The sequence below is a fragment of the Trachinotus anak genome, unplaced genomic scaffold (assembly GCF_046630095.1).
Source record: "Trachinotus anak isolate AG129_WGS33_773 ecotype Australia unplaced genomic scaffold, CSIRO_AGI_Tana_v1 ptg000011l, whole genome shotgun sequence".
NCBI classification, from domain to species: Eukaryota; Metazoa; Chordata; class Actinopteri; order Carangiformes; family Carangidae; genus Trachinotus; species Trachinotus anak.
The window spans coordinates 7,773,405-7,842,500 of record NW_027273862.1 but is presented as its reverse complement, the minus strand read 5'-3'; the positions used below and the strand labels follow the sequence as shown (position 1 = coordinate 7,842,500).

Sequence of the window (69,096 nt, the reverse complement as noted above, 5' to 3'; positions counted from 1 at the left end):
TTCCTAAACCAACAGACAGCTAATGTTGGATGCAAATAAAAAGGAGGCATTGCAGCACAAACCGGCACCTTAAAAAAATGCTGAGTAGCCCAATCTGCTGAAGTGTTTCTGAGGCTTTGTTTTCATGTTTTTGATTAAACAGGTACAGCTTCGCCAACTTGCCTTTGTTTACACTGGTAACATGTATGTATTGTGCATAGTCAGCATGGCCGTTTGTCACCATCATCTGCAGAGTCATTAAGGCCCGCTTTGCCTATTAGCTGGTGTTTTAAGCATAATGGGCTAATAAAAACATGATGTGTTTCAAGTGCCAAGATAACACCAGCATGTGGGTGTACACACACACACACACACACACACAGTCAAGATACAGACACATAAATGTGCTCACAGGTATTCACTGTGTCACTCACTGCTTGGCACCATCTTCATTAATAAGTGCAGGGTTTAGGTGGGTAAATCCTTATCAAAGCTGCCCTGCTGAGGTTTAAGTGTTTGCTTGTAGTCTCCTCTGACCTCAGTCCGTTGGCATGCTGAACCACTCAATAGGGCTGATTATAAAAGCTAGGTCCACACCCTCCGACCTCCATAACATACCATCTGAGGATCTGCTCTCATAGCTGGCCGATGCCACTCTTAAAAACGGAGTGCTAGATAGTGAAATACAAGGTGACAGAGACGCCAGTGAGAAGGCACGAGGTATTTTCTCATGATGCCATTGTTCATGCTGCTCCATCGTCACAACATAGTGATTCTGAGAATTTTTTTTAAATTTTTTTTTAGCATTTTTCCCTCTGTCCCGACAGCTCTCTCTTTTTGCAATAATTGCTTAACTTCACCAGAGAGACTTTACTGGTTAGGAAGCTAAATCTGTCACAACATTGCAATTCTTCCACAGTGACTGAATCTTATTTGAATCCTAAAAAGAACAAATTCTGCTACACTTGATAAATAATTAATAAGGAAATGCTAATTATAAAACCAAGACAAATGAGTTGAAAGTTTTCACTGGGGTAAAACCATGATACAGATAGATTTATAGACAGTTAACTCATGTATGACCATTTATTTCTCCTCTAAACAATCTTGTTATTTCCTGAATAACAGAATGACTGATTGGGAATGGTATTAATATGGTTGCGTGTTACTCTGACAAGTCATTCAACAACACCGCTAATTGTACATTTTTTTTAATTATATATTAGTAAGTGGAACCAAATGGGAAGCAGCTTTAGATAACTTATATGCTACAAATGAATGGTCAAAACACTTCCTGCAACTACAGTAATGTAATACTTGCTGAACCCTGAATACTTTAATCTCTTATCATGGCTTACGTATGGGACCGGTGGCATCAGTCCAATGGCAGCATGTTTAAAAATGATTACAGTCAACTGTTCCAGACTTGTAATGCAACCAAATAGTCACTTCAGCATCTTCTACAATGATCAGTCTTCAATTATGCATGGACACTGTGGCATAGCGGCTGATGTCCACATTTTAAATCCCTGCTTGGATGCATCACTGTGCCACCTACTGTTTACCCTCCACCCGCTGCAAAGTCCAGGCCACCACACAGATGAGGAGGCTCTGCTCACCCATGTTGGTGCAGCTGCCTCTTCTCCCAGCCTCAAACCAGCAGCAGCAACAGCTGGAAAGACTGAGGCTTTGTCTGGCTCAGTAGGCCAAAAGTGCTGGGAAACTGATATTTGTCTGGCCACAGTGTCGAGCTGTGGGGCCATGAAAGGGCATGACTAGCTGCCACTGGATCAAGACACTCTATAACACACAAAAACCATGTTATGATTTCAAGAGAGAAACAGATCTTGGGTTATGATAGGCCTTTTGTTGGATAGTGGTGGTAAATAGTTGGTGTTCCCTTGAGGATGTGGTACTTTGTGAGTGGATGGATGACGGTTTGGCTCCATGAACTGTAAGTGCAAATCTGGGAAAGTAGAAAAGTAGAACAGTGTGGATGCTCTGGGAAACTGTTTAGCTGTACAACTCATTGAGTAGGCAGAACCCACAGTAGAAGTATAAACAGGGAAAGAATCAAGGGAATTGCTGGATTGACCTGCTGTAAGGGCTTTTTTTAGGAACTCAGATTATACTGCTAATCAATGGACACTGATAAATAAACAAACAAAAAAAAGAAATATCATCATTTCAGTTCCTTTTTCCAGAGGTAAAATAGATCATTAATCCATGTCATACCATCCATGGCTTACTATGATGCCAAGGGGACGATGATTTCCTCTCAATGCCAAGTGGTGAGTAAGTGAGTTATTCCTTTGAAATAAACAGGCCAGCCACATCACAGATCAGGTCAATTTACATTAGATTAAGCTTTAAATGTAAAACAAGACTAGTATTCAATGACACATTATGTAAACTCCATTCTCAGTTATATTATTTAAGATACATTTTAAAAGGTTCAAGATTTTAAAGTAGAAAATTTTGTATTAGAAGTGATCTGGTTACATGAGTGTAGATCCACAGAGCATGACTGTGCAGGAGTGGCTTTATACATACAGCATATATTTGGGGAAGTGTGCTATAATAATGCAGGATGAACCAAATAATAATGAAAGGTATTATTATTGTTTTTGTCAGTAAAGTATTAGCTACTCTGAGAACACCACAGTCATTATGACCATTATTAACATCCTAAAATGATCATCATCACTGTATACAGGGAGCTGTCTTTGGCCACCAGCTTGTAATCTACCTCTCTTCCTCTCCCTCTCTGCCTTCGCCTCTCCCTCCCTCTTCTTCCTTCTCTCCTGTCGTCACCTCTCACAGAGCCTGGCAGCATCAAGCCAGCTTGCATTTTAATTTGGCCCTGAAGTTACTTATTTCATTATCGATCATCCGTAATGCTGAATCAATGTTCATCTTGTTACGTGGGCCATACCCGTGTAATACAGTGATAGTGGGGCCCAGAGTTACTCATTCCCTTTACAAAGTGACTTTACCGTAAAATCAATGCCTTGTGTTACTGATACAGGGGAAACTGCAGCAGATGGAGTTAGAGTGAGTGGGCAGCGAGGAAACAAAAAAAAAAACTCACCTTCAATGCAGCACTCACAAAGCATAGCAAATATCTACAGTGTGAGCACTGTGTTATTATAGAGTCATTTGATCCATGATTCCTCACAGCAATAGTAACAATATAAATGATACATAAGTTATAACAAATTCAGCTGCTATCGCTTGGATTTAATGTTGTGGTTTATGGATGATGTGTGCTGTTTAGACTGTCACAGGGAAAATGTAGCACATACATTAATGACATTTTACATGTTTTACACAGGTTTGCATTATGTTATACATATATATGTTATATTATCATACATAATATGCAAATATAAGTACAGTTTAAATTGACATTGGACTACAAATATAACATGAGAGTGCATGATTTTATGTTCATATGAAAGCACTTCATCTTTGCTATTTTGACCTATCATTTTAAACTTATGTGTGTGTATGTGTGTGTGTGTGTGTGTGTGTGTGTGTGTGTGTGTGTGTGTGTGTGATTTTGACGTTCTAATTTCACCGCTTCTCCACCAGTCTCCCAATGCAAAATGAACTACCCCAGTTGTAATTTTTGGAGGGTTATGTGAGTATCATAGGTAAATAAATAAAGTATATACAGTAGGCCTATATAACATTGTTCATGAACATTAAAGTGAAAGTGAAAGATAAGATACTGCAGCAACCTTACTATTGAGTAAAATTCGCACAATCTATTAAACAATATTATATTTTACTGGGGTGATGGTGCAGACATTCCCTAGATAACATTATATAGACAGACAGTATAAGCACCTAGAGCCACTATGGATACACTTTTTAGGAGCATATGTCAGTGTGTAATCTGAATTGTTCATATAATAGTCAACATTCCATATTGATAATATAGGCCTATAGATACAGTATTTAGGTTAATAATGCCGATGCAAACTGCACATTGTACAAAATTTATAAGCTGATGGTTGTTTATTCAAAGCTCTGCTCAAGGCCTGAATCTAAAATGGATCTCTCACTCAGTCCATCTGCTTAGCCTGAAAGACTGACTATTTAAATTTAGTAGTCACTGAAGTTAACAAGTTCATGTAAAACATTTGCAAGGTAATGCATTAATTCACACATTGATCCGCTGTCATAACCCAGTTTAATAAGTTGCAGTCCATTGACTATTAATTTGTTTCCAAATGGTGTGAGCAGGAGGAACGGTTCCAAAATGCTTTACTTTGCCACTAATGCAAATCAAAGTTAGGCTATCTGTTTAATATGCATGATTGGTTGGTGTAATGTAATTAAAATCATACTATTCAAATTACGCCGACAGTAAAAAAAAATTAAACTTTAAATGTATTTTCAAAGTACACTTGCTTCTGCTGCAAAGAACAATTAATTTTAGGAACTAATTCATTTATTGGATTAAGCTTCACTGTTCTTTAAACACTATAAGATTTATTGGCCCTTTATTTCACCCTAATGGGACATGAGTTTGAAAGAGCATATTTGGAGATTGAATGTGTTGCACAGTTAGTTTTTTAGGTTACCCACAGATTGAAGTAGAAACCCACTGAGGAACATTTCTGATTAACAACAACAGCTATGTATATTCCCAACAGCTGAGAATAATTGCTTTGTAACAAGATAGGATAGTAGCAATAGTCACTTTTGTGAATTAGCCTACATTGAGACTTTTTCCTAAATGTTTTGTCATTTAGTTTCATCAATCCAACAGATGTCAAATATACTGTAGCTCATATATCTGGCTTCAGCTGACCACTAGCTTTTCTTGATCATATTGAGAAAGATGTAAATCTCTCCACTGCACTATATCATACGTCATATATCATAATTACAGCAGCAGTTTCTGCTCCTGAAGCTAAAGATGGGCGATCCTGGTGAGTCTAAACAAACTCCAAAAACCACTGGCTCAAATCCCTTTTTAAGAACTGCTTATCAAAATGAGAGCTGTTTTGTCAAACAGGTCATCTCAGATCTCTACTCTCTCTCTTTCTCTCATTCAAAACTACCACGAGTGTCCAGGGGTTATTATCAATTGCATTTTCTCTTCAAATCCTCATTTGTCACTGTAGTTAACCAGTGTTGATCAGCAATGGCTCCCTTAAAATTGATTCCATGTGTGATAAGCAAAGTGTTGGGGGTTTTTTTCCTGTTACTGGGGCGTTATGGAAAAGATCCAAATGTGTAATTTGAAGTGCCTCCGTTTGAAGCCTTTGATCTCGCCTGTTTTGCAGAGCCTCGGTTCATCATTTGCGACGTGTCGCTGGAGCCCTGTGTATTGCATAAGAAACTACTGTTGAGCGATAGGCCGTGTATGTTTGCTTATGAGAATGTGAAATTGTGTCATCTGCATAATTACCGTCAAAGAGCTCTCTACAAAACAGCCCTCAAGTCACTCGTGTATGATTGCCCTCTTTTTACAGCACCTACAAATTAAATTGGCTCCAGCGCGCTCCCAGCATTCCTGAACAAGAATTAAGAAAAACTCATTTAAACTAGATGTAAATAATAATAATAATAATAATAATAATAATAATAATAATAATAATAATAATATAATAATAATAATAGGATTCATTGCAACAACAAAAAAGAATGACCAAAATAATTTGTCTGTGGCTTCACTTCTCTTGGTGTTGAATTCTGGCCTATTGTGTGTGTGTGTGTGTGTGTGTGTGTGTGTGTGTGTGTGTTTGTGTGTCTACGGAAGTCAAGCAGGGGTTAGTTTACTGTTTACTGAGACTCTCTTTAGGAGAGAGGGGAGCGGCTTCTTAATGCTTTTATGACTACGCCAGTTTCCCGGGTCGGTGTGAAAGTGTAAAGTTAGTGCGGGGTGCGTTTTGGTTGGGAGCAATAGCTTAAATCAGACACGGTCCTTGGCGTGGGTGGAGTGGGTGAGGGCGGGGAGGGGGGCGTCCGAGCCACTTGGTCCCGGGGATGAGACACGTGTCCCTCAGGACCCGGAGCGCTGCTCAGCGGACACCAGCGGACAGGCACCTCGCTGGACTCTCAGATTTATACTCCCACTTCTATCGTTTACCTACGGCCCAGCCAAGTTCTCCTTCTCTCTCTCTCTCTCTCTCTCTCTCTCTCTGTCTCTCTCTCGGTCTCTCTCTTTCTCTCTCTCGGTCTCTCTCTCGGTCTCTCTCTTTCTCTCTCTCGGTCTCTCTCTCTCTCTCTGTCTCTCTCTCGGTCTCTCTCTCTCTCTCTCTCTCGGTCTCTCTCTCTCTCTCTGTCTCTCTCTCGGTCTCTCTCTCTCTCTCTCTCTCTCTTCTCTTCTCTTCTCCTCTCTTTCTGCAGTGTGACGTCTGGACGTGATTTTTTTTTTGTCTCTTAAACTTCACTGTTTTCTTTACGTTTATTATGCTGCTGCGTATCTAAATGTCAGATACCATCCACTTATCTTTAACCACCCTTCACTTCACTGTCTGCACCCCCCCACCCCCACCCCACCCCTCACCCCACCCCCACCCCACCACCACCACCCCACACACACACACACACACACACACACACCCTCGTGTTATCTGTGTGTTTGTGTGTGTGCGTGGAGAAGTGTGAGCTTACTATTGACTGCTATGTAGTGATTACCATTCCGGTCGGATGGCACCAGCAAGCCGCTGTAATTAATAACCCCATAATCCGGGTTGGGTGGATGTCGGCGAGGAACACACACAGATTCAGGACAGAGTTTTACAGAAACAAGGCGTATCCGTATGGGTAGCTCTATATAAGAAATTACAGCTGCTATTATCCCTCCCAGACAATGATAACTATCTGCTTCAAAAGAAGATTAAAGGTTTATACAAGTTGAGAGTTCTTGGAAACCGAGATCGCATTATCAAAACTAAACTGATGGTGAGATTTCATCTCGCTGTCAATAATACAGTAAGACTTACACCATATTCAGATCAAGTGCGTTAACTAATAATTCAGCCTCTGTGGTTGTTTTGCAAACGATTAACAAAACAGATGCTGGTACAAAGTCGGGTTGAAATGCGATTATGGGTTGTCCCCTACACACTTTTATATATTGATTCATGGAATTTCAATTCGGACTCCCTTGTTTTCTTTTAATCCGCATTATTTACAAGAAACATCAGGTTGCATCAAAATTATCAAATGGATTTTTGAAGGTGCAGTCTGTCCGGATGATCGTTTTGTTTTCAGTGGATTAAGAGTCTTTATTTAACATCACCAAATTATTTGTAGACCTAAGCTTTTTCCTCGAGCAATCTGTTCACGCATTATTATTATTATTATTATTATTATTATTATTGTTATTATTATTATTATTATTATTACAGACAATGTGTTGATTTACTGTTTTGTTTGTTTGTTTGTTTGTTTTATTTTATTCTTCCTCTTCATGGAATCAGAGTGTTGGTTCATAGAATAAACATCTTTTCAGCTCAATCCACTAAAATGTTTATTACTCATCATAGTCGGTGCTTTACACTCAGTCTTCATTAACAGTGTAATGCGCCAATCACCAGCTTTCCTTTTGATGTCAAGTGGCTACATGCGACCCCGTTTGATGTCTCAAATTAAAGAATGAATTGACTCCGATTCGCCGGCCACCAGGAGCCCATAACACCTCAGAGCCGGTGTAAGAAAGCACAGCTTGCATCCAGTGATGTGGCGATGAATAAAAAAAGGTGTGCAGCCTATAACCTGTGATCCGGGGTCATTATACGAGACATGACCACCGTCAGTAGTTAGAAACACATGCACTATTTTTTTTTTTCTTAATTTATTTTTTTGCTTGTGATTTGGTTGTTTGATGCTGACTATTAAGATTTTTATGGTGTATGTCAGTTGAAAAAGGTGTGTGTGAACTCTCTCTTATAGAAAAAATAGAGGAAAACTGACTTAAAGTGGTCTTAAACCTAACTTTTACTTCCCGAATTTACTTTTTTTTTTTTTTTTAAAGAAATGTCCTCTTGTAGAAGAATCTCCAGATTTAGTTCGACAAAGAAAACTTTCTCTGCGTTTGTGTATTAAAAGGAGGCTGCAGACAAAAAAAAAAAAAAGAAAGTTAATCAGTCACTGACACCAAAAATGCTTACTGTTGTGCGAATGGACAAAATTTGTGAATTAACAAAAAAAGGTGGAGGGACAGACACGAGCAAACAACAAATGAAATAGATTGGCGAGCCATAAAATGAGATTTGAAACCCCATTCAAATGAGAGCTGGCGACGTCAGCGCACTTATCCGAGAGAGAGAGAGAGAGAGAGAGAGAGAGAGAGGGAGGGAGGAAGGGAGGGAGGGAGAGAGAGAGAGAGAGAGAGAGAGAGCGGCTGGTGTGTGGTGTGTACGAGAGGGGTGAGATTTGAGAAATAGGAGGGGCTTCTAAACGACTAGAAATGTCAATCTGAGCAAGGGAGTCCCAATAATCTAAAGCAATCTGTAAGGACCTGACCTTAGTCCATCCAGATCAATAGGGAAGTGAGGGTGGAAAGAAGAAGAAGAGGAAGAAATAAGGGGCGCAACCGGATCGTTTACACTGGCTGTTCCCGAGGAAATATAGACTTCCCTTGCTTGCACCTTTTGTTGCTCACATGCTCACACTGTAAAAGTGGATATCGAGGCAATTCCCTTGCTTTGTGAGATTGCAGCAGACTTTTTCCCCCCTTTTTCCTACCACCATGTCTTTCCCTCAGCTGGGATATCAGTACATCCGACCGATATACCCGCCGGAGCGCCAGGGGATCGCCAGCAATGCCCGGGCCGGGACAGAGCTCAGTCCGTCCGGCGCACTCTCCAACGTCCTCTCCACTATGTATGGATCTCCTTTCGCCGCGGCAGCGCAGGGCTATGGAGCGTTTCTCCCCTACTCAAATGATATATCCATTTTCAATCAGTTGGTGAGTCACTTTGCTTTCTCCTAAGTCATCCCTAACTTTATGTTACACTTGAAAAGAAAATAAATAAGAGAGAAGTTCATTGGCACTTTTTTTTTTATGTATAAACTTTTAGAGCGCCGTGCTGAACTTTGTAGGTGAATCTTTTGAGAAACTGAGTTAAAAGTGGTTAAAAAGTAACACATTAACACACTGTTAGCACATAATTTCCTGAAACTGATGACAAAAGAGTTAATGAAATGATGCAACGTGCTGTGGGAGGTTTACAGGTAGGCTATAGGTGGGGTATACGTGTATAAAAGTAAAGTCTTGTTCTCGCAAGTGTTCCGTTTTAATAGGTTAAAAATGGTTTTTTTTTTCAATCTGTTTTGAAGTTTGTGGAATATAAATAAAGATTTAAGTTGTGACGAAAAAAAATACATTAATGTTGTGTTTGTTTACACTTTGATAATAACCCAATTGTTATTTTATTCCCATAAATCCACGTCATACTTTGGAGAATGATTATATGTATCATGAAGAAGAATTCCAGATGAAGTGGGTTATCCCATAACATTAATATTTTAAATCTTATAAATCTCTGATTCTTTGTCTTTGCAGGGCGCTCAGTATGAACTGAAAGACAGTCCCGGTGTCCAGCACCCAGGGTTTGCCCACCATCACCCTGCTTTTTACCCATATGGCCAGTATCAGTTCGGTGACCCGTCCAGACCCAAAAACGCCACCAGGGAGAGCACCAGCACCCTGAAGGCCTGGCTGAGTGAGCACCGCAAGAACCCCTACCCCACCAAGGGCGAGAAGATCATGCTGGCCATCATCACCAAAATGACCCTCACCCAGGTGTCCACCTGGTTCGCCAACGCCAGGAGGAGGCTAAAGAAGGAGAACAAGATGACCTGGACCCCCCGGAACCGCACCGACGAAGAGGGAAATGTTTACGGCAGCGATCACGAGGGGGAGGAGGGGGACAAGAGGGAGGACGAGGAGGAGATCGACTTGGAGAACATCGACACGGAAAATATTGAGAACAAGGACGATTTGGACGACCAGGACGACCTGCATTCAGATATTAAACTAGACGGCAGGAGTGACTCAGAGATTTCTGACGGCTATGAGGATTTACAAGGGCCCGACCAGAGGTTTCTAAAGGCTGTGGGGAAAGATGGCAAAGACGTGGAGAGAGGAGAGCACTTCCACAGCCACCACCACCACCATCACCACTCTTCTTTGGACATCAAAGCGTCCCAACCAAACGGAGAGCAGCTCAAACTGAACCCGGTGTCCGTTAGCTCGCCGCCCTCAGAAAACAACCCTGCCCCAGCCCAGAAGCCAAAGATCTGGTCTTTGGCAGAGACAGCCACGGCCCCTGACAATCCGCGCAAATCGCCACAAATGAACGGCAGCAACTCCGCAGGGCCGGCCGCCCAGACCATAATCGCCCCTCACAGACTCATCTCTTCTTGTCCCGTTGGGAAAATCCAGAACTGGACGAACCGAACCTTCTCGGCGCATCAGCTGGCTTTACTGAACTCAAATCATTATCTGGGACTGGCAAACCAGGCCACTGCCACCGGCCTGGCCCTCTACAGCAGCAGGCAAACGGAGGACAAGAGTCATAGTTCAGAGACTCCAGTCACAGGTACATGTCCCCGACACTGAGACGCGCATGTATAAATAGGCCTAACTACAAAACAAAGACACTAGTCCATTGCCCGTCATTCATTTCTATTATTTTAGACCTCCTTTTGCCTTCATGGATTTTTTTCTCTCTAGGCCACACAGATGAACAGTGTTACAATGTTATAGCTTACAGAGTACAGTGTGTGTGATATGTGTGTGTGTGTGTGTGTGCGTGTGTATGTGTAACTGCTTTGAAAAATGTCGGAGAGGATGATGGAAACCTCATCAGAAAGCATTTAAGAAGATGTGGAATTGGGTGAAAACTGTTGTGCCCCTTCCCTTCTTTTATTTGGTTATTGTTACATCCATATGATATTGAGGCCCATGTGCTTGTATTTAATGGTTTACATAAAGCCCCCAACCCATTAAACTCAACTAGTTTTCAGCACTAAATTTACGGAAACCCAGGATGGGCTCTGATCGCAGGCAGTTCACTTAACATTTTAATTTTCATTGCCACAGTTTCAGAGAGATCTTAGTGCCTTGGATGCAGAAGAGAAGTTGTTAAAAACAGCTTTCCACCCAGTTCAAAGATAGTCAGGCTGTCAACTAATTTGGGAATTTTCTTTTAGATGCCATATCACATTTTCTTTTTTAAACGACATATTTACACATATTAGCTTTTATTCTAAGTTTTAGTTCCCCTTTTTTTATCCCTGTGTGTGCGCTTGTGTTATTTCGTCAGGGCCTGTGTTACACTTTCCTATTTGGTCATGCAAATGAGCTCAATGCAAATTCACTACAGGCTGGTTTTTGAAAGGCAATTGTCACTTTTATATCTCTTTGTGTTTTAGCTCTTCATGAGGCTATTGTTAATGTTTTTATAGATCTTTTTTTTTTTTTTTTTTTTTTTTTTTTTTTTTACCCCTGTATATTCCAGGCCTCAGAACCAACTAGAAGCAGCGATGGTTCTGTCGGGCTCTCTCCTCTCCATAAACCCTCACCCATCCTCTGTTTTTTTTTTCATTTTAATTTGAATATGGAATGTAAAATAAGAATAATACATCTCTGTATACTTACGTTGTAAGCATGTCCTGTGTAAAACTGCTAATGTAATAATGTATGAACCTGTAGTCTGTGAGTTTTTTTTTCTTTTTGTAAGTTCTGTGAGGATTTGATGTTCAAATGTTTTGTATATAAAGTTAAGAATATGTACATACTTGTGAACCAAATTGTACAAGAAAGTCTATATTTTGGCTAATAAATGAACTGCTGCAACTTTAAGACATTGTTGCTTTTTGGCCGGGCTATTTTGACAGCTGCTTTTGATGGTGGCTGTTACTGTGCATTGCAGCTTGAATTGCACTGCTTTGGTTTTTGCGTGTGTGATAGTGGACTGCCTGAGGCACAGACTTCATCCTCCATGGCAGTGATAAGTAAATATTCGAGGGGGATTTATCACACTTTTATAGCGGAGGGACTTAAGGCTAATTAGCCAGTACTGCGGCATATACATTTGGATATTCATGTTGTGGGGATTATCCTTATAGAAGCGTAGCGGTCGCATTAAAATGAATAATTCTTTCATTAATTTTGGTCTGAAACTGTTTGGTCTCCAACTAAAGTTTAGGATAATGAATAACTGTTAGAGCATCGTTGGTTGCCTGTTTGGTCAGAGTGTTTCAGCTGATCCTAAAGATGGATTCTGGCTTTGCAAAGCAACTCCCACATCTCATCATGCTCAATTTGTAAAGCTTGTGCTCCCCACATATATCATACATTCCCCCCGACTGCCGCTGCTCTTTGGTATAATTGTAATATATCGTCGCTGTATAACTAATAATAACATCATTTATTTTGTTTGCCCGTGATGTGACCATTTGCATGTGTGAGCTCTTATCACAGGAAGTTTATGTAAACTTGGTGTTGGAGCTCCCTCTACAGTCTCATGCAGTCGGCCATGTTCTGCTGCACAGACACACACATTCCTCTCATGCAGTCTGTTTTTTTTTTTTTTTTTTTTTTAGTCCCATTTCTAATTTATCCATCAGTTGTGATAAGAAATTCGATAGTAACATTTTGCTCGTATATATCTGCCACAATATCATACCTTTTTAACGTGTTTTCAAGCCTCAGTGTTGTGATTTTATGATTTACACACGCAGTGCATCTGTAATAATGAATCAGTAGAATTATTTCTACTGCTTCAAAAAAAAAAAAAAAAAAACAAGCTCAGTTTTTGTTTTAAAGTTTAAAGTAAAAAACAAAACAAACAAAAAAACAAAAAAAACAAAGAAGCGCAGGCCAGGTCACAAGCAACAAACCATTTGGCATAAACATTATGCAAGTATTCACCAAAAAGCGCAATAAAACAAAACTGGTAATGCAGAGTAGATATATAAAATTTTGTCTTTTTTTAAACTCGCAATAACTGAAGGATTTAGAAAAATCGTTTATAGCTTCCATGCTTAACTTGAAGAATACAGGACTTCTCAACTGTCCTTGAAAGCGCGCTGAGTCGTTTCACTTTTTTTTAAATCAGTCATAATGAATATAAAAAAAAAATAATAATGATAAAAAAAGAGAGAGAAAAAATCAGCAGAGGAAAAACGCTGTCAGTATTGTTATTATTCAAATTTCGCCGAGGTGATAAAACATCTCCAGCCTTAAAAGACATGAAAGCCTTACTCATGCAAATTCTTCTTCTTCTTCTTTTTTTTTTTTTGTTTTTGTTTTTATCCCGTCCTATTTAAAAGCAGTCAAAATATATTTTAACGTTTAAAACATTCTCAAATGTATTTTGACAGACAAACTTTGATTTCTAACTTACTCTACTGTAAACGAAAAGCATTCTTTTTTCTTTCTTTTTTTTTGATATTTTAATGTTTTCATCATTATTTATTAAAATCATATTTCATTTCTTTTCATACTTTAAATTTTAAAGGACTTGGATTCATGCTTGTGTTTATATTTAAAGCCGCGCACACAGAGACTCAGTCTGTCACACATTCCTCGACTAGACTCAGATGGTCAACGAGGACAATAGCTTTTCATGTCTGCGATCCAGGGCAGCGGAGCCAGATGAAAAGCGCTGATTCGTTCGAGCCGTATCCTCTCTAGGTTTAGGATATGCTTTAAACAAACCCCAACTCAGCCGAGGCAGAGACTGCGGAGCCTTCTGCAGCTCCTCTCACCATGTTGCCTTCCTGTCTAATCAATTATCTTCCATGAGAGCCCCATCTAACCGCGCAATGCATATTCATAAGTGGCATCAGCCAGCTGATTGATGTAATAGCTCTTTTCCCCCCCTTTTTGTAGATTCTTGCCCCCTTCCTTGAAGGAAGTAGCTTTGAATGGCCAGCATTACACTAGCACTTATGAGTTATAATTACACAATAGGCTACCCAGGAAAATGAGGTGCACAGGAGGAATGTTACAAGCTGTTACAACATATAAAAATGCTTACGTTTAAAAATGCCTATTAATAAATGTAATGGTGAATTAAATAACCACCAATAAAAACAAATTTCAGTCATTAAAATACGCCACTTTGATACTACTAATCATGACTTTTATTATGAAATTCATGTCACAAAGATTTATGTCAGCCTATAATGAATAAAGAATATAAATAAAAGGTGGGGTGCAAAAGCAGCTAGCTGCACCTTAGTATACTGAACTATATCATAAATAAGGATGCTTATTTCCTCACTGTTCACAGGGTGTTTGCTCCTGAGGGGCCCACAACAAGCCCCCTCTTGATCATGAGGATTCAATTGAAATGCTACTGAAGGGCCAGTGATCGTGTCTAGAGCTCAGGGCCTCTCTTCTGATCGGTCCATGAAATTAGGGATTAAAATGCCTCGGCAGAAACAAAGTAATCATGCCTGCTTATGTCGCCATACGTGTCCAACCTGCTCCCTGTTACAAAGAGCAAATGGAATGCATTAGCTAACATTTCGCTCTGAGCTACACAGGGACCATTTCCAGTGGGGCATGGTGTGTCACTCCTTTCCTCACACGTTAAGTGGATGTTCTCCTGGCTAATGAGCAATAATCAACACTGACTCCTCTTCTTATTTCTGCGGTCCATGCTGTGTTAAATGCTCAGAGTCTGTGGGGCACACTGCAGCACTGTGGTACTCAACTGCCTGAAAAGCACAGGGCAATCTACTGCACACAGGGTTGGAAGAAAAGTTAAGATAGAATTAAAAACATTAGGCGCATACTTGCTTCAGGCTTAAAAACAACTGCAAAATAATCAGAGTGTGACATCCTGGATTTTTCAGATTCAGACGTACCACATTATAAAGCAATAGATTCTCAATTATGCTCACTGTCTTGTAATTATTTACTAATTAATGGGTAGTTCTGCAGTATTAAGAGTGTGGGAAACACAGATGCATTTGACACTGTGCAAATAAATTGTATTTCATTTCCCATCTAATCACGTTATCCCGTTTTGCCCTCAATACTCTGAGACCAGACTATATACAGCTACGTGGGTGAAAAAGTAATGCGCTGTTAAAGGGCTATTTAGAAGGGGAAAAATCGGAGAATGATGGAATCATTAAAAGGAAATTTAATCTGCCTTTCGGAGTGTTCATTGATCTGGGAGAGGGTGGACGGCAGTGCCAGGCAGCTGAAAGGGTCTGGCCAATGGAGCCATCAGAGGACCATGTGTGAATGGGGAGAAACCATGGAGTAAATAAACACTAGAGCAGTCCAATGGAGGGGGCCAGAGGTGCCCTGTGAAAGAGGAGGCTGCTGCAAATAAAGAGGGTCAGTCTTGTTTTTTCACCTCATCCACCTCTTCTGTCATTGTTGCCCCACCACCAGTGCCACCTCCTCCTCCTATCCCCAGCCTGGACCATTCTGCCACACCCCCTCCTGCCACCGAGACAGACAAATGTCATCTCCTTTGTGGACCTAGTCAGGCTTAGAAGCAACCCACTGTCTTTGTGCGGTGGACTAATCCTTTTATGAGCCACTGTTGACCGCACCCCCCACCCACCCACCCAATGCTTGCCCAGGCCAAGAGAGGGGTTGCCCTTTTTGCAAGCACCAGGCCCGTGTGTTAGCTGACCACAGGAGGAGCTGGGATCTGCTCTCAGGAACACATGTCCCACACACCACATACCTTCATACACAGGCTCACAGGCCGCTGCACTCCACGGCAACTTGTTACAGTGGTCGCACTCTAGAGCTGAAAGGAGAGGAGCTGATTTTTACCCCTGCCAAAGATATGCGACTTCTGTGTCTCCTACATGTTTTATGGCACATTCATTATTGAGAATGTAAGTGAAAGTGCAGCAGCAACACGTTAAAGAATAGCCAGGGAGCAGGGAGAGAGGGGTTGTTGTGTTTCCCTGGGCTGAGCAAAGGACAAAAGGCCCTGAAGGAGTGACATTCTCTGGGGCTGAAGCGGGAGAGAGGGAGGGCACTGATTTCATGCCTTTTGTTGATGGAGGTTAGAGAGGGGGAATTCTGTCAGTGAATCCGAAAGGCAACAAGTGGGGAAGGGGGGCGACAGGCCGACAGGCCAGAGGGAGAAGCGTTGGGGCTTTTGCCGTTCACCCAGCTGAAAGATTGTGCTTTTCTCAGCCCCCTTCAGATCCTGCAGACAGGCCCGAGTTACAGGGCAATTATGGAAATGCAGCTTTGAAGCCAAGCATAGCCTCCTTCCACTTCTTCCCCAGGACAAAGCAACGGCATTAAGGGCTTTTCATGCACACTCTTCTATAAAACATGTTTCAGCTCCAGTGTGTGTATGTTCCTAACTTTTCCTATCTAACTCATACAATATTGTAGTAGTTAGTGTTGACATTTGTGAATATTCTTTTAAAATGAGTGTAAAAGAAAATTATAGGAACATTGTTTTTTTAATAGAAATATTATAGGAATGTTTTAACAAGTTTCTGGGGAAAAGCTGCATTCCCTCATCTCTTTACCATGTCAATCTGCCTATAAAGCGTTTACCAAGGAGATGAACAGAGGGGTGGGTTTATAAAGCGCGCCTGGCCTGGCCTCAGAGCTGCTTCCAACAGCTGCACAATTTTACCAGCCTGGTGTCCCCTCTCCTCACCCTCTCCACTCACACGTCACTAACAGAGGCCCAGTAAACCATCAGCCCTGCGCTTTCTCAGCTTTGTACATTAGTCAGCGGTGTAGCACAGAATTTCGCCACCTCGTGTGAACTAATAAGACACATTTTCTCCAGCTTTTGAGAGGATCGCAAGAGAGTGATGTCTCGACATCACCCGACACAGCAGAGGCCTTGTACAACAGTGCCTTTACACTCCGAGCATATCTGACAAATGCCAATACTCCGGCTTTCACTCATCACTGTTAATGAGAGGACATATTTTGGAGGTTTCCAATATTTGTACAGACTTCATACATTATGAAGGCCCTTTTATTCACAGTACCAGGCGGAGAGGACAAGGGTGGGGTAGGGCTGGGTTTGTATTCATGACTCCTCAGGATTGGCTGACTGGTGAAGGGAACTTAATAAATTCTTCCTCCTTGGAACACTGTCAAACAAGTCCTTTCTTACATCTCCCATGAATACATTACCAGCCAGCTTGATTGATTAGAGACCCTCCCGAGAGGGTGAACCAATGAACCGACTCCCCCGGTGTGATTAATAGACTTTATTAAGAGAGTCCTCTCCTTTTTAATAATGGTAATGTAAAGGAAGGCGTGATGGGGGTGGCGGGGTACGCAGGAAGTCTAACGATGATCACTGGTGCTGTCCCTCTCTTTGATCCACATCCTCTTTAGTCTGAGTTCATTTTCACAACCTCCAACTGGCTAAATCCATCACCTCCCTATCAGTGCCACATACCGCAGATATGAGGTTTCTTTTATATACTGTTTTCACTTTCGTGCCTGCATACTGCCAATATGAAACTCTGGAAAACTCTCTCCTGGGTAATATGAGAAGCAGGATTGATTTGGAATCTTAGTCACAGTTTACAGCTAAATGAAATTGACTCAGTATCCATGAAACATCCTTAATAGGCCTCATATCAGAAACTAAGTGATGACTGCATAACTGCACTTCATGATTGCATTGTAATAGAGCAGCACGTGTGAGAATATGCTATCTGTTCTTCTATAAGCATGTGTATCTCTACTTGTGAGTATCTTTTATGTTCAAGGGGAATGAAAAAAGATAGCTTTCCTCTACCAGATCCTCTTATTTTTCTTAGTAACACTTCACACTCCATCTTACATAATCATTCTAAAGTCTAGAGGTACTGTGACCTTTCACCTCCTTACCATTTGTTGCTTCTTTGCTTTGTTTCTTGTTAAGTTTTAGGATGCAGAAGTTTAATTTGCAGAGAAGATATTTCAAAATAAATGCATGTATTTGACATGCACACACACACAAAAAAAATATCCTGTGCATACGTGTTCCTGCATGTATGTGTGTTTGGGTCCGTAAGTCATGTGGTAGGTACGTGTGTCCAAACAGCTCAGTAGCTAATCATTGTTCTTGAGAACAAGTGCGGTCTTAGGTAGGCTGGTAAACCATGTACAGGAAATTGTTTAGCCACCAGGAGCTGAGCCTGCTTATCAGCACAACACAGGAACAACCGAGACTCCACTAGCACTGGACACGACTGCGCCAACTTATCATCATGCTGAATGTAGCAACTCACAACCACAAGTGATTTATTCAAACACGGATACCATAGATAGGGCTATTCATGTCCCAGCACATTACTGCATGACCCAGACAGGTTCTGTTTGCTTTGCTGCTACAAACCAGACACACACATACACAACCATATATGACATCACCAGACAAGCCAAGTGTTGCTCGCTGCTGCTGTAAACCTGAGAGGGTGGTCGATAGCAGCAGGTGAGAGGGCTTCGCTGTGTAATGATGATGCCTACCAGTGTCTAAGTTGTAAACCCTGCTATTGATTCTCTTCAGTTCAGCCAATAGTCTCCACAGTGCTCCATGCCTGAAAGTCTGCAGTAATGTGTCTGCATAGAATCCAATATCCGCCACTATTAATGAATACTGACAAGCAGCTCAACCTTTGTATTTTTTATTTTGATTTAACCAAGTTAGTCCCACTGAGAGCGCAGATCCTGTTTCCAAGGAAGACCTGGCCAAGACCGCAATAGCACAGTTGGTTATAGTAATTTACAGTAAATTTAATAAAAATAAACACATTTTATATTAAGAAAAAAAAAGAAAATAGAAAGTGGGGGAGCATGGTAGAGAAACAGAAAAACAGAACACAGACTAAGAAAGGCACAGTGCTAAAACAGTAAATGTATGTTTATAGAGAGTGTTTACCATGGATTTTACCAGGGGTATAAATAATGGATTTGCCACTCTATCATGCAGGATGAGACTGGGTGATATGCTTCCTCGTACTCCACGGGGAGTTGAAAAGTATGTATGGTAGAACCAGTGGAAAGAGGGGTGAGAGAAAGTACTCTATTCTTCTCAACTTTTCTTTGTGCTTAGATAAACTTGTTGTCAGGCACATTGTCAGCCACTCCAGCGTGACACCTCACAGCCAGATAATGGCATTGCCATGCAAATGAGAGATGGTGAGAGGTATACCACCAGTGTGTGTGTGTGTGTGTGTGTGTGTGTGTGTCTGTGTGTGTGTGTGTGTGCATGAGTGCATTCATGCATACATCTGTTTTGTTAGTGTTTATGAGAGAATGAAAGGGTGGGCGATGGAGTAATTCAGCACTGGCATGAGGATAGATTGGTGCCTTGTCTATTATAAGGAAACTAAATGAATGAAGGAGGATTGTTTAGCCAAATTCTGTTCTCAGTCGACTCTCTCTCATCCCTTCCCGGGAAGTCGCCCTCATCTAGTCATGACATGTTGCCTTAAGACACCATAGAAAAATTAAAGATGACAGTTTGTCACAACCAGAGTTGCCTAAGTTGCCAAGTAGAATAAATGTGCAATAATACGTGTTAGTGTGACTGCAAGATTCAAACAAGACAAGTCACACTTTTACAAAACAACAGGCTTACTCATACATTGTAAACTGATATATGCTCTGGACACCAAAAAACATGCTGATGATTTAAAATGCACCACTAATTACAGCAAGTCCATTTTTTACTGGTGTAGAAAGAAAAAGTCACTGACGTGTTCAGAGAGAAATAGGGAGTTAATAATGCTCAATTAGAAGATCTCCTCTAGCAGTCATCCAGAAGACTTAATCTGGACAATATAATGTAAAACTGTCAACCCGTCTCCCGTCAGTGTCGGAACAGGAAGTGGGAAGCGATTTCTTGTGAATCACAGGACAGAAAAGTGTCTGAACAAGCTGAGCATTTAGTATGAATGCTCCCTGCCGTCTCCAGCTGTGTAGGCTCTCTCCAGGTTTTGTCCCCTAGACTGGGCACAATAAAGTGGTGATAACACAAACAGAGAAGGGTGGGCACCATGTCACTGTCTCCCCTCACAGAAGGGCCACAACAACCCACCCCCTTCTGTTGTCATGCTAAGACAGCAGCGCTCACTGGAACTGTACCCCTATTCACACTTCAACCTCAAACCTGCGCTCACCCAGGGACAGACATGGCAGCCGCATTCATTTTCCTCCCACTTAAGTCCATGCTTCCTCTCAGAGACAAAACCCATGCAATTCTTGAAGAAATTAGCTTTGTGCCTTCAGATCTGTGAATACGCTCAGTTAGCTGATGACTTAAGGGCCAGGAGTATGGACCTGGAGCTCCCATGGGCCTCATCACCGAGAAGCACAGCATTCATCTGTAAAAGACCATGAGAACAGGCATATCTAATGTCATTTTACAGGTAGATAGAGCGGGAGATTGGGGAGTAATTGGAAGTAATAACAGATAGCTCTTTTTCAATCCCACAGGACTTCTCTCCTCTTACGCCCCCAAATTCCCAGAAGACTCCTCGGCATATTTGCTGTCGCGTGAAAGAAATATACAGCGAATGAACTGTGACCTTTGCTCTCCTTCCCTGAAGGTCAGCAGTCCATTTTACATACACAGATGAGGTCCTCTATTCCGGAAATGATAAGACAAACAGCAGAGAAGAGGTAAGGTCAGCAAGTTAAACCAACAGCTAGAATGACAGTTAATTGGCCGGAGGGTAGTGTAACTGTCATCTATTTCCCTTGGGCTGACTTGGGAAGACTCCCCCCGGCTGCCTCCGCTCGCTCTCCAGAGACTTCGACTCCACAGAAGAAAGCTCACTTATCAGCTGTCTCCCACAGGTTCAACCAGTGGACATTGGCGCAGGGGAAAACAAAATGATTATATTGCCTCCGATTTGATTATTACTTCATCATTATTGTTTATATTGTGGTAATACACAATAAAGACTGTGACAAGTGAGGAGATGAAATGTCAGAGTGAATTACAGGCATATGCAGAAGCTGGCTGCAAATCAGCTGGCAGAGCTAAAAGGTCTTTTTTGCTAATTGCTCATATCCTACCAGCAGTGAGAGGCGTCCAGCCGCTGTGCAAGAGGCTGGCTGACTGAGAGCAGACAGATAAGACTTTGTGTATGGATGATTCGACCCATGCTCTAATGACTTGTTTAGTCCTGTGTGTCAGAGGCAGTGACACATAGAGGATGGCATGGAAGCTCTTGGGCCTTGTGTACGAAGACATGGGCAGAGAAGGGAAGAGAACTCCCTGCACGGCACTTGGAATGAGTGTGTGTGTGGATCTGAGTGGAAGCGTGCAGGAGCAGACCACATGCATGTATAAGGAGGAGTGATGGTTTTAGCAGAATCTGTCTGCCTGATTTCACAGGGCCAGGGTTTGGGGTGTGAAAGGCGAGGGAGAGTGCGTGCGTGTGGGAGATAATAGGCCTTTCTCCACGCCACTCAGCATTCTGCTGGCACACAGCTGGCACACAGCTGGCCATTCAACCAAAGTGTCCCGGCCCCTTTTCCCCTTCTGCACCCTTCTTCTCTAGCACCACCCAACCCCCCTACAGAATGCCAGACATGCAGGGTAAGGGAATACCAGGGAAGAACAAAAAAAAAAAACATTAGTGTTAATGGGGAGGAGGAAGGAGGAAGTTATGATGGGGCCCACTGCTCCCTAGATCCATCTGGGGCTTGGCAGGAGGGGATCCGTCAGTGACAGACAGGTGTTCCTCAGCAGCCACACTAATCCCCATCCTGCCCCTCTGCTCTGTGGCCCACAGGGGCCATTTCCATGCTCCCCCTGATATTGCAGCTACTCTTTCTGTGCCCTTTCAGTCTCTCACTTTAACTGTCAGCTATAACATATGAAATAAACTGCACCAATAGATCAATTCATTGGTATATCTTCATATCTAACAATGAGGATATATTCCTGGGTTTTAATTAATACAGTTTTCTGAGCTGGAAACTATCTTGTGTTTTGTGTATTAAAAATACAATAATACATCAATAACTGCCTGTTTTTCAACTCTCTGTTGCCAACTGATTCAGTAGTTAAGTCATCAAGGCTTTTACATCAGCTTTTGTCAACACCTGGTGATGGGTGCAGCTTACTTGACACACATCCCCTTGTTCAAGGAAGCGGTGCCTTGTAACATTGTAATTGTAACATTTGTAACATTCTTTCATGTAAAAAAAAAACTATATCACAGTACTACATACAGCTTGATTGCAGAGAGAGGAAGAAAAAAAATTAAGAGCAAGAATAAAGAGTCTCTCAAGCACATTTTCCTTTTCTACACGTATATGTTGCAAAATGCTCATCATGAATAAAAAGCAGGACATTTCTGAAAAACAGCATCATTCTCTTCCCTTTATGATGATTAAAACTGAAGTGATAGGAGCCAGGTTGTCTGAAGCTCACTGTTTCCATTCTGCAGATATGTGAACACATTACACAATCTGCAGCAATCTAAGCGTCCAGGTTTGGAAATCACCACCAGAGCCAAATGCTGCAGAATTTGGCTGAGGCTGGCCTTACAGCCACTGGCAGGTGTCCAACCATCACATGGAGGTGCTGCTTAGCACTAACTATCTTGTTGGCTGGTAAAATAACAAAAATGGCTGGCAAAATTTGGCATGTAGCATATCCTGCGATATGACAGAAGCATTTAACACAGCAGCTTGTCTATCCAGTGTCTTTCAAAAACACATATCAGGCTGAATCTGTCACAGCCGAGTTAAGTGTAATCACATTAGTCAAATTTGCACCTTTGTAACAAAGTTCATGTCTATAGAGGCCAGTAGAAATTTACAATGAAAACAAGTAAGCCATGATTTTGAGCTTAAATGCCAGTGTGCGTACATACTCTGATATTCTACTGATACACTGACTCATGCTACTAGCACCTGTTTTGGTTACGAGTTAACACATGACTAAGCAATCTGAGATATCGCACAGTTTTGCATTGACACACTTCCACTTGTGTTATCAATTCTATGCAAAAGATAGGACACTTTAAATTACATCTCCTCATTTGCATACAAATGGCCCACTTAGTTGTTTTTGTCACTGGGCAAAATATATGAACCACATGATCATGAGATTGTGGGTTGGGAGTGATGCAGATAAGGAGTGTACACTGTTGAGGCCTGCAAAGCACATCCAGATGACTAGGACACAACACTGTTACACAATATAACCCTGAGAGACACGAGCAGCACAGTTTACACAGGGCTATAATCTAGACTGAGATGACTCCATGCAGAGCTACAAATTAAATAAAGCCTAAATCTGGATTCCATTATCATGTCTCCCAATGCCTACATTTTTGTAACATTTAAATGGTAAAATAAATACGAACGCTGCCGTATCAAACAAGGCTCTAACCAGTATTTGTTTTGTGGGAACTCTCTGAGAAATGAAAAGCTAGCACAGTAAACAGCCCTTTTTTTGCCGAAAATTTGTGAGTAGCACCAAATGTTCCTGGGAGTCGTAATTGCTGGCAGATTTGTAGATGTGTGTTTTAATTAGCCTCGACAGGCTGCTGATGGCATTACACAAGTTGTTCCCGTCAACCAGGCCCCAGAGATGGAAAACCAACAGAGATCAACCATGTGGACACGCTGCAGTGACTCTGAATAAGACCCAAGTTAGTGCTAACAACCAACACCTATAGATGAATGACCACGCAGCCGAACAGCTGCCCAAAAGTGTTGTTAATGAGGTCATTTGTAGAGGCTCTGCTTGAAACTATATGCAGTATAGTATGAGAATAAAAGTAAAAATTGATCTAAAAGCAACAGTTGTTGCTAAGTTACTGGATCAAATGCTGAACAACTTTTATTTTAAACTTTTTACCTTTCTTCATTAAAGTGATTTGGAAACTCCCGTCTTCCCTGCAATGAGCACACACCATCTCCATACGCCTTTGAAATTATAGATCATAACAGGACTCTGTTATCTGAACAAAAATCTCAAGAGCTGCTTGCCTCACACACACACACACACACACACACACACACACACATTCAACATTAGAGTTATCACTCCCTATAATCCACAAGCACTTTTAGGCCTTGTATCCTCCCACCGACTCCCCTTGCACCTCATCTACCTCGTGCTAACACAAACCTCCTCTTATGTGGCTTCCCCTTTCCCCCAGCGCAGGATCCACATCACTGAGACTGCACCCGCCATGGAGGGCCTTTTTCCACTTCTCCAGCCACATTCGGCCAAGATTTATTAGACTCTTCAACCAAAATGTAATTTTCACCATGTTGGTTTTTTGAGAGTGAGGGGAGTCGGGAGGGGTTTTTTTTGGGTGCATTGACAGTCATGTCTACTCAGCTGGGATGGTGGGACAGCTCGCTCCAACACCAATACCCCAAAGCCACAGAGACAGCTAAGTGATTTATTGGCCTCTTTTTATTGAGAGGGTGAGAGAGAGAATGAGAGAGAAATATAAGTAAGAATAACAGTGTAAGTGAGCTTGTCTGCAGTGTTGCACAGCACGAAGGTAACACAGGTGGAGGCATTTAAATGGGTTTAGGTTTTATGGTGATTTAAGGAAAGAACTTTTGTTTTCCAACAGGATTTCCTGAAGCTTATCAAAACATGTCATTTAATTTCTTTCACAGAGTCATTTGCTTGGTTGTTATGCCTTCATTAAACCACCTTTAAACCACTTATTACACATTTGGAGAAAAATGTCAGTTCATGACAGATTTCTCTCTCATACAATAGCTCCTGAAAAAAATTATATTTTTGTCATGATATTATAATTTAATCAACTCTGGGAAGACTTTTTACATTAATCCAAGTTGCAAAATGTTACCCAAAGAAAAAACTTTGTAGCCTAATCTTGGCACATTCCCACACCAGATAATGGTTTCCATGAACAGGGCCGCGGTGTAAGAGACAGATACTCTGAACTCGGCTGTAGAAAAGAACAGTCTTCACCATTGTCGAGTGAGTAAATGCACCTTATAAAACCCAGGAAATTACATGTAATAGAAGTGATGTACCATTCTGTGGTTGCACTCAGGAGACACACAGACTTCAAGGAGACAGCTCACAGAGATCACAGTCAGTGAATCATAACATTTCAAAGAAAGGCAGGATAGACAGATGAAGAAAGACAGAAAGAGATGGAAAGAGACAGAACAGGAAAGACAGAATGAATGACAGAGAGATAAAGGCAAATTAGATAGAGAGACAGCAGTGGGGAAGGTGAGAGGGCCGAGATAAAAATCACACACTGGATCCATTCCCTTTGCCAAGACAGATGTCTATAGTGAATAAATAATGAAGGGTAACAGTTTCACAACATCATGTTAGATTGCCAGTTCTAAACCGGGGCTCTGACTGCTCCTGCATGTTCTCTGACTATGACTCAGGCCGCCCTCTGCCCCAGGGGAACCTTCCAGACCCGTCACTTCACGTCTCCACGTAAAATCAAGCCCAAAGGATAGGCCTGGCAAACACATGGGGATGTGTGACTCTTGGTGGCTGAGTTACGTGTGTCACACTACTCTGAGAAGTTGTGTCCCTCCCTCATGACTGACCAGACTAAATATACCCACTTCAGCAAGCACTTACACACTGTTTCCTTTCTTGGTGAGAATTAACTTAATGTTTCTGGGTTGTGAGGTAATAGTGAGCGCTCCGTAGCTTCATATCAATACATATTTAAATACACTTGCATTTACATTTGCCTTCTATAGGATAAAAAGCAATGTAATACCACTTGGATCTTTATTTTTCATTCCTGTCTGTAGTTTAATAAAATGCATTATGGGCATGTTATACTCAAAAGATACTGATACTGTCTACAGTAGGCCTATTTTTTCTGCATGATGTCATTAGCCATTTATTTACTGAGCATAGAAGCAAACCCACTTTAGGGACAATCAAATGTGTAACAAAGCAATCTGTGGCCAATATTGCTACAAGATAAATGTAAAATAAAAAAATCACATTTTGCATAGTATCCAAGGCCTAATCCAAAAAGGAATGAAGTCGAAAAGCTTTGGCATAATATCCCCGCTCTGCTGTCAACACCACTTCACCAAAGTTCAGCAGTATTATTGTGAGAGGGAGCATTAAAGTAACTGTAAGTGCACTGTGCATCCCCTCAGAGTTAGTGGAGTGACTCAAAAACTTGCTCCTGTGCAGTACAACACTAAGAAAGGGTAAAGGGACTTGAAAGCTTACACACATACAGCCTTAATGCACATGCAAACACAATTACATTTACACACACAACCACACAAACATACATATACACTCCTACAGACTGCTCTCCATCTTATTTGTGCAAACTCAATTAAATGATTTTCTGAATAGCAATAAAGCAGTCTTTATTTTTGCTTTGCTGGGCACGCATCCCGAACCCCCTGCTCCCCGCGTTCCCCACCCCACACCCCCAATACTCCCAGCCCTGCAACCGCACCACAGCAGGATCAGTTTTCCCCCCAGAATCCCACTGAAGCGCTGCCATGTCGGCTGGAGACAATCAGCTGAAATGCTCCTTAGATATTCCTGCTCCTTTTCAAAAGCCCCAAATTCAATTTATGGACACATTTATTACCATGTCTGTCAGTGACTAAAAGGGAGTTTCATAATCAGGAGCACACATCTGATCTGGTCACAGCAGGCTCCCTCGCTTGGCCAATACACGCTCTATTACACGGTCAGAGCCAGCCGATCCACAGAGGAAAAGGAAAACATGAGCAAACAAAAGACTAGGTAGTTAGACGTGGGATGGGGCCCTTAGATGTTGCATTTTTAAAAAGCTGATCTGATTTAGGAGTGGGGCCGTAGGGAGAAAATCCGTTAACTCAGTACCCTGAGCAAGGCCTTGACCATGTGATGAGGGATCACATAGCACCCTCCCAAAACGGCACAGTATTCCCAAAATACACTCCCTTTTCTGATGTTATTGAAAACATAAATGGGATGTTTTTGTTGTCTAATGATGTTTCTGTCAGTCTCTAAGTAGCAGAGGGCTTGAGAACCTGAAGGGCTTCTTTGAAAGACTGAACAAGTTTTCATCATGTTGCGGTCTTGTCTCTTACATCAATAGTTTCCATTGTTTGTCATATTTTTCAAAGTTGCCAAAAACTACATGAAATCCACTTTTAAACTCTAATAAAGTAGACAGAGAGTGGCTTGTTAGGGCCAGCTATAACAACACTGAGGCCTGAACGATTTACTATCCCTGCTCTGCTTGTGAAACATAGATTCTAATGAGTGCTCTGCAGGCAGCGCGTCACTCAACTCTGGAACATGGGGGCATGGACTGGACCAAGACCCAGTGATTGAGGGCTTTTGGTCTGCTGTGGTGTGTGTATGAGACACACACACACCGCAGACCGCAGACTCCAATCAGTGGTTCTTGGTCCAGTGGTTCGACAGAGTGTCAGTGATGTCTGAGAGCCACTGTTCACACGCGCTTGTGTCCAGGCAGGCTGCATGCCCCAGGAGAGATGCACACCTCAAGCCCAGGCCCATAAATCAATACTTACTCACAAAGGTTCACCTAAACTCTTGCCAGTGCCCAGTGTAGTAAAAACAAGAAAAATGTAGGCTAAGCTCCCCCTAGAGGCCGAAACTAGAGGGTGATTCAGTTAAGGAAACGAAGCGTGTCCTTCATTAGCCGAAAGATCACATTTTACCACAGGAGCAACACATTTACTGGTGCAGAGGGCTCTGTGAAATCTCAACGAAAAAGATTCTCTGTTTGCCTTCCAAGGTAATTAGGGAGGCTATCACCTGACACTCACACAGGTAATGTCCTGGATTGGAGCCAGACCCAAATTTCATCATGGTCAGCCTGACTGCAGCACCCTTGGAAAATATGCGCAGAAACTGAAAACTGCATTTCCAAAATTGCCTGCTTGTCCCCTGTGTTGGTTTTGGATGAGGTCTCTGGGCCAGAGCTTAGGGGTTCTGGAGCTGGTGCCAGGATCCTTAAAAACTAGTAACTGATATCTGCTTTTTTTTCCCTCCGCACGGTCTGAAGTGTTCTGTTATTAAAATGGGAGCAAATCCCACCGGAATGTTTTACACGTTTACTAGGTGTACGTCAAGGTGAGAGACAACACTAGTGAATTATGGTTTAGATTTGGACCTGGGGAATTGGGGCTAGGGGCAGACTGAAGGAAAGATTGGGGAGGTATTACTGCGTGTGACAGTTCTGACTGCCAGGATATAAATCCACCCCCACCCCCCACCCTCCACAGCCCCAGCATGTTGCACAGAAACCACAGTGCCCCCTACAGTTAAAACCCACACATGTCAAACTTTATTGGCCTTAATAGTAAATGCCAGAATGATAAATAAAACAGTATCAGGAGTCCTGCTGTGGAGAGTTTAGTATGAAAGATCAATGAGTGGCTGTCTACAGGGAGTAGGCTAAAAGCATCCGTGCCATCTGCGGAAGCAGTGGGTTGACATGGCACACTAATCTCTTCTGGTTTGTGTGTTTGGGGTCCAGGACGTCCAGCAGACTCAGCGACAGCTGCATGTAGAAGCAAATCTGAACCATGCTCGCGAACAGAGCAACTGCAAACTGATGACATACGCTTTGTTTGGGGAAAAGATTTTTTCTTCTCTTGCCTGTTTTGGTGGGATCACAAGTCTGGATATACTAATGGGAGAAAAAGAGCACCAATTAGAGATGTAGACCACGCTAGCCTCAGTTATTTCCAAACCACTTAAAATGTGTAATAAATGATCAAATGAGACAACTCCTTTTTAAGCTCACAGTTGGATTTTGTTTTCCTCAAAAGCACATTGGTTCTAATAACAGAGCGGGCCTTTGATTTAGCTCTCAGTAACAGGCAAGTGGGCAACAGACACAAAACTTTCTGTTGGTTGTGGTGGATAATCAGAGAGTTGGAGGCATGTGGGTGGATCGCCCTACGTGGCTTGAGGCTGCTGGCTGGTGTGAGGTGGGTGCAAGCTGGTAGACAGATCACCTTGATGCCTGAAACTGCTTACTTTTATGGTTTCTGGCCCCAACTGGGACACTAGAATTTGCTCAGCTTGTGGCTGTGAGACATAAAGCAGAGATAACTGAACTGATGGTTCAAAAAAGTCACTCATCCATCACTGCAGTGGGGTTGAATGCATGGTTATGGCAAAGTCCCAGAATCCAGTGTAGCTACTGAGGCTGCCTCCTGCAGAAAAGTGCAAAGAGGAGCAGGGATAAGAAAACATGTGTCCTATGTCAAGGCTTGAGCCAAATCTCTGTGTATTAGGATCAAAAACAGTCCCTACTCCTTTCCCTTTGTCTTTACATAATTTGGTACTTTGATCACAATCAAACATGAAAAGTGGACCACGTCAATAATCCATTGGCATTATATTTGATTTTTTTTTTAAATCCTTGCAGTGTCAACATTATGCTGGGCTCTGATAACAGCTCATCCAGCAGGACCTTCTCCCTCCACTCCCTCAATAATTCACCATCAGTTCCACTCCTGACTACTATGACCGAGTCCTACAAACGCTGTAGGAACATGCTGGAGGGTCTGGATGGAAAGGGAAAGGATGGGAGGTAAAACGGGATGAAACAGTAAAAGTGGAAGAGATCAAGAAAGTACCCTCAGAGAATAGAACCTATCCTATCTATTTTCCTAGAATGTAACTTTTACACAAAGACTAAGAAGGACCTCTGCATGGTTCTTGTGTTGGTCTTTGCACGCTGACATGCGCACATGCAAGCCTCCTCATTTATGTAATTATGGCTGGTGTGCAGACTCGGCGCGTGCCTCTTGAAATTTGAAACACTGGGGTCCTTCACTGTGCCAATACCGTGCAGCTCCTTTTTGATGATTGGCCTCTGCTTTGTGTGTCTAGCAGCTGGTGGTCACAAAAATAGTGTTCTTTTGTCCAGGAAAAAATTTTTTTAATTGAATACTCAAATGATCAGCATTGTATAAAGGAATCCATGGTTATACCCAGTTTTACGTTGACTTTGTGGTTCGCTCCGTGGTCTTCTTGCTGCGGATTCGTCCACAGCCCAAACCCGAGCTCCAAAGTGGAATGTTAACTCCTGCACATACAAAAGCGCATGTACGCACACATTAATGGTTGCTAACGGTATGCAGATGCAGATGTTTGCAGGGGAGATGGTGTGCGGATTGACTTGAAGACACGCTGAGCCCTTACAGTGTGTCCTGCAGTTAAGCCTGGTAATAATCTATAAGGATAAGGACCTCTGCCCCAACCAGCCAATATCCATGTGCTAATGATTCTTTGAGGTTTTTGGAATGATAGTATTCACCAAAATACATGTAATTTTTCCCCCAATCTCTTTATGAGTTCCCAGTGAGATTCCTTTTACCCTTTGGGCACAGTTAGCTCAACTCCGCCCTCCGAGACCACGCCCCCACGCCTCAGTCCTCATGGCATTCATCTTGAGGACAAGCACATGGTTCCACTTTCTCCCATCTAGATCAGCCAGTTCATGTATGTGTTTCCAAACAGAATACGTCACCACTGCAGATCACTTTACAGGGATCATAGGGACATCTGTTAGGAAAATGGAATAACAAAACTGAACCAGGTTTTTACATGTTCACTGGAATTCAATTAAAATGTGATTAGTGGGGGTATTAGGGGGACAGCATGGTCCACCATTACACGTTTGGTTGCCACTATCCCCTGGCCTGGTCAGGTTACTGTGGGGATTACCCCTAACAGAATGACCTCTGACCTCTAGACAGGTGCCTGTGGGAAGGATGGCAGAGCATTCATGTCACCATACCAAGCAGGATTCACAGCCCAGTGGCTGACAGGGGTTCCTCCACACCATTCCAGAGGACATTCCCACTTTGTAATCACACATGCAAGCACGCATATACTCCAAATACTCAAGAGCAATGGATTGCATGTACAGGCATCACAATAACCTGATTAGAAATATTTTCTATTCAAATGTTATATAAATCCCATTCAAATCTCATTAAAAAAAAAACAAAAAAAAAACATTCAAACATTTCCGAAATGCAGAAATTTATGTTTTGGGGAAAATGGTTTAATTTCTAAGATTATAAAGAAGTAACTTCATGAAACAATAACAGGCAAGCTCATAAACTTAACAAAGACATTTTTGCTTTACTCCATGTAGGATACCAAATTTAAATATAATGCAGACTTTAACTTCACACTTAAACAACTAAATTATGTTTATGACTTCAGTTTTATGCACGTCAACATTAATCTGCACCAGATTATAATTTGAAAACAGCCTCTCCAACTGGTGTGATATATAGTGCACACAGTAGAAGGTGCAAACAACACATGAATATCCAAATCCAGTGAAAAGGATATGTAAACTATTGATCCTCAACATGTTGGAATCATCATGCTTGCAAACTTGTGCATACTAACTGTGATCCTGCAAAGAGTTTACACATGTGGTAAAGCTCAAGATCAAACTGCAGTTCTGTCATTACACAATAGCAGTCTGGAAAAAAATGCTTTGACTGTAATATTCTCCATCACTAGAGTACAAAGAGTCTGGTCTGTTCCTTCTTGTTCATCACAAATCCAAGATATTTGTCCAACCCAGAGTGATTGTGCAGAAACAGGAGCATTTAAAGAAAAAAAAAACACAAAAACAAAAATCCCCAGCTGCTTCCATTCTGTGCTGTTTACCATGGTTTTCCCCACCAGACTAAATAGGCCTGTGTTTGTCCTCACCATGCGCTACACAGCCACTCCAACCCCAAGACCTCTACTTAGGCAGCGTGCGGAATAAACAGCTTTCCTCAGAGGACCTGAGAGTGGAACCAGTGCTGGATTCATGAGACGATGGGAGAGGTGAGTGGAGGACTTATTGGATGAGCCGTTATCACAGTCCAACACAGCACAGATGCTGGAACACTTCTTGTTTTTATTTATTTATATTATTTTTTTATGTCTTCTGTTGCGACTTTATTGGATAATCAGAGCGGTCTACTTTCCATGCCTGGCTGAGCTCACATCACAAAATTATGTAAAGACATAGGGAAAGAAGTAGACACTGTTTTTGATCCTAATACACAGAGATTTGGTTCAAGCCTTGAGGTAGGACACACGTAGAAGCATTTCCAAACAGCATCAGCACCACCAGCTCTTAGCTGAGGCCATTTGCTGCGGTGCATGGCATCTCTGAAAACGTTTGCTGAGAGACGGAGCTGCAGAAATACAGAAAAACAAAGTCAATATGTACTTTCCAACAGCTTGGAAATGCTTCTGAAGGACGGTAAATATGCTGTGACAAATATACTGGAGTGAAATTCCCTCATTTAGGGATCATGACCTGTTCTCACAAGTGCATTATCTCTGGAAGAAAGCCTCTGTGTGGCACAATCAATTAAAAACAACTAGACAGAATAGAAGGATTAAAAAAAAGCAACTGCAAGTGCACAGCTGATAAGACTTTTTGAAATCCTCATTTATCAGATAAAATGATTATCCTGCAAAGTAGTTGATGTGGCCATTAAAAACAATGGAGCCAGATTATGGAAAGTTTACAGTTTAATGCCAATCCTCATCGATTGCCAAAGTGGAAGCTCAACATATTCTGTATGCGAAATGAAAACTGACTGACGAGTGTGTTTATGCTCGACAGAGTTCAGTTTCTTTTGTCTAACAAACATTTGTGTGTCTTTCTTTTTTCGCTTCTGTCTCATGCAGTGGTTGCTCAAAGCTGCATCAAGGACAATTGTCGACCAGATTATTTGAATGAGTGAAAAAAAAGTAAAGCAATCATCCATAGCCCTCTTCAAGGAAGTAAAATATCCATATAATAAGAGGCAGATTATGTTTTAGTCTTTATCAACACAAACAGACACACTCAGGCTCAGCAGAAAATCTATATTCTCTGTGCAGTACACAGTTGATATCCTAGCCATCATGTCCTTTTGAATCCATTAATCACTTACTGACAAGGCAGTGAATGTAACTCCACTCCGAAAAGAGGCATCTCAGATAAAGTCTCATCAGTCAGACTTTTTGCTGTGTGACAGATGATCGCAGTTGAAAAGCATCACACTCGCAAAGTCTCGACGCATGAGCAGGTTCTGTAATGTGTTGTGGAAATCAGCGAGCCACTTCATGCTTTCACTTTGGCAAAGAATCGTATTCTCAGTGTTCAGTGAGGGAGTAAAATCAGATCGGATCATTCTGCTCAGCTACACAGTGACCCTCAGCTTGTATTAGAGGAAAAGGGGCTGACTAATGAGAGTGTGTTTTCCAGATGTGATCCTTAGGTTGATGATATGGGTAATCATATGATACCCAAAGTAATACCTGATATGTTTTCAGGTGTGAAAGCAAATCTCCTGTACAGTTCTTATAATCAAAAAAGGAAAACGGATCATTTTTGACATTGATGCTCCTTTTGTCACCCTTCAGTGTTGTTCCTCAAACACCACAGCAACAAAACATTTAACAGCTGGAAAGGATAAACAGTCATTCTTCCATCCCCAGGCTGACCACTCCTGTCACTCTGTTGCATCTCCTTAATCGACTCAGGTAAAATTCCCATACTGAAGTATATTCACGTGATAATCTGACTTCATAAAGTAAGAGTGTCATTGTTGCAGTTCTCACACTAAGCTACTGCAGGAACCTCAAGGAGACCCTGTGCTCATACAGTTACAACTGGAAACAAAACAGCGGTGTTGGCACATCACTAGAAGTGGGAAATTTCACAGGTCAGTGGACACAAACATAAAAAAGAAAGACATATTTTCTCATTTACAACTTGTGGTATCATTTGGCCCTGCTAGTGTTAAATGTATGTTTTACATTTTTAGATCTTTAAAACATGTTCCACTGTCCCAATTAAATATAAGTGCACTGAGTTTTGTTTATGATGCCTAAAACACTGTAAAATAACATTTGGGGGAAAAAAATCACCAGTAACATGTCTTACCACTAACAATGTCCCTATAACTTAGGGATTATCCGCAAACCACACTGTCAACAGTTTTAATTGGGACTATTTCTTCTGCAGGATGTAGTTTCAATGAAAACTGCTGAGAGCAGCGTCTGTGGATTATTCATGGACTGCAACTTTGTTGGATAGAAGATAGATATATAGTAGGCTGTTAGTCACACAAACTTGCTTCTGTGTTCAAAAATATATATTAAACAAAAGGTTTTACTGTTGCTTCTGATTTTCTGCACAAATTACCTGTTCTATCATTATTGTATTTTACTCTCAGAAAAAGTTGCCAGCTTAGTGTCTTTTCAACAACCATTTGCAACATATGTGATTTAAAACTTGTTGGCAAATACAGATAATATCAACACCTGTCTCCTAAACATGATATCTTTGGACAGCCCCCAGAAAACTTGCATAGGCTTGTTGCATCAAGCGGCTGGTTACACACGCACACAAAGAGAGAAACAGATCCAGAGACAGCAACTTCAAGAGCTGGAAGTGTTATACTAGACTTCCTGGTGAATTTGAAATCGGTGTTGCTGTATTTCACCATTTGAATGTTCAGTTTTAATGCAATGTTACCTGCTGTTTGGACTTTTTCCTTGGTAATAAGAAAAAATACCAACAAAAAATGCCTAGAAATAGACTTTCATGCATCATATCCAGACCACTGCTGCACAAATAGCAATCTTTCTAACAATAGAATCATGTATCTTTCTGATATATTTACTGATCAGCGCTGGATACCAACAATTTCTCCAAAACAGATTTATAGCAGTTTGGAACAAGGCCCTTCATATAACCATACATTTTTTATAATGGTGGATGTAGGAATTGTGATCATCTTTTGACGTTCATCTTAGTTTACCCACCTTTTGATTTACCACTGCATCACTGGCCGTCAGGGAGCTGCTGTGGGCCAGAGAGGTGAGGGGCTGCTTTGTTCTGAGGCAAGGCTGACAGTCTCTTTATCTCCTCCTGTCAGACAGAATACTGTTTGATCTGCAGCTCCTCCAAGTCTTGTATCTCTGGTCAAATGACCTCAGCCCACTACCAGAGGCTGCTTAACAGTCCCACTACTCAAGGTTTCATGCAGTTTCTCTGGCTTGTGCTTGCATGCGTTTTGTTCACACTCACACACACACACAGACACACACACAAACACACAGGAACACTAAGACACATTCAAGCATTAAAAGGTGTGCTGTATGTATACAGAATAAACATGCACTGCACATGTACATGTAACACATATGCTGACATATACACTCAAAATATATTAAGTATGCACACACTTGCGCTTGAAGTCTGGCTTTGGCCCTTACTATACAACCAGCCTGTGCTGAAGAGAATATATTTCACTGCTGTGCTCTGTCTCCATCTCCTCCTGTTTTACAGGACGGGTGTCTTTTAGCAGCTCACATCACAGAGCCCTACAAACGGCAATTAAAACGGATGTGCTACACTGGCTCTGTATGAGGAGAGAGAGTAGAGAGAGAAAGAAAAGAGAAATGAGAGGGGACATGAGTGAGGGAGACAGAAAAAAGAAAGAAGGGGAGGAAATATGCGAGGGAAAATGTACAGCACCACCTCTCCTTCAAAACCACGACTGATGCCGTGTCTATTGATCTTTATTACAATAGCAGCAAGCTGTAAAATGTTTGATGGTTTTGTACAGATCTTAGTCCCCCTCATTCATAATTACTGCTACACATGTAGAACCAAGGGCAACTTCAGAAGGGGCGCTGTTTGAAAAGCTGCTGCCAGACTGTAGGGATGATGGGAAATCTCGGTGGGGCCTCACGGTTGCTAAAAGCCCTAAGGCTATCATTCCTCTTGCTGAACACCTGCAGCAACTTAAGTTTTATAAAGATCAAATTATGGAGCTGATTTTAAATAAGAAATGAACCCATCCCTTTACCCACAAAGTAACTCTGCTTTATTTTGATTTCCGGCTTTAGTGTTGTGAGTTTCTGAGAAAACTCAGTAGTGCTCATTTTACAGAAATTCAACACATATTTTGAGCTAAGTGACCTCAAATCATTCAAGTTTAATGTTGACAAATGCAGCAGTTTGCATGTAGTATGACGCATATGTGGACGTTCTCTCCCTCTTTCTCTTGTCTGGCTTTGTAAATTGTTGACATGCACTCAAAACTACACTGAGAAGAAGTTCGAGTTGAAAGCTACAGCAATAACTACTCTAACTCATAATGTTCTAGGCCTGGAGAAACAGTCTCAGTGTAGCCTAAACAAACAAGAAACCCAGAATCCTCACAACTTATCAACCCATGCTCTGTTTTCTGGGACAAAAGTGTGCAGCAGTACCACAGGACCCCCAGGCTGGACCTGGCTCTCCGTCTCCCCTCTCTGCTCAAATTTTAATGTTCTTCTGTGAGTGGAAGCCAGGGGAGATACAGAACAGAGAGTGACAGAGATAACAGACCCAAGATACAAGAAAATATATTTGGATCTCTGCCTCCATTCCAGTGACAGTTCACATCAACAAGACACAAAACCAAAGAGGCTAAATTATAGGACAGTGGTTTGAGTTTAAGAGATGTGTATGTGGAGAGGTAGAGATACACAACAATGAACAGCAGAGTGCAAAACGGTGATCAAGGTCAACATTGGTACAAACTTTTCAAAATAATTCATCATCACAAAATAATAAATGCCTTCTTTTTTTTTTAATAATGGTGCAGGACCCTGGTTTGACGTGTGCTTTGCAAAATGCAGCAAAGAAATGAAAATATGTACATAGGGTACAGCACAGAGAGCAACTCCACAAGGCATTTGGATGAATACCAGCGAGAAAAAATTACCATGATGCAACAGGGGTTAGGAGAGGCAGAAACGGAAAGAGAGAGCAGACAGAGAAAGGAGAGGACAGAGTTTACAGACAGAGAACAGTGTCCTAGCCAGATGATTGTTGCTTCCAGCAGATGAGAACAGGGAGAATAGTCTTTAGCTTGGCACGCCCTGAATAATGCATCACCCTGTAGCTGTAGCTGGGCAGATATATGGGTGAGGGGAGCACTGATTTTTGCCCCCTGGCATTGTTGGAGATATGAATAATGGATAGGTTAAATGCTTGTGGTAAGAATGAATTAGCGTAGAGTCTGTTCAGGGGCTGTATTTATGTAATGATTTGATTTGGGAGCAAAGACAGTGTCATGTTAAGATGCAGTGTATATCCTAGTTAGCACTGATCTCACTGTGGTCCATGTACATCTACTGCAGCTCAGTATCATCCCAGGCCAGATCCCAGTATCCCAGCAGAAGCTGGAGCCTCTCGTGTCACCCTGCCTGCCATTGATTAACATTTAACAACCAGGGAATACTTTGTCACTGAAGAGAAAAGCAAACTTTGAGCTCTTGAAAGCAACAGTGGAAGAAAAGAGAGTGAGAAAGAGGGAGGGAAGAAGAGGGTTAAAGAAGAAAAAAGGAAAAATAGAAAAGAGCATGATCCACACAGTACACAGGAAGCATTTTCACATAGCACGTCATGTATAACTCATGAAGTCCTGACAGAGCAGCGCACACATTCCACATTCCCTTTGGCTGTCTCCGGCTGGCAGTCTGCACAAGCCAGGATGAACAAGTTGTTCCGGTCTTTCTCTCTGTCCTTCTTTCTCTTTCCCTCTTTCTGTCTCTCCAGGCTCTGGCACTGCTCCCCAAGGCTAGAGGTTACAATGATGGAAACGGGGGGCTGGAGCGAAGACAGGCGGCCTGGGCTGCAGCCATGGCCAGCACTGGAGCCGAGCTGGGCCGCCCCGCTGGTTGTGCTGGTGAAGCCGGCTGTGTGCTCAGTGCCCACTGCTGCAGAGCAGTGCTTTACAGTGGGCCCTGTGTTTAGACAGTCTGACAGATCTCAAGCTGAACACCTTGAGAGCCCTGAGAATCAGCACTCTATGCATACATCACCCCCAGCCAACATCTACATCCTCTCTCTCTCTCTGCTTGTCTGTTTTGTGAAGCTATCTTGGTTTCTGTCTCTTCATCCTTCCCCACTTGGAATCTCTTTCCTTTCACTGTCTCTCTCTCTCGCCTCCCTTTTTCTCCCCCGGTCCCCCTTCAACTCTGCTCTCTCTTATTCTCTCATGTTTCTCTCTCTGTCTCTCCCTCCCTCTCCTTTTGAGATTCAATAAGAGCCCTGGAGGCAGGAGAGAGAAAACAGGGGGGTGTAAAAACATCTATGGCTTTATTTACAAAGGGCCCAGGTATTGCCCGGCGTTAAATCCGGGGGAAATGATTTATTTTCCACCCATGTGTGGCACTGATCCCTGAGGCGTAACTCAACAGTGGACTGGCTTCGTGCTTGCAATTTACGGTGGCTGCAGAGGCTCATAAAGGAAGAATGGATTAATCTGGAACACGACATAAACAATATGACTCTGACAGCCCTATTAAAACCTGTGCTACTCAGCATCAATTCTCTTTCATGCTCTCTCTCTATCTTTCTTTCTCTGGCGCTGCGCAGCCAGTGCCTGTTGGTGGGAGGCTGACTGGTAGCTCCAGAAAACTGGCCAGAGCTCACAGCCTTGTTATTGTGATTCCCAGAGTATCAGATTCAGAAAAGGGGGGTCCTGCGTATCTACATATAGCAACCGGACCTTTTAACTGTTTAGCCTTTGGACATCATTGGGGGTATCAGATGTACTGGGTCCAGTGAGGAGGCTCCCACAGTGCTTGTTAGGGCCGGGCCGAGAAGGCTTCCTGTCCCAGTGCCGGTGGCCTCTCATTTTCCATGAGCTGGGCTTCTTTTGGGAATGTGCTGCGTTCACTTCTGTTGGCATGGGCTTCCATATTTGGATGTGTGCACAAATTTGTAGGGAAAACATGTTGTGCATGTGATACATGATATGGATTAGTAGCGGATACTCATGTACTCACCAACACACACACACACGTACATGCACACACAGACATACACAAACATTCGTCAGCTGCTCCCTGAGCCCCTTGGGAAGAGGTCACTCAACATCTTCAGTGGCCCCCAATAACCGATGGCACACACATGCACACACGCAGAGCCTGTCATTTCGTTAGCTCCATCTCTGTCAGGGACAGGTGTATGCTAAGCCACACAGAAAAGGCCCACACGGAGACAGCATCCATCTAACCACAGAAGCTTTTAACACATTTAAAAACAGCATTTCCAAGATAGCGACCTGTCTCAGAGAGAAAGATGAGCAAAAAAAAAAAAAAAAAAGAAAGAAAAAGTCCCCGAACAAGAGACAGAGTTACTAATTTATGTCCAACAATGGATGAAAGCTTCAGAAGTGTCAGGCGGGGAGAGAACAGCCCTGAAATTGAAATCAATAAGTTCATTAGACTGCAGAGCCTGTTCGTGCTGCTCCCTCCACTTCCCCTGCAGACAAACACAACAACACATGAAAAAAACAGGGGCAAAACAAGGCTTGACCTATGTCCACTAGCCAAGCATTCCATTTATTTAGCCCTTATCACAGGCCTGATCTGAAGAGGCAGCTACACACTGATAACGCCCCAGGATAATAGCAAGACTAGACAGGGTCTGACCAAAGAAAGACAGCCAAAAGAAAAGAGAAAGTGAAATAAAGAAAAATGCATTTGGGATCTTCTTGACATTCATTCTGTTTTTTCTTCATGTACACACACACAATACTGAAATACAGGGCCTCTTAAGAAACTTTTACAAGGGTTGTTTTTTGCTGGCGTCTCTCTTGTTTGAGCCTGTAATTTAGTGGATCCCCATCAATAAGTGAGAGAATAGCTTTGTGGATGCTTGGCCTGACAGCTAACAAGGCCCAGGCCCTATCTGCAACAAACAGACAGAATAACAAACGCTGTTTTCTGCGTGCGCACATTGAACAAACAGTGAATGCAGCTCATCATTCATGCAGCGATACAGTACTGTCAAGGCTTCGACTAAGCGCGCTGTACAGAAGTGAATGTGTGTGTGTGTGTGTGGTACAGGCATGCTGAAGGAAAAGTTTTTTTTACCATCTGAGTGACCTGAATAGTGTTTCTTCTTGTACAGTAATAATCTCCTGAGCCCTGCAGGTTAGTAAAGATCAGTGCAGCTGATGTCTTCCTCCACCTGAAAAAGGGCCCATTATAGCTCCTGTCCATATCAGCAGGGCCCTGCAGCCTGTGTCACACACTTCCTATTGCTGATTTATGGCTACGAGGCTCATGGGTGTTAGAATACTGCATATTCTCACAGTGACACATTCACACACACACACACACACACACACACACACTTAGGCACACACAAAATCAACGAGGTGCAAATTGTTCATGACCTGAGCTCAACACTGCTGCGCCAGAGGTAGCCAAACCTGTCTTCAAGGGCACCTTTATCACACTCACAGCCCCCTTTTCACCTGCAGATTAGCACAAGGCTAAATGGCCTGGCTAGACCAAGACCATATCTCCATTCACACAAATGAAATACAAATGGACTATATATATCTACAAAAGAAAATCTTTATTTCAATCCCTCTTATCCTAATGCCTATGCAACTCTGTAAGACATTTCTTTTGTCCCTTTTTTTTTCTTTTTTCAATCAAAGAGAAAAACTGTTCGCCCTCCATCCGGAAGCTCAGGGAGTCACCATCCCAGGGGGTTTCTGGGAACGCAAACACACTGCTGCAGTTGGCAAGCCGCTGTTCGCTAAAGAGTTCAACAGAAGCCAAAACATTTGTTAAAGACTCATTTCATTTCCTGGTCGAAATGTCCCAAACACTGCAAGGCAAATGTGAGAACGCGTTTACATAGGAAAGCTCAAAGGAAACCAAGTGTCAAGCTTTTCCCTTAACAGAAACAAGAGCAGCTTTGGAGCGTTTGAGAGAGATGATAGTGGTGGTGGTGGGGAAGGGGGTTTAAAAAGATGAGGGAAGGGGTAAATGGTCAGCTAACATTGTAGGAAGGCAAAGAAAAGCACTACATAGAGTGACACGATTAACTAGTGGTGACGTGTAACCAAATGTCCACAGGTTCAGTTCACTTCCACAACCATCTGTGCCATGGAAATAACTGAAGCTACACAGTGCCTGTGAATGGAAAGCACATCCAAACCCACCTTTCAACTAGCAGCCTTGCATTTCCCAGGATGGCATAAAGATTTTACATTTTTTATTCGAGGCCTCTCACCTTGTGTACAGCTGAGTTTTATTCTACATTATACCAACTACATAGGAGAGTGTCCAGAGGAGTTTCACAGCTTATCCATATTTAAGGCCTGGAACTTACTGGCAGGGCTTAGCCCCGGGCACACGAACAACTCAGCCATATATATACAGGAGACGGCAGTTGAAGAAGCCACTGTTGACCATTTATTTATGAAGTCAAAGCTCCGTGGCAACAAGCTAGCCACTCTGAAACAACTTAAAGCGCTTATATCCAGGCTGAATATTTCATCTCTGGATCGCTTCTTCTTTTGAGTCTTTTTCAAGGTAAGAAGTGAGGAGAACAACACAGGGCAGAGAAGAAAATAGAAAGAAAGAGAGGACACTGCAGGTGAGGCAAGACCCCCCTCTAACCCAGTCAAAGTAAACAGGTGGGACTGGGAAAGCAGGAGGAGGAGGAAGGAGAAGGAAGGGAGGGAGAGTGGGTGCAGCTCACAGGCCTCTTCAAGGTCAGAAGAAGGAGAAGCTTAGTATTCCCTCTCTCTCTCTGTCTTGTCTTGAGCTTGCGCCAGCTCATTGTTTTGTCTCTTATGCTCTCTCTGTCGCCCTCCTTTTCCAGCACAACCATCTCGGAAACTAAACCAGCACCTTTTATGTGTTGAGTGAAAAAAAAAATGCTTCAGGCGAAAAAAAAGGGCCTCAGAAAGCAAAACGTTGTTGGGCACAGATTTGACAACATCCAGGGAATCTTTCAGTCTTTTGAAAGGACTCGGTCTGTTATGAAGCCGGGATACAGAGCAGAGAGCCCCGGCTCACTGAAAATGTAAATGCACACTAGGCAGGCAGACAGAGCAGACTCCTTCTCCCTGTTTCTCACTTCTCTTTCCACCTCCTCCTCCTCCTTCTCCTCCTTCACTTTGCTCTCTTTCATTTTGATCTGTCTATCCATGGTCTGTGTGTGAGAGGAGAGGCAGCTGGCAGGTGGCTGTGTGCAAAGGTATTGAGGCCTATGAAATATTTACCAAAGCAATAATGACTCCCTGGACAGAGTGAGTGGAGGAAGAAGGCGAGGAGAGGAGAGGGGAAAAGAGAGCAAGAAGAGAGAGATAGGAGAGTGAAGAGTGCCTGTCTTCTTTTTTTGTCAGAAGCAAGGATGAACAAAGATGAAATGGAAGCGTAGCCTTTAAAACTTTAGCTGCTCTCTGACTGAATAATTGAGATTAGTGGTGTCATACTGTAATACTTAAAAGACAGCAGACAGCAGTGATAACACATTGGAAATAAACTGCAATGCAAATGTTTGTTCCTTTTTATGACTTTTGCCAAAAAAATAAACAAATAAAACCCTGTAGCTCCAAAGCTCCAAAACACTTTACTCTGACAAAACAATGTGTTCTACGCCATCTAAAGATTATTTTCAAGAGAGGAGTTTAAAGTGTTAATCAGTGACTAAAGTTTTTCTTTGTTATTTTTATGACATTGCTAGGTACGTTCACCTGTGTCAAGTGCTGTGACATCTTTTTCCTTAGGTTTTCTGCTTTCGAGGCAGCTCTCTTTTGCTCACCACTCAGTTCTTCTTTGCTCCTGGTAGAAACAAGTGCACCATTTCATGTGTGTCAGGGGATTTCTTCCAGGAAACACTGACCCATCGCCCAGCATGATGAGAGACAGGGCTTCTGCGACTTGGTTTTCACTTCTATCATCTGAAGATAAAGAGTAGGAAATTGGACAAATGAATTATTTAATACATTTTTTTAAAAAAAGGTCTTTTGTGAATGACATTAGAAGAGCCCAAAAATATCTGTGAAGCCACACTCAGGTGCATACACACAGAAACTCTTCTTGTAATATTACCCTCTCCTGGGCTCTTGGAGAGTAAAATTTCTAGGACGAGTGCCCCTGTGGTGAATCTTTAATGCACGGGCCTCCTCTTGTTTGCAGACATGACTTGGCATCACACTGTGGGCCAGTTTGATCCGGACAGCCAGCAGAGCCTGCTTCAGATGAGACAGGGGAAGGAAACTCCACTGCGGTGCTGCTGTTTACCCTTCATAGCACTACCAGGATGCTGCTCAGAACAACAGTGAGCTCTCTAACCCAAGACACTGGATTAAGGATGGAAGGAAGGACTGCCTTGGTGCGGCAGAGGTAGGGGGTCTGTTTGGATGTGTCTACAGTGGGAGTGAGCCACAGATAGAGAGCAAGGGTTGGGACAAACAAACATGAACCTTTGCACTGTTTCACTCTGTATGAGACCGCCACAGAGCGGAGAAAAAGTATTGGAATACTTTTATGTTGAAATGCTTTTACTTGAGTTTTTTGCTTTTTTTTTTTTCTTTTTACTTGAGTATTTTCTCAGGTTTGAGTGAGATTTAATTATTTGTTATTTGCTAAAGAACTAAAAATAATTCCAATAAATCAAATTAGACAAAAAGGTTTAAAAAAGTAGTTTTCTAAAAATGAGAATTATTATTTTCTCATGTTAAGATCATTTCCTCCAAATCTGCTAAATTCCACTAAAATTACTAAATAAATCAGACTGGTGGGATTTTGTTATAGTTATATAGCAGGTAAATCTTAAAACATATCATTTGTTTAATTCCAAGCATTTTACAGTAGTGCACTAGTGAGTCCATGTATTCAAGTGTCTCAGTGGCAGTTACACCATTAATCCTTGTACTAACAACAATTATGATCAACAATTATGAGCTACATAATTGTCAGACCCACAAAACCAATAACCAGCTCTTGTACTGTAACTTTGAGTAGTTGTTTCTGGCATCTTCCCACCACTTTGCTGCAGTGCACTGACTTAACAGGGAGCTCCGCTGCATGTAAGCATGGAAGATTTATGTCAGAGTGTGAGTATGTGTCCAAAACATGGCACTCCCTGTGTACTCCCTGAAGCGAGAGGCTACACTTCCTGATCAGCAAGCCTGACACACTGGACAGCTGACCTTTGACCTCTCATTTCACCTGAGTCGCAGAGCGACCCCGCAGCCCATTCTCTGGCTCCTGCAGGGTCGCTGGGGTCACAGTTGACACAGCAGTACTGTGTTATGCTGAGCTCTGAGAGCCTCCGCACGTCAGCACCACCCCTTCACTCAGGAAATCAGTGTCAAACCAAATGGACTCTACGGCTGTGTGTGTGTGTGTGTGTGTGTGTGTGTGTGTGTGTGTGTGTGTGTAAATGTGTGTTTAAGTGTGTGAAAACTTATTTTTCTTCTTCTTCTAAATCTTCTTCATTTAATAACTATTATCATTGTTATAGTAATCTTTAGGATGATAATAATTACTGTACATTTGAGTAATCATTCAGTGTGCATAGTTGTGTGTGTTGACGTATATCGAGCTTGCCTTGCCTGCACATGAGGAATTTCCTTCTTTCCAAATATTGATTTTTTTTCCTCCACATATCTTTATTAATACAAACATTAATTTCTCCCAATGTAGATATTGCAAAAATAAGAGGGATGGGAGGAGGGAGGTGGATAGAAAAGATTGAGCACCTTTTAGAACAAATGCGTCATGGGGGCCGTTCCAAACGAGTCCATCTGTATGATCTGTAATTGATCAGTGTGACAGAGTGTGGTGCAGCAGCGCTCGTGGGCCACATCTGACAAACGACTAGACACGACCTTAAGAGCTGACCTACACACAACAAGGCGAGTGGAAAAAAAACCAGAAAGAACATACAAGCAAGCCTAGGAGAAAAATCTATGCAGCTGAAGTGAAACTGCATTTCGTCTGATGAGCGATGTTAAACAACAACTGGACCGGCGGGCAATTACCATTATTGGAGTGCTGTGCCTCGTGAGAGAGTTCGTGTAGAGGTAGAGTATCCCCACCTTCTCTCTCCTCCATTGGCCACAGAGGCCCAGTGCTCATTAGCATGCATGCTTTTACAGGCCTTGCCATACCAGTCAATGCTCTCCACTTTATTTATTAGTAAATAGAGACAGATGGCGATGAGGAGGTGATATCGACTACCCATAGCCTTTTAAACAGGAATCAATAACAGGGGTGGAGCACTGAGATAGGAGGCATTAACTCGTTAATATAGCCTTGTGAAATGAGCCAGGGTTGTATCGTGGCTTCTGAAGCTATCTGGGTTTCCTCAGTCTGCAAAGCTCATTTACAGTTCAGTATACAGCTTTTTTTTTTGTTTAGTTTTGTCATGCTAAGGGAAAAAGATGACTTTATGACTTATAACCAGATGCAATACACAATCGATTCCCATTGATTTGCCAAAGCAGTTGTGTTGCAAGCTTTATTTTAGTGACAGAAAAGCATTAGCACGTAGAAGGGCTTGGCTGAGCATTAGCTTGGATCTCAGATCGAAGTGGGCATGTGTTGTGGTTATATGTTGGTGCCTTCAAACACTGACTGATGCAGCACCACAGTGTTGTAGAGAGTGTGAGACAGAAGTAGATAGATAGATAGATAGATAGATAGATAGATAGATAGATAGATAGATAGATAGATAGATAGAGGTGTGGAGCTTGCAGAGATCATGTCTCGTCTCCAACGTGCAGTGGCTCGCTGTAGAGCAGCTGTCAGAGGTCATCTCCATCATCTATATTAATAAGTCTTTATCATCTCCCAGCACTGTCTGCCAGCACACACCAGCCACAATCCAACACAGAACCCCCCCCCAATAACCCCGCAGCCCCCTGCACAGGGACTGGCTGAGCTGCAGTGAGCCAGCGCCTTAAACCACCCACTGCTGAGGCAATTAAGAGTTTAACCTGGATGCAGCCCGGGGAATCCAGAGAGAGACTCCAGTCAAATAGTGCAAGGCTCTGCAGAAAGACAGGCAGGCAGGAGGAAGAGAAGAGAAGAGAAGAGAAGAGAAGAGAAGAGAAGAGAAGAGAAGAGAAGGAGTAGATGGAAAGTGACGAGAGGAAGAGAGAAGGAAACGTGTCTGAGTACACAGACAGACTGAAGAATGGCAGCGGCTGGTGGAGGCAGAGAGAGTGAATCTCGGCACAGTGTACACAGCCCTCTCCTCCATGAGAAGAAGGTCACCGGCTCTCTCTAAGGACTCCCTTAAATAAAGTCCCCTATCCTGCACTTTTCTGGGCAAACAACCTCCTCTACTCTTTATTAACTAAATATGAGGGGACTTTGACCGGGGGACAAAAATTCAATATTTTTCCCCCACCAAATATTTAAACCAAGCAAATAAACAGACAAATAAATAGATCTCCTCTGCCAGGGGAGAGGGTCCAGCCGGTCCCCTGGATGTAATTTGACGGCCCACTTACTTGGAGGCCCAGAGCCCAGCGCTACTCAGACACTCATTTGAAGAGCTGTCAATCAAAGGGCAGCAGGGTTGGAGATGGGGATAAGTGTATGTGCGTGTGTGTCTGTGTGTGTGTATGTACCGCTGAGTGTCTATTTGTGTGTTTGGGAGGGCAATTCATCCTCAAGGTTGGAGCAGATACGTAAGGTGAGTGTCTCTCCTGATGAATACATCACACCCTCCTGCTCTCCTGACTGCTGTTTTTAAACTACTACTTTATATCCACCCATTACCTCTAATATTAGGTCATCTCAACATTAGCCTAATTTCGAGAGTTTTTTTTTTTATTACTAGTTGCCAAAAAGTAGAGTGCATCACTTGTGAAGTATTTACTGTCGCTTCGCTTTCCTTTTTCTTATATTGTGCTACCATGCTAGCAGAAAAACAATAACACTGATCGTTTGTGCAAACAGCTTAAAACAACCTAAGCAAGAAATAATGTGATGGTTTTTGTAGCGCAGAGTACAGTAAGGTAGCAGGAAGGAAACTGAGAAATCAAATGGTCACACAAATGCCCTGTTTTACTTGACTGAACTGACTGCACTGAAGCACTCTCAATGTTGTTATTGCACAAGTAGTGATGGCTACCTTTCTAAAAAGAGGTGATGCTAGTCTAAGCCTTTTTCTGTCTCCTGCTGGGTATGGGGGAAGGGGGTGGGGGTGGGGGTGAGAGACTGGTGATATCAAAAAGTCCTTTCATCCATTTTAGATGAGATGCAGATGACTCAATTATGCTTGGCCTGACATCAAGACCACTTGGCGGAGAAGCTGCTAACGCTGGAAAACGATCCATTTAATCCCGCTGATATGAATGGCAGGGCCTAACAGGGCTTGCAATGGTAAGAGAGTGAGACAGGTACTGTATGAGCTGAGGTACTTCAGTGTCACTCTGGAGGAGGGCTCAGTGTATGTGAAGGGTGGGAAAGTGACGCGGGAGGGTGAGGCCTTGGAGTCATGGAGGATTTATAGATACAATGTGCAGCGTTTTAATGCCTCAAAATGGAAACCATGATGCTAAACCAGGTTTTTGTCACTGATAACCACTATGGCTTAGTTAGCTGAAATTATAATAATGCGAGGTTCAGAAAGCTAAACATCAACTGACAACTAAAACTGGTTTGTGTTTGTCCATCTGATTTCTGTTTTCAGATCAAATGAGGCAATGGAACAGGATTCTTCTTCATAGCCACTTTTGTTTAAAGCAATAACGATTTTGAATCAAAATCATGTGGAAACAATCAAAAATCTTTCAATTCATGTAAAGTAAAGAACTCCTTTAGTTTGGGCTGTAACTGAAAATGGAGTGGACAATTCAACCAGACTTGTACAAAAAGCATCAGATGAAGATTAGGAGGGAATGAGAGAAATGGGTCAGCCACTTCAGATTGGAAATGAGAGAGCGAGAGATAAAGAGAGTAAGGTCCTACAGGACAGATGATATCAGGGCCGCTGGTCACTAGAGCCAGGGCCACAGCAGCGACTCACAGGCATGCTCTACATTTGATCAGACTGCTGTTTGATCTGCAAGGCCTCTCTCCCTCCAGACCCACTCTACATTCTCCTATCACACACACACACTCACACAAACATCATGCCATGCCCTCCACTCATCAGAGCTGCTAAGCTGCCAAGATCTTGACAGCATCAACATCAGCATCAAGACTTCACCATCACTTTACTTTCACTCTAGTTCTAATACTAAGTGAACTGGGGGCAGTGAGCATGTCAGTGGTGATCACCCTGCTAAAAGACAGGGCAGCTGGTTTGTAGGAAGAGATGCTTGAAATTTTACAACTCAGCAGTAATAGTGAGCAGCTCCAGAAGAGAGGAGAGGAGAGCAGAGGAGAAGTGATGAGATCTAATATGTGGTGTATCAATTTTTGCATTTTGGATTTTATGATTTAGTTGATTATCTGATCCACAGATACAACTAGGCAAATTAAATAAAACAGTATCTTATGCTGAATGGTAATGTCTTGGGCTATAATACAACCAAATAATATACTAAAACTTGATGAAGTCGATGAATCTTGTGACCTTGTGGAGTAATACACAAAAAAAGAAAAATGCTAATTTTCAACAATTAAAATGACCTTTGATGGTGATCAACACTACTGTCTCTGAAAAAGATTTGACCTTTATCAGGTACACAAAGTTAAATAATTGTGTGAATTTAAGTAACACCTAGCTAAATCAGAAACAGAATCAAAATGTTTTTTTAAGGAGCTATTTGTTTTGCTATCGCTACATAAACAGCATTAGCATTAAGAGCAGGTTACGTACCAGTCTAGGGGAAATGTTGAGACGTCAGCATTGAACTTCTGTCCTCAACTCACCAAGAGCTGTCTCCAGCGGTGGAAAGCAATGCCACTGTCAATGCTTGTCTCTATCACATCTTGTCTTCTACAGAGGTTAGCATGCTAACCAGCTAGCCCTGGCTCGTCTCAATAGTGGCTACTGTAGCTTCCAGAGCTACTCAGAGGGTGAATTATAGCCATTTGTATTATAAAGAAAACGATGGGCGAAGCTCTTGTCAAGCAACAGTAACCACCCCTGGCTCCTGGCAAGAAACCACATTCGTCGGCAGAGAAAAATACTCCCTTTAAGACAGCGACATTTCATCAAAACGCTTTCATTGATAAATCTAAATCAGACATGAATAAAGCGATTATGTTAGTATTTAATGAACGATATTATGAGGTATTATGAAGAAACAGCTTTTTGCATTAAATAGAAGTGCCTGTTTACATTCAATGTGACCTTCATGTCTGCATGACCTTTAGTGTAATTTACAGAGCAGTCACTGTGGATGTGGCCTTGTATTTACGCTGATGTCAAACTTCTGCGGTTTGCCTTTTTATGACCTTTAGTGCAATTAACAGTTGCAAAACATTAGGGCTGGTGTTGCTTCACATGTGTTCAATCAAGTCAGTGTTTTGTCAGTGATGAGTGGCGTTTGTCTGTGTTAGTGACAAATGAGTGCAGCCCTTCCCACTGCTGACAGCCGCCCCAGAGCTGCGATGCTATCTTCAGCTCTTCACCCTGCTTCTACAATTACTACTGCCTCTCAGGCCCCGGGGCTTTTAACACCAGCTTGCACTCTGGAACCAGGGTTACACACAAACAGTCAGATACTTTACACAAACCTAGTCATTTGTACAACAGGCTCAAAGACAATTTTACACATGTATTCATTCTTGAGAGCACAAAACACAAATACTGTAGTGTGTATTGTATGTTCACAGAAGAATGCATCAAGACTGGTCCAAAAAACAAACACAGTTTACACAATCAAGTATAAAACATTAGAGCTGAGGTCAGATTTCCTCAGATCTAAATATAAAATAATATTGTCCTTCACTGACATAGAATCATTATTCACCAGAATAATGTAATAATTCTTAATAGTCTCTTTATAAATTGGATATAAAATCATTTTAAAAGTTCAGATTCAGATCCATTTCCTTATTTCTTTAAACTGCACTACAATCAACCCCAGCCTATAGTCACACACCGAAACATTTGACTGGGATATGACCCCAAACCAGTGCCTTTCCCCACCACACACCTGGTTATTTTATCTCGCCTTGCACCTATTGTTGGCCTAATTGAGGCTGGCTGGGCTGGTTGGCTGGCGGCTGACCCCGGTCAGAACAATGCATACCTGTGGCTCTCACCAGCGCTATGTAATTGTCTCTTCAAGTGGGGCCCTTTTCCAGTTAGCCCCTGAGGGGAGAGTGATCCACACTTATCCATCACTCAGTCACTCCACCACTACAGGAAGTAGTTAACATGGGCGACCTCTGGGATGGCAGTCCACTGTTGGCGGGGGGTGTGCAGTTGAGGTTTTGGAGGGACACACAGAACGTTAGCCATCACTTCATCACTGGGAGTGACATCACTCAGTCAATCAATCCATCAATCAATTTGTCATAGAAGCAGTTTGCTCTGCTAATCCAGCCAGTTCCTTTGAAGTTTAAAGAAAACAGATACAGGCAACTGAAAAAAAAACACAAAGACTAGACCTGACACAAAGGCTTCCTTGACGAGTGTAGAGCCGGTGCATTAAACAGACGTGTTATTGTCTACCAGTCTATAATACATTCAACAGGGTTTCTGGCTTCCATGCATTTATCAGCTTTGCCTCTAGATGTGAACAAGATGAAGAGTCTAAAAGCATGTTAGTGGTTCTTTGGCTGTACTTAAGTACAGCGTTGCTTTGGGCTAAATGCTACCATCTGCATGCTAACATACCCACAAAATGCTAACATGCTAATGCAAAGTAGCTATAATGTTTACAATGTTTAAGTTAACGTGTAGCACTCAGTACAGGGGAATCATCAAAATCATTGGACCGTGAATATCTGTAAAAACAACATAGCAGCCCATCTCATAGTTGGATCAGAGGTTTTGGACTGAGCGACCAACCGTCAGTCCAACATTGCCATCTCTAAAGCTGCTGCATGGCTAAAAATACAATATCAGGAACACCAACAGAATCAGCCCCAACTTAATCCATAAAAAGCCTTGAATAGTGCAATTGGTCTGTATAATACTGTTGAATATTCAATTTGAGATGGTTGGATTTAAACTACATTTGATTTAGATGAAAGTAGTTTGTAAAAAGTAGTATGAGGTAAGCTGATAAAAAACCTGTTCTGCTCGTGAAGATTTGACAAGTTGTGCAAAGACAGCACTATCATGCTAGTCTTGTTTCAATTAGCATTTCTAACATTTATTTGCTTTTGTTTTAACATCCTTGAAAAACCATTTGTGTGATTGACAGTGCCACAGTAAATTGCCATGATATGATGAACCTGACCCCTCAGGTGCTCACAACAACTACTGGCCTACTGTGCATATGATTTCTGTCTGGCCTTGACCTGATGTGGATGCTCATTTTCATGTCAGTGAACTACATCACTCAGTAAGGGATCTTTGTCCAAGGCTGTCCTGTTTATCTTGAGCGAGGCAGAGATTGTAGGGAGAGGCTACTTCAAAGCAAAGTAACTCACCTCCACCGCAGTGGGAGAATAAAGATACACGTTTGCCTGGGCTGGCTAGGTTTAAGGGCAGGTCAAATATAATTAGGAGAAATGTAATCAATCAACATTTAAACTGAAACACACACACACACTCATGTATGAAGAAACTTTTTGTACCTGTCATATGTGTGTTATCCACCAGACATGCACAAACACACAAAGAACAGAGGGATGCAAGGTCGTTGGATAAAACACTGTTTTTTTTAATTACTGCCATTCCTATTGCTTCAGACAGACAAGCTGTGGCGCAGGGAGCACAGAGTGATTCAAACAAGTCAACACTACTGCCGATCTACAAACAAATCTCTCTGACAACAACAAACAACAGAGGCGCAGCAAAAGAAGAAGCAAGAAGAACAGTGTTTGGCAACCATTAACATCTTGGAAAAAACTTCAGAAGTAAAAAAAGAAGTGCATTCTGCATTTTTAATAGTAAACAGCGTCTCTACTTCATCATGAACTAGATAGAGAAAGAAATCAAACGAGGAGGGCTGCTACACTGCTTTGACGTCGGCCCCCTTTTCCACCCTTTTTAGCTTTTTTGAAAGTGGATTTTGTCAGAAGTGCCGGATCTTTCTCTCGCTTTCTCGGATGGCCTGCAGCATTACAGGGGAATGTGGTGCTCTACACACTTTAAGAGTAATTAAAAGCGATTGAACAGCTGTAATTATGAGAAACGGCGGTTGTGTTCCGGGTCATTCTATCAGTGCTGCCTTTCATCAGAGCAGAGGCAGAGGGGCCCCGCTGCTAGTCTCTGTTTCTCCATATGCACATCTTCAAGAACAAACAACTGGCAGGCTGCCTACAGGCTCACACACACTATCACATTCATACACACGCGTCTTCATGTAGACATGTGGGAAAGTGAACGTGCACATGCACAAACACACAGGCCAATGAATGATCGCATATATTCACATGGCTAAATGTACACATACAAACACACACATACACACTGTCACACATCAATATGGCACAAACACACCATTGCAACGTTGACACAAAACAACACATTCTTCATGTTCTCTATTGGGTGACATTCATAACTTTTTTATCATGATCTTTCTTTGGTCTCTTCGGGCTTATTCCACTTCTGAACACAATAAAAGGGATAACACCATACACAAGTGAAAAAATGCAATACCATGTGAGCAAAGTGACTTTTTTTAACCATTGTATACTGTATTATAACACTATGTGACAATTAAAAAGCATATATGTATGTACTGTACTGGACTACTGAGAATCAATCCATTGATAAAAGCATGACAGGGTTACATGAGATTAAGTAACAGAGTACACAGAAATAATAAATACTTGCACAATGTATGCTAACACTGAAATGTAGATTCCACTTATGTTTCGTTAGACTGTTGTGACACTAGTAGCTTGTTGCTAAGCTTGCGTTGTTAGCATGTTACCAAAGCGCTATTCTGGTTCTATTGTGGTGGTCTGGTTTCCTTCCAGCCGAATCCAAGCTAGGGTGGCTGAGATGACAGGGTCAGCTGGGGTAGTGGAGGGTGGAGTAGGGGGAATGTAGATGCTCCAATCAAAAGAAAATCAATCTTGATGTGATCACAACGGAGCTGTCTTCAATGGTTTGTCCCCTTAGTTAACGTGGGGGCCATTCAGAAAAGCTGGTGGGTTTTTTCTTGTCTTTCTTTCTCACTTCATCCATCCTTCACATCCTGTTGAAGGAGGAAATAGAAACCATAAATCTATACAGCATTTTCTCCAGATATAACACACTTGTTTGGTTCAAGACCCAACAAAAATCCAATCATCATCATTTTAATATTTTTTTTCAGTGAAGGTAAATGCAAAAATGATAATTCGAACTGCAATCGTAACTTATATCACAGTTGCAGCCTCTACCAAAATCGCAATATGATTTTTTTTGCATATCCTTCAGCCCTATACAGACTGTGATTAATATTGGCTAAACTGAAGACAAAAATGTAATATAACAGAAATAACTACATAAAGTCTAATGTCTGAGTCAGTCCATATACCAACTTAAGGGCACCTTATAGATAAACTGTACATAAACTGTAATTCAGTGTAAGTACTTCCAGGATGCCCTAATGTGTATTGAGAACTTATCAGATGGTTGAAAAGCTTTGGAACACACACACACCTTTCCCTTGTCTGACTCATGGAGCTGTAACTAACCATTTCTGTAACTTTCCAAAATCGACAGTCCAACATTCACACCTGCTCATGCAGCGAGTGGCCAGCTGTGTGGAGGTTAGAATGGTGCCAAACTCTCCTTTTTTATTTTTTACAAAACATTTTTTCTACTTTTCATGTCAATGACTGAGTCCAACAGTAGGAGAGACTGTCTGAATTACATCCCTGTTCATGTCTGAGTGTATGGAACAAATTAAATATAAAAATATAAGATGGTCTGTTTTTAAAATGACTATTAAATCATGTGTAAGTAATGAATAAACAAGTCAACCATCTGTGAATGTAAGTATGCTGCATGGTCTATATACAGTATGTGTACATAAGCAAATTTCAACACTTCAACATCTTGGGCCCACCTCCAGAGAAGTGACTCCACTCTGTTGATGATGTCGGCCAGATCAAAGGGCAGCGGCATGCTGGGGTCATCCACACCCCAGAAGGGCCGGTCCACTGGGGCCTCCTCAGGGGGTAATGTCTGGGCCAGACTCGAGTGGCACCTGAGGCGACAGGACACAGGAAACAAACGTGGCCATTAACTCCTCCCTCCCATCAAAACCAACTGGTAGACACTCCATCAGCATTGGGACACGTGTCTAATCTCACTCACATCACTTTCTGCCGATGCTTTTAATTTTTGAGATGTCGACACTACTGCCCTGGTAACATTTTGTAACAATTACAAGTCGTATTTATATGAAACTGAAGAAAAAAAATCCTTCTGATGCCTACACAACTTCACTAGTGCTGGCTGACAACAGAAGGATTGTTGTAGGTGAAGATAAAAAAAAAAAAAAAAAGATTTAAAGGAGTCAGTCCCAGAAATGTCAAGTTGTTAAGTCATTGATGTGTGTGTGTGTGTGTGTGTGTGTGTGTGTGTGTGTGTGTATGTATGTGTGTATGTGTGTGTGTGTGTGTGTGTGTGTGTGTGTGTGTGTGTGTGTGTATGTGTGTGTGTGTGTGTGTGTGTGTGTGTGTGTGTGTTGGGTCATCCCTAAACACACAGTGGGTGTTGTGTGTTTGACCAAGAGGCAGTTGACTTGTGTGTTTCCTCTCCTTTTTATGACCCCTAATAAGACTGGGCCCCATTAAAACTCCAGGATATGAGAGAGTAAGTGTGTCTGTGTGTAAAAAGGAGACTTGGTACAAATTCTTTCAAATAAAAGTTTTTTTTTCTGCACATTTAGTCAAGGATATTTAAATTATTGATTTTTAAGCAAGGTGTACGTCCTTGCTTTGGCAATACAGTTTTAAAACTTTCAAGCAAGTAAAGCTGATTGAGCTGAAAGGAGCTGAGAGAGTGGCAGAAAATGATGTGTCAGGAAAGTGTTTTGAAAGCCATAAATGGCTGCAACAGTACCAAGCTGATGAGAAACCATGATATCATGTATCATGATTAATGCCCCATTCATCTTACACACATACATGCACACACATACACACACGCATACACACACACACACACACACACACACACACACACACACACACACACACACACAGTAGGATGCTTTCACAAGAACATTACTCTCCGTTGTTGCAATCATGACAGAGCAGTGAGAAATGCAGCCTGTATTTTCATATTATTGCGTGATTTGTTATATGACTAATAATCTGGGGTTAGTTGTAATTTCTACAGTGTTGTCTGTGGAACCCCCACAGACCTGAGCCACATCTTTTGTCAGACCAGTGTAAATATTTACTGCGGTGACTCGGTGTTGCTCTCTGCTGTCATTGTAAATCTGCCCTCCCTTTGCCTCTTGACAGACGAGAGTGACCCTTGACCTGGAGGTGCAAGAGGGAGCGGTGGAGGACGGTATTTGTATGTCATGTGTGTAGGGTGTGTGCTTGTGAGTGGCGGCCCAAGAATTTCCTTCTAGAGCTACGAGGCCAGTTATACTCCCCACTCAGTCATTAAGCCAGGGTCTGTCCTGTCATATGTCTGTACCCCATCCACAGCCAAAAAACCTCAAACAAGCCCCCCCGCCCACACACTCACAAACAAACACACACGACCACCACCACCTTGTGGCCAGCAACTAAAGGAGAGAATGGGGAGGACACAGAGAGCCACAGAGAAGGATATGGGGGTCGGTTATGGATGAGATGAGGGGATGTTAAAGTTGTCAGGGGACAGCCGGGGGCTGCCACAATTTGTGGTTATATATTTTCACCGGAGCCACTTAATGTTCGACTGGCTCTCAGCCTAAGTGCTGCATTTTGGTGCGGTTAGCCCTTTAAAGAGCTGCTGCATTACGGTGGTGAGGACCAGCATTAACATCCACTGTTCCAATATATCTTCTGCGCTCTGGATCAGGGCCTGATAATAGCATCTGTTAACATGCACTAAGTACCATTATGTAGCACATCACTTCATAAATAATACGATTAGGCGACCTTGGGGCTTTGCGACGAGCCGTGTGTTTAAATGTTCTCATCATTTATTTAGGGTGCGAATTAAAGGAAGCGCCACTTCAGAGAAGGAGGAGAAGGAGGACCTGGCTGGCATACATATATACAGAGCGCGTGTGAGAGAGATAGAGAGTGCAAACCAACCCAGACAGCACACTCTCAAACACAGTGTGTGGTTCTGCTGACATCAGTCTGAGGACACCATAGGCCAAGGGAACCAAGGCCTTTGATTTGGTCTGATTAAGTATTCATGCAGTAGAGCTATGAGAGAAAACACTCGCCTCTTTTCTGCTGCCCTGACTCATAATGAAAGGCTACATACTGTAAAAACCTGACCAGCTGCCTTCAACAGAGCTGCTGCATTTATCTGACAAGGGATCTTGCAACATTAGCTTGCAAATAGAAGGCTCCTGGTTTACCAGAGATATAAAAGATATCAGGACTGAAAGACTATCAAAGATAATATAGTATAGGTAATTCAGCACACACTTTTACACAATCTACCACTGTTCACAGAGTACCGTCCCTTGACTGCTAAAATGGAACCAAACAAAAAGTCAATATCAAGCGAGGTGCCTTAAGCTCTCCAGGGCTCTTGCTAGAAATTCAGTGTAAGCCACGGTGGCGTACAAACAAGGCTCACCAAAAGACTTTCCCATGGCAGAACAGCCCACCTTAAAGTTAAGGTCAAAGACAAAGAGGTGTGTGTGGGAGGCTGAGGAGGGAGAGAATGTGTTTGTGAGTCCTGGCTGTTCCAATGGATTAACCCCAGACAGATATGGGCCTAACTATCCCATCTGGCGCTCGGTCAAGAGAGATTGGCAATACAATCACTCATTTCAATTTGCCCTGAAACCTTATAGCCTGGCAGGCCCCCACTCAAATGGTATGCTAATGTGAAAGGTATCTAGGATTCTATCGCCTCTATTCCACAGAGGCCTTTCCCTCCATGCAGCACAGTGCACTTGAACTGCGGCTGGGGTGGGAGCGCCATGGCCCTCGCTGCAATAAGGGCCGGAGCCCCCTTTGCGCTCAAACTAACCACTTTAGCTAAAGTGAGTGTTAATTATGGACAGGCAAAGCAGTCAATAAAAGGTTAATGTAAAAGTCAAAGGATAAATTCCTTTAAGCATTGCATCATTCCACCATCTCCGCGACCAACACACTGCTCGCAGGTCTCCTAATCAATACGTTTTACTGTAATGCGCTCCCCATCGATTTCCTCCCCCCTGCTCCATGGTCCGAGCTCCATCACTTGGTAAAAGAAAGGAAAGGGAGAGGCAGAGAGAGGTAAGCAAAGGAGAGAGAGAGAGAGAGAGAGAGAGAGAGACAGAGAGAGAGAGAGAGAGAAGTGAGTAAATAAAATGATTAACCTCGGTTTCACTTTATTGTTTCACTCGAAGTCTCTCTCTGAAAGGCTTGTCAGAGAAGTGCCTGATGGTCCAATATCACTGCCATCACCACCATCCCAACCATCACAATCATCAGCATCATCAGCCCACTCAATCTCAGGCCGGTGTGTAATTGTGTAGCAGTACACTCAAGCAGGGCCATACATTAAAAGGCCCTCTGCTCTTAACAGGATGGAAATCCGCCTAATAGACAACATCAGTGCTTCCGACTCATGCAATTACACTGATAAATGCACAATTGTGTCAGACCAAGTGAAAAAGAACCCAGAGAGCGTAGATAGGAGACAACACTTATTGCATTATTGCTACAGGAGGTCATTTGTAACCACATGGGACTAGTAAGCTTGGACTGCTTGACTCAGGACATCATCTTAGGACAAGGGTAGAGTCACGCCATCCTGATTGAAAGGTTTTTGGAAGGGATTTACTATACTCTATATGGTTCAATTGTTTCATGTGAGAGCCATGAAAGTGATCTTTCTGCTGGCACATCAATATGTAACGTGTCTTTTGAATGACTCACCACAATGCCTTCAACAACAGTAACAGCATTTTATCAAATCCACTCCTTTACAAAAATCCACTGAATCTACAGCACCTTACTAATTTATTATGAAATAATAATTAAGAACTACAGATGAAATATTTTTATATTTGTTTATATTTGGCAATGACTACCTGAATGTTTTGTTCTTTGCTAATAAAACAGACAGAAGAAATAATAACTGATAATAGATCTTTTTAGACAAAGTTCTTGTGAACGGGGGTAGTGCATTGAGAATCATCTCCAAAATATGTGCCATGCCCTACACATTAACTAAACCAGACCAAAAATAAAGCCTGTGTTACGGTACAATGACTCATACCATCAATCAATCATCCATGTTAATTTTGAGCTGTATTATGTGCCTGTGCTGATCAAGGGAAGCAAAAAATACCTCAGATCACCTGCTCCCTCATGCTCTGGCTGCGCCTCAATTGACTCTCTAGCACTCCTGTGCAGGTGTGCATTTTTATGGTTTTGGCAACTAAGTGCCTGATACTGAGAATGCAATCAAACAAGTCATGAAAAAACTGGCATGTGTCTCATAAATCAGCCTGACCCTGGAGGTAAGGCATGCAATCACGTCCCAAGGAGAAGGAAAGAAAGAAGTATATTATCCATGTACATTCTGTATCTATGCAATGTTGTGTAAGAAATGAGCGATTGAGCACATCTGTCTTTATATGTCATGCAGTTGTATAATGGGTGAGGGAGACAGACAGATAGCATTAATCTACATACTTATCTTTCTACTGTATTGTGCAAGATATTAGTGATGTCATGTGGAGGGCAGTACAACGGGGAGACATTCAGAACAAGGCCCAACCTGCGAAGTGTTGAGCCGTGGATTTCAACCTACACCACCCAAGTCTCCGAAGGACCCGTGAACTCTCAGGGCTGCCCTCATTACAGCGTGACTAGCGCATCGGATCCCCACCCACCATCCCCGACTCCCATTATCCCAATCACTGCCACATTCAGCGATAAATGTAAAGTGGTGCAGAATGTGAGCCAGCCAGCCAGAAAGCGTGGGCAGGGCCGCGACTTAACCGTTTCCTTAGGATCAATCAAATGCTATTGTGTCTGCAGACAGCTGCTGACTGTACACTTTGTGAGTGTGTGAGGTGGGCAATTGTGGAGAAAGAAAAAGAGAGAGAATTTGGGGGGGGGGGGGCGTCATCAAATGCATGACATATGTTCCTTTCATTTTGATTCCCTCTAAGGAGCCTAGGCTAATAAAACTAACATCTGATGCACTCTTTTTCCCTTTAATTAATGGTTGTGGAAACCACGCAAAAATGCATTAGCAAGGGGGGGTGGAGGGGGGTGCAGGGGGGTGGGGGTGCTGCTTGGTGCTTTCAACACTCTCCCCCACGTGCCACCATGTAGCTGCTCCTTCTGGGAACAATAATTCTGCCAGGGAGCATGGGTACCTTTGGGTGGGGCAACCCCTTCCTCAGACTCTGTGAGGTCTCCCTCTTGCCAGCTGCAGTCTGGGCTGTTCATTAAACCACATGAAACAAATAAGACTCTTTATTGGCATCAGTTGGGAATGCAGGACCCTGAGTTTGCATCGAGTCCATGCACTGTGCACAGAGGTGGTTGGTACCCCGTACCTGAACAGGCCCTGCCTGCTTCACACCCTGAGTGCTTGATGTGGCCTGGCTGGCTGCCTTGTCTAGAGCAGGGTGAACCAGTTGTAACAGAAAAACACACACAAGGCTATGTAGCCTCTAAATAGCCTTCATAATTGGAGGCAATAAAACACTACTGCAGTCTGGAAGTGCAAAGGAGGCAAGCCCCTGAACTACAGCTACTGCTCTCAAAAACCAGGTGGACGTCCATTAGGTGCTTAACAGCGTAACAAATTACCGAACACCCTGGCCTGCTCCTTCTCCTCCTCAGGCTAGGGGATGGAATGTGGCCTAATGTCAACACAGGCGCAAAATTTACGGGCAGACAACTATTGTTCAAATGCAATCAGGTTCTAATAAAAAAAGAGGCAGGAAAAGGACAAACAGATAGGGCCCTCCTGGCCATTTACTCTTCCGACAAGGGGTGGAGAGACAGATCACCCCCTAAGGCTCTGGATCTCTGTGTGTTAGTGTGTGTATGTCTGAAAGAGAGAGAGTGAGAGACCACGTGTGTGTGCATTTCAGGGAGAAAGAGAGTTTGTGTGTGTGTGTGTGTGTGTATGCTCCAGGCTGACTGGAGAGGAATGAGGGTGGCTGGGGCTTTTGGCCTACTAGCCACCTGTGCCAGACTACAGGCTAGTTCAACAGAAGCAGCTGGCTTGAAGGAAAAGTAGGAAAAGTTAAAAAAAAAAAAAAAAACCCAAAACAAACGTTTATTCTGGACCTCGTCACTAACACCCAAAGGACAACACTAAGCAGGGATGGATGCCTAGCTCAACACAACAACCCTTTCCATCATCGTCCCAAACGATCCACACGTGGCCAAATACCAGAGTGAGACATTTTGATATATACAGGCAAAACTAATTAGAGTTGGTTCTGAAGAGACACTGAAGTTTTTCCTGATGACGCTGTTTATTTATAAAGCCCAGGAGAGAAAATGGAGCAATAAGGGAACTTGATGGCGAGGGGAAAGAGGTTACGAGCCTGCGAGTGATTGCACTTTTTCACAGCGCGGCGTTTGAAGGCTGTAAATCTGCTGTTAGGGAATCAGGAAGAGGGTTACTGTGGCATTGGGAGCACTAACTCTTAGTTTTCCAGGGCAATGGCACGCCTTTGCTGTGAAAACTTGTTGTTCTGAGAGTGTTCTTGTAAAACGATCATTTTTAACCCCCATTCCTCCCCTCCATCATATACCCCCTCCCTCCTGGCCAAGCGGCAGTGCCTTGTGGGCATCATCTGAATGGTGCAATAAAGCTGGTGATGGATGAGGCTTGCCTCGACAGCTATACAGGCAAGCCATTGGATGACACCTGACCCCAGTCACATGATAAGGTCGATCCAACGTGGGCACAATTCCCACCTGTCTTCAGGTGACAATGGCAGGGTCAAGCTGGGCCAGCTAATTATAGCCTATTGTTGCTTCAATTGCCTGGTTACAAGTCAACCCTTCTAGCTCCAGGGGATGTGGTGTTGGGTTCTGAAGCTTTTGTGTAAAGTTAAACTGTGAGATAGAAGCTTTAAACTGTTGCACAACAGATATTGGGTTTCAGAAACGTGTATATTAAACTGCTTTACACAAACTGAGACACTGACTTTGCTGTTCCCTTTACACAAAGCATGGAAACAAACAAGTAACTCTTCAAGAATGGGAAACAGTAGTACTCTGATATTCTTTGACTAATTATAAAACTTTTTTCAAACTGCATTCAAACAGTCACCTCATTGTTGACATTTCACGTCACAATGAGATCACATAATAGGCTCAGCAAACCAGTGATACACACCCCTCTGAAACAGTCATAAATCTTCAACCACATAAACTGGACTGGTCCAGGCATTGGCTATAATATGACCATCAACAAGGAAAAGACATGCCTGTAAAAACAAATGGTAAAAAGGAAAAAAGAAAAAAATACTTAATCATGTAAATGGAGAAAATTCTATCGTTTTCAGATCAGGTATTCATATGAATGGAAAACAAAAGAGTAACTTCAAAATATGTGACTCAACATTTTAAAAAACACCCAAGTGTCTGTTAAACAAAAGTTGAAGTTCACTCTCTGAAAGCTGAATCTTTCATACAAATAGTAACAGACAAGAAATATCGGATCATAAAATCAAACAGGAGTACTAAAATTTATGGATTCTCTCATGCAGATCTGTTAGTCTGATTTGAACTGGTTAACCTCTGAATGGACAAACAAAGGAGTGGCACACAGTAACCAAAAGATGTTCACATTCCAACAATGGCATCTGTCAACAAGTAAAACAACCATTACTCATTCTGTTTACAGTTGTCCTAAAATGTGTGACAGGGTATAAAGTAACTTACTGCATCAGTCGCACTTTCCCAGTTGCATTTGTTTTTTTTCTGGTAAAGAAACCAAAGAAAAAGTCCCAAACTCAAAAGTTTCTTCTCCAAGAGTGACTGAGGCCTACAGTATTTGTAACACAGTGTGTGAGTGTGTGTGCATTCATGTGTACACATGTGTACACTGTGTGTCCATGCCAGAGGAGTGCTTTCCGCCAGGTGTTTGAACTTCTGCATCACCTGGTGCTCCTGCTGCGTGAACACGAGTTTTGTTTCACCCTATTAAGTAAATAGTGTAATTAAAGGGCCTCGGCATTTAAAACGCTGTGAACAGCCAGCAATTTGTTTGGAAGAACAGCCAGGCTAGGCCCTAAGGCGCTTTACCAAACAGGATGCAAAGAGTGCACACAGTGAGCCAGGGAACACAGTATAAAGGTGTGTGTATGGGTGTGTGTGTGGGTGTGTGTGTATGTATGAGTACATACAGTAAGTAGCTACCTATGCAGATGAGCTGGTGTGTGTGTAGGTGTGCGTGTGTAAGTGTAAATCACTCAAAAGTTGTTCTGGGCGTTTGACAAACTGCTTGTGGTCTAAGCAGTTTGGAACTTCACAGTGTTCAGTTTATAGTGACAATATCAGGACTAATAACTGTAATAGCAGCATCACTAAGGACCAGCCCTTTGTCTATAGTGCCACAGGCATTGTTCATATTGATACAGATGCGAGTAAAATACAGGGTGGTGTTCACTGTTTAGTTAAGTAAAGTAAAGTCAAAGGTGACACAGGCTTAGCTTGTTTGCCACATGGACAACAAAAGCCAAAAGCAGAGCTCACGATAATGAAAACAGAGGGATTACACTGAAGTGGTAACAGAGATCAGCTCTCTGCATTAGTTTCCCTCTCTTAATGATTTTTCCACTCCACAAACATCCCCGCTTTGCACTACCTATTCCAGCGAGGTTGCTTCTTACTAAATTCTCTGCCGTTACTGCTGATCCAGGGTCAGCTGTGGGGAGTGAGAGAGGGATAACCTCTTTCTGAGCCCCGCAGAAGCCCAGATGGCTGTGCGGAAGCTCTGATCCAAAAACTAGCTTACAACTCAATCACTTTGGCCACATCTCCAAGTCCACAGTTTAACCCCCTCCGATGTCAGCCAAGGTCACAGATGCACACTTGAGAGGCAAAAAGAGCCAGGAGTGAAGTGCTGCCAGAGTCGAAGGAATTAGATCCGGGCTGAGTGGCCCTCATCTGGCTAAGCCTGGTAAGTAGCAAGACTAACAGGCTGAGGCACGGTGGTTTGGGTTCATAGACACACACTTATACACACACACACACACACACACTTGTAATCTTGCACGCAAATGTACACACACACACAAATATAGAGGTAAACACACACTTATATAGTTACACACACATACACACACGGAAGGACTCCGAGGGCTGCAGATGGTGTGCCCTGGGCCTGGTGACTGGGGCTCTCACTGAGCTAGTTTGAGATCCAGTGTGGAGGCTGCCACGATCCACAGGGCTCAGGGGTTGGGGCGGAAGACAAAGAACAGCGGAAGGAGTGCATGAGGGGAAGAGAGGAGAAGGTGGGGTCTAACGCCTTTCCTCACATGGGGGCTCCAAACATTTTTAGTACAACATCAACATGTCACTGTCCATTCGTCCCCTTGCCCCAATGCCCATGTCCCACCCCAGTGTTTCCGCCTCCTGGTGCAAGAACACACACCCTACAAATACACAATCACTAACATACAAACACACACTCTGGGAGCCAGTGGCCACTTCAGCCATAATTCTGCCTGACTTCCGCTGTCTGACTGGCAGGAGACAGGGAGGGTGAGGACAACAAGCTGTGAATACGGGAAGAGACAGAAAATCATTGAGAACCTTGCCTTTATGAATCTTTGATGAGAGAGAGTGGGGGTTGGCGGGGGCTTTGCCTCTGGTTAAATCAGAGCATAGCGTGTATGGTGTGTGTATGACTGCCAACAGAGGTTGAGATAAACAGGGCCTGGACCAGGCCCAGACAACTGCAAACCCTGCAGTCGGGAACATTTGTCCCTGCAATTAGTCCCTGTCTTCCTTGTTCATGTTGCAGGTAAATGGTATTGGTAGCTAGAGAAACAGCTACAGCTATGGATGCCTAGGAGCCTGGAATAAGATGAGAGGTTGCTTGTCATTTCCCAGTACTTGACTACATCCCGTAACTCTATATGTATACTCCGTTGGATAGTTTAGTTACTTGTGACTGCCGCTCCTTCTTTTCATTCAGTTTATCTGTGTCATTGCCTTTGTTTTGTTTTTAATTACTGTACCCATGACGCATTAATAACTTGCTGTCTTTGACGGACACACCTGCATCTCAGGCAAATTAGACAACCTGTCATAACCCTCATTTAAAGCTGTGTTTGCGTTTATGATGAACCGACTTCAGAGTTTAAATTATGTAGTCTATCTGCTGCATTTATGCAAGACAAGAACCAGTCAAAATGAATGGAAACCAGCTGACAGTAAAAAAGTGTTCAGATTCTGCTGGACCCGTGAATGTGTGTTGTTTTTATTGTTGTTGTTTTGTTTTGGTTCTTTTTAAGCTATCCACTACTGTGATACCATTTGACCCTTGTCTTACTTACTTAGTGTCATAAAACTGCAATCTGATGAGAAACACTTAAGACGGCTAGCACTTAAATTTTCTAAATTTGTGGTAAATATAAGAGGCACTGCATTTTCTCAGCACTGCATTGCAATTAGAAAGTTGTAAAATCACACCTCTGTTATTGCATCACAACGTAATTTGGACTCCGACCGTTCAAAACTATTTATATCTTTAAAGATGCCTGCTCCTTTCAGTCAAATTTTGCAGGCAGCCCTCAGCATCGAAAGCATTTTGCGTCTTGTGGCTGACATTGCCGGTAATAGCCTCCATTTCTCATCTGACAGAGGACCAATTTAACATATACTAACAAGTCTGGCTCTCTGCCATGATAAATGACATGCGACTATGTGCAAGAAGGAAAACAAACAGTGATGAGCTGGTATTGTGCTATCCTACACTGTAGTTTTATAATTAACAATGAGAAAGCATGTTGCAATGTCTTGTAAAGACGTACTAGCTTGCAATTAAAACGTGAGAAGTTGTATTACAAACACGCCCTTGTGGTATTCCCTCTTTCACTGTTCATTGTTTTACCTTCACACCTGTTCTGACTTCGGACACATGAAAAGCTGATGATGACTCAGAGGAGGTTGTTTTAATTAAAAATACAAGACGTGTTACAACAACCCTCCCTCACATCTCAGAAACTGCTTTTTAATAGATGTCAAGCAGGTGCCAATTTTCTTCTCAACATGTTACGAAACAAACATAGCTGCATAGTAGCTTTATCTCATCTGCCACCTGTGACAGCTCAGAATTCAGAGTCCTCCAGGAAGCTCGGCTCATGTTAATATGTCACCGATGAGGCCTTTTGAAGACTCGATTCATCCGTCTGTCAGCAAGCACAGAGGTACTGCTGACTTCCGATCACATAAGAGCTTGGCAATGAGATGAACTGCCTGTCTCGGGGTGATCAAGAGTTGCCTTGACTTCCATCTACATCTGTCAGGTTCAAACTTTACACTTCACTACACATGTTGATCACATATAGCAAAGTACGGGCACAATTTCAAGCTGCTGTTTGGTATAATCTACTTTAGGCTTGAATTAACACAGGATTTCCACTTTTTGGGATCCTGAGATGAAGGTGGAGGATTGATTGGCACCTTTAAGTGTGTTTTCTCACAGCTTGTAGACCTGCCACAGATGTGAACTCATGGCTTCCTGCAGCCTCAGGAGAAGACAATGGAGAACTCTGCCAGGTTTGGGTTGGATCGTTTATAAGGTGTAAGAGTGAGTCTAACAGTGCCCCCTGATGGTTCATACATGCTTTGTGCCAGGGAGGGAAGGCATCTGTGGGGATAGTGGCGTGGCTGGAAGAAGTAATACCAAGGAAACAACGTCACCTGCCATCAAATGGAGCCTGTGTCCAGCCTTTGTTTGCAGGCAAAGGAAGGTGAAAAGAGCAGTACTTAGCAGAGTAGCTAACCTGTGGTCTTATCTGGTGGACAAATCAATAGCAGTGTCTGAGAGCAGAACAGAGTGTGCTGGGGGGAAGCTGGAGGGGCTACCCCTGGCCTGCTGCCCCCCGGGCCCCTCCTGGGTGGTACCTGCCTGTCTCTTCACCCTCCATCTCTTCTGCATCAGTGCTCCCATCCTGCAACTACTCCCTCACACACACACACACACACACACACACACACACACACACACTACACAGGCATGATGTGACATCTTGTAGCACCATCCATACTATAAAGTCCAACAGGGGATCCATATTGTCTAAAATGTTACACTGCAGATGCAGACTTTTGAAAGGTATATAAAAGCATATACAAGCTAACTCAAACATCTGCATGTACACACACACTCTGACACACATATGCACACACGGTTTCTCCCCTGATACCCAATAGTGCATGGACCACAATATGGACAAGGTACAAATGGCTTCCCATTGTAGTGGTCTTTCACACAAGAGGGCAGAGGAGGCCATACCTGATGCACATCAGAACACCTCCCCCCTACTGACCCAAAAGCCCTGGAGAACAGTGTGGCAACAGTAAAAGTTGTACTCCTCCATATTGTAGAAATACACTTCTCTAAAAAGCAGAGACCCTTCCCATCATCACTCCTCCACTTGCTGGTGCCTACTTACTTTCAATCACAGTTAACATCACAGAACAAGAAGTGGAGGGATGGGAGGAGGCAAAACACAAGCCTGCTGCACAATGCACTTGTCTGGCAGCTGCTTGGTCTGACATTTGAGGCCATAGGGACCTTGTTGAAAGAGCAGATGCTCACTGATGTACAGGCACAGGAACATGGCAACTACACAAGTGGCTGAAGCAGAAAAAAATCTGCACTAACATATGACAGAGAAGAACAAGGGGAAAAAGCTGAAGATGACAGGCTCACGCAGAGATGTGTTTGAGTGTAGAAACAAATACCACAAATACAAATACACAGCAGAGTGGACATGGCACACTGACATGCACGTAGATGGAAGACAGCATGCAAACCAAATATAAAGATGTAATCAGAAGTACAATATCTTAATGAAAACAATCAAATGTTTGCACTCCAATAAGCAGAAAAAGATACTACATTTACATTTGAATAAAGACATGTATACACACATGCACACAATGAAACACATAGTTCCACACAAGACACACACATACTCGTGATAAAAAAGACAAATATCACAATAGATAGTAGAATAAACAGATTCCCAATAGATAGGTAGAGTACAAGGTGCCCCAGCCTCCACACACATCAAAAATATAAACACATAAATCAACCTATGTGCAACCTACTGTACACTAAGCTCACCTTGTAAACACTACCATGGGATATCTTGTTATTATGCCCACGACCTATTTCAGCTTAGTTACCCTTGAGTGACAATATGTTCCTGAAACAGGCAACAGCCACTGATGTGAAATAACAGGAAAGGACAGAATTCAGTTGGAGTTGGAAGAAGGCCAAGGAGAGATAAGTGTAGAGAGAGACAGAAAAAAAAAGAGAGACACAGCAAATAAGGAGTGATGGAAAGATGAGATGGGAGGAAAGCAGATGGAAACAAAAGAGAGAAACACAAGACACAGAATGCAAAGTGAGAGTGGTACAGCGCAGGCAGCATCATGGTGCATCTCCGGCAGAGAAATTAGTTTCCGCAGAGGACCGCAGGCAGCGTTATGGAAATGGGTGCCTGGCAGCCTCTTTGGCTGACTGTAAACAGGATCTTGGTAAGGCATATAGCCTCTGGTGAAGCCAACGGAGCCTGGCATCATTGCAGTGCTGTGTCGAGCTGCAATACTCCCACGGTCCCTCCTTCTATCTGTCTGGTTCCTTTGCTCCAACCTGCCCAAACTCCACTCGTGAGTAATTTATGAAGCGGGTGGGGGAGGTTGCGGAAGCGGTACGTGCACATCCTGACACCAAATACACGACATGTTCCATATGTCTTCCCACGAAACTACAAAGAGCCCTTTTGTCTCTACAAAGAAAAAGAAACATTAAAAAGAAGTTGAGGCGTTCGGAGTGCTTGCACATTGAAAACTACTGGGAACCAGGTAGTTAATGGCAACAACGGTTAAGATGCTAAACCAAAATTAAAGGAGCTTTCTGTGCCAAGGGTTAGTTTAAGCCCTAATTAAGCTGTTCATTCAAGGAATATGATGTTATCTGGAAGCATTGTCCTCTGGTTATGCCAGGGCACAGATGTGATACAGTGCCAAGTGACTAGAAGAAAAGAAGGCCAAAATCTAGCCAGGAGTTGAGGGACCTTGGCCATATGAAAGAACAATGAGTGCACTCGGAAATACTCTTCAAAAATAGTACGGCACCAGATCTCTGCAATTTACTTTAGTAGGTCAAACAGGATATCTGACAAAATCCACATTACAGATGTTCCTCCTACCTCACATGTAAATCTATTCCTTTGTAAAATTCCAACTCCAAGTGTCAGCCCTATGTGTGCAAGTGTGGCTACTTGTCTACCTCTTCGCAGTATCTGGTGCAGGCCCCTTGCTTTTCTCATCCTAACAGATGTAGCTAGCACAATTAAGCCTGCATTATCTTTGCCATGCTGCAAAACAAAGTGCATTGGTGTAATGCGAGGTCTTACACAAAAGTAAACAACTTCATCTTGTGTCTGAAATATGTGTCATTGCGACGGTACAGAGCTGCCCATCGACACAGCCGTGTTGGGTTGAAGGAGCATCTCGTAATTAATGAGAGAGAGAGACTGAGAGAGAGAGAGTCAAAGAAAGAGAAACTCTCTCTTCCACGGTTCTCCTTCAAACAAACACTTCCTACGGGACTCTATTGTTTGGACTGAGGCATCATGGGTAGCCTTATTTACAGATTTTAATTGCTCTGGTGATCTGTGGGTAAAACACCCTGTCGTAATCACCCCACAATAGAATTGTTACTCTTTCTGACAATTGTAATAAAATGCTCTACAGCGTCCGGGGGAAAACGAAGAGGAAGGAAACAGAGAAGGGCAGAGAAAAAGAGACACAGATGGTAGACAATGTAAAGAAAAGAAAACAGGGAAAATAGCGAAGAAATAAATAAGGAAAAAATATTTTGGATGCAAATTTTCTCCGTGAGAGGAACTAATCCGAGCGG

At 42.6% G+C, this 69,096-nt stretch overlaps 2 protein-coding genes across 2 annotated transcripts in view; one reads left to right on the top strand and one right to left on the bottom strand.

Annotated features, from left to right (window-relative positions):
- The first annotated feature begins 8,439 nt into the window (after nt 1-8,439).
- irx3a (iroquois homeobox 3a) lies at nt 8,440-11,815 on the top strand. The gene is made up of 2 exons (XM_071489985.1): nt 8,440-8,914; nt 9,512-11,815. Exons 1-2 carry the CDS (start codon nt 8,696-8,698, stop codon nt 10,568-10,570), a joined length of 1,278 nt encoding a protein of 425 aa, XP_071346086.1. The 5' UTR covers nt 8,440-8,695; the 3' UTR covers nt 10,571-11,815.
- Nucleotides 11,816-51,532: 39,717 nt separating this feature from the next.
- Nucleotides 51,533-69,096, bottom strand: part of fto (FTO alpha-ketoglutarate dependent dioxygenase) — a 118,288-nt gene continuing 100,724 nt past the window's right edge. Inside the window, exons 9-10 of the mRNA XM_071488459.1 lie at nt 53,897-54,037; nt 51,533-53,038 (exon numbers count right to left, since the gene is read on the bottom strand). Of these exons, the coding sequence (XP_071344560.1) occupies nt 53,032-53,038; nt 53,897-54,037 (148 nt within the window). The 3' untranslated portion in view covers nt 51,533-53,031. The remainder of the gene's footprint in view (nt 53,039-53,896; nt 54,038-69,096) is intronic.

Excerpts from the sequence above, each read along its gene's own strand:
- irx3a (XM_071489985.1), top strand. The coding sequence starts at position 8,696 with ATGTCTTTCCCTCAGCTGGGATATCAGTACATCCGACCGATATACCCG. Across the intron at positions 8,915-9,511 it reads TATCCATTTTCAATCAGTTG|GGCGCTCAGTATGAACTGAA; the intron begins GTGAGTCACTTT and ends TTGTCTTTGCAG.